The sequence below is a fragment of the Malus domestica genome, chromosome 10 (genome assembly GCF_042453785.1).
Source record: "Malus domestica chromosome 10, GDT2T_hap1".
Taxonomy (NCBI): domain Eukaryota; kingdom Viridiplantae; phylum Streptophyta; class Magnoliopsida; order Rosales; family Rosaceae; genus Malus; species Malus domestica.
Genome location: NC_091670.1, coordinates 23,200,422 through 23,258,080, shown reverse-complemented (window position 1 = coordinate 23,258,080; position 57,659 = coordinate 23,200,422). Strand labels below are relative to the sequence as shown.

General features: G+C 38.9%; 5 protein-coding genes across 6 annotated transcripts; 3 read left to right on the top strand and 2 right to left on the bottom strand.

Moving 5' to 3' along the window:
- Positions 1-1,848: 1,848 nt before the first annotated feature.
- LOC114827644 (uncharacterized) lies at positions 1,849-4,790 on the bottom strand. Its single transcript, XM_070805888.1, has 3 exons — positions 4,017-4,790; positions 2,867-2,986; positions 1,849-2,315 (listed from the first exon to the last, which is right to left on the bottom strand). Exons 1-3 carry the CDS (start codon positions 4,572-4,574, stop codon positions 2,304-2,306), a joined length of 690 nt encoding a protein of 229 aa, XP_070661989.1. The 5' UTR covers positions 4,575-4,790; the 3' UTR covers positions 1,849-2,303.
- Positions 4,791-14,908: 10,118 nt separating this feature from the next.
- Positions 14,909-18,442, top strand: LOC103429340 (rop guanine nucleotide exchange factor 1-like). 2 transcript variants are annotated; one of them, XM_070805787.1, is made up of 5 exons: positions 14,909-15,472; positions 15,696-15,812; positions 15,927-16,453; positions 17,134-17,481; positions 17,789-18,442. In XM_070805787.1, exons 1-5 carry the CDS (start codon positions 15,199-15,201, stop codon positions 18,209-18,211), a joined length of 1,689 nt encoding a protein of 562 aa, XP_070661888.1. In that variant the 5' UTR covers positions 14,909-15,198; the 3' UTR covers positions 18,212-18,442. The 2 variants fall into 2 exon arrangements, with proteins under 2 accessions (XP_070661888.1, XP_008365719.3); XM_008367497.4 differs by having other exon boundaries at positions 17,131-17,481.
- On the top strand, positions 18,442-26,774 carry LOC103411993 (transcriptional elongation regulator MINIYO-like). The gene is made up of 10 exons (XM_070805786.1): positions 18,442-19,744; positions 19,945-20,770; positions 21,252-21,346; positions 21,542-21,750; positions 21,936-22,041; positions 22,169-22,429; positions 22,997-23,185; positions 23,319-25,610; positions 25,801-26,010; positions 26,337-26,774. Exons 1-10 carry the CDS (start codon positions 19,517-19,519, stop codon positions 26,526-26,528), a joined length of 4,608 nt encoding a protein of 1,535 aa, XP_070661887.1. The 5' UTR covers positions 18,442-19,516; the 3' UTR covers positions 26,529-26,774.
- Positions 26,775-33,042: 6,268 nt separating this feature from the next.
- On the bottom strand, positions 33,043-40,353 carry LOC103429515 (TMV resistance protein N). The gene is made up of 8 exons (XM_070805784.1): positions 40,219-40,353; positions 39,198-39,712; positions 37,997-39,089; positions 37,513-37,797; positions 34,528-37,417; positions 34,211-34,360; positions 33,412-34,053; positions 33,043-33,169 (listed from the first exon to the last, which is right to left on the bottom strand). The coding sequence occupies exons 2-5, from the start codon at positions 39,707-39,709 to the stop codon at positions 34,625-34,627; spliced, it is 4,683 nt and encodes a 1,560-aa protein (XP_070661885.1). The 5' UTR covers positions 39,710-39,712; positions 40,219-40,353; the 3' UTR covers positions 33,043-33,169; positions 33,412-34,053; positions 34,211-34,360; positions 34,528-34,624.
- Positions 40,354-55,804: 15,451 nt separating this feature from the next.
- LOC139188616 (uncharacterized) lies at positions 55,805-56,982 on the top strand. Its single transcript, XM_070806239.1, has 2 exons — positions 55,805-56,149; positions 56,710-56,982. The coding sequence occupies exons 1-2, from the start codon at positions 55,805-55,807 to the stop codon at positions 56,980-56,982; spliced, it is 618 nt and encodes a 205-aa protein (XP_070662340.1).
- Positions 56,983-57,659: the final 677 nt, after the last annotated feature.

The following is a 57,659-nucleotide window of genomic DNA, read 5'->3' as shown; positions in this document are numbered from 1 at the left end:
TTACAAGTTAGACCGATCGGGTGCAAAGTCTCAAGAAACAAGGAAGAAAATATCGGTAATATAGGAAATATCGGTAGTCCGAAAACACGGAAATATCGATGGAAATATCGGGATAATATCGATATCGATAAAAATTACATGGAAACTACGGAAATTGTAAGAAAAACTTGGAAATTTTTATTGAAACTTTGCAGGATGTTTATTTAGTCAATTATCTATTAGTTTATCACAAAAAATTGGAAGGAAATGCATTGCATGATGGATTTAACATTATCAAGTTGATTATATAGCGAGCTGACAAACATTGTGAGTGTAGAAAATATATAGTAATTAATGAAAGAAGTTTAAACACACCAATTGGGGCTTATTGCGGCAAGTTTTTGAGATATGACCTCGCATCAAGTCGTCTTTTGTGTTAATTTGTAATCTTAACTGGTTTTGTTGTGTTGTGTCAATTAGTTAAATTAAGCGGTACATCCAATTGGGGCTTATAAACATTTTAATTCTCCTTAAAAATCTAAGGGCATTTAATCAGGATTTTAAGTGATTCTTTAAAGTTTAAGGGGTATTCGATCATGATTTTTAAGAAATTCATACGTTCCAAATGTATTCATTTAGAAATTGATTCCAAGAGATTTTTAAAAAGTTGGGAAACTTGAAAAAATTAGAAATATTTCACATAATATTTTAAACATTCTCAAATCGCTCCCTGAAAATTTGAGAGAATTCACTTAAAATTTTACATAAAAGTTTTAAAAATTATTAAACTTCATTAAAATTCATAAATTTTTAAATCTATTATAATCCTTTAAAATCTGAATGGAGTAAAAAATTCAAATCTAAACCTAATATGAAACAATCACTAAATTACATAGAATTTCTAAACCAAATCTAACAAAGATCAATTACAATTCTAATACGATGTTGTAATTACTTGGAGTTTTTTAGGGCAATATGTAACACCCACCCCCATTTATAAAAATATATTTGTGTAATTATCCCCTAAACATTTTAATATATCAAATTGGTCCTCTTTGACTACCCAATCAAGATCCAAAACATTGGATCCCTTTCTTTCTGAAGTGGCCACGTGGCAGCCCCCCCTCCACTCTTCTCTTTTCTCTCTCTGTTCCCCCGTGACTCCCTTCTTCTTTTCTTCTTCTTTCTGTTTTTTTTTCTTTTTCTTCTGTCTCCCTCTCGACTCTCTCTCATATCTCCCTCATCTCTCTTCTCTGCACCGCAGCACGCACGCACCCATCTCCCTGCGCGAGGAACATCACCATCACCATCTCGTCCGTCGTCCCCATCGACGCTCTCTACTTCCTCTTCCTCCGGCTCTCCCAACTCCGCCTACATCTTCCTCTCCGTCTCCTTCATCCAGATGCTCAAGGCCCTCATGCCCGTCACCGTCTACTCCATCGGCGTCGGCGTCGCCTTTCAAGCAATGTCGCGATATTATCGATATTATCAATATTATCTCGATTTTTTGACGAAAACCTATTGGATGTGTGGAAATATCGGACTCCGAAAAAAACGATAATATCAACGAAATATCGTCGATATTATCGATTTTTTATACCCTGCAAGAAACATAGGAAAACTTGTATCGAAGAATTAAGAAACAAAATCTCAACATAAAAATTGCAAGTAGCTTGCAAAGTAAATGGTTTGCAAGCCTAAATCAAACCAATCCAAGTATGATTTGAACCCTAAACCGAACCAGACCGTAGTAATGGGCGCACTTTTTCGCTTTCTTTTTTCTTCTCGCCTTCGTGAGAAGTTGAGGGTTTGAAGAGTTGGTTGAGCAACAAATAAATTGCAAATCAGAAACTAATCAGAAAGATAATGTAAAAAAAAAATATTAAAATATGATAGACACCCACCATTAGTACATGCGTACAATAATTTGGCTGTTTCGCTAAAAATATGATAGACACCCACCATTCTGCTATGTCCCAGAAAACTGGGTTGTTAATTTTGGATTTCTAACAAAAAATAAAAAGATAGAAATGCTAAAACAACAATTACCAATTTTACAGCAGACTATCTGAACAAAAGTTCAGAAAATACGTAGGGAGTTGATTAGGCTAATTGAACGAAGAGAGTTGATTAGGCTAATCAAACGAAGATTGCATATTCTTCAGATCGTGTTTCCAGAAGCAGACATTGCACATATAGTATGGCAGAAACCTTTTATGCGTTTCAAATTGCAAATGCACATCGGTGGACATGATGATGAAATCGACAAAACAAACCCAGGAGAAAAACTCAGATGCCCATTGCATGGTGAGGATGTTAGGCGATCACTCAGCAAGCTGCACATTTGAAGGTAGGAATTAGGCTAGCTTTATAGTTACAAAAAATATCTGAACTAGTTACATAACATTCTACACATCCGAACATGTAACACACAAATCCATCACCGACGCTTTACATCACAGATTTAAGCTTAGCCCATGCCCATTAACTACTTAAATGCCATCACCATGCGTCAACATATTTAACAAAGCACTGTGAAGAAACAACAATCCCAACTCCATTTCATCGGGACATTCCGAACTAAATAGGTACTATGTTGTCGTTGCAGCATATGCCTCCACGGGAGTCAAGCTCAAAGTGACAGGTATTTCATGGGCTATCCACTCTAAAATACGGGGTCTGAAATTAAATTTACTTTACCAGAAAAAAAACAGCATAAGTAAGCCCTAGCATCTAGTTTTGGGGAGTTAAGACATTATTATAAGGTTGGCATTGCCATTTTATGATTGTACTGACGGTTTTTTGTATAAAGTATATAACTTAGGTAGACTAGTGCAACTAATTATCACACAAGCAATGACTATATATATCTGAGACGAAACTCAACCTGATTTAGAGGATTATCCGGAGATTTCTTCCAAAGCTTCCATATCATATCCTTGTATTGGTTGTGTGTAAGACCTGGTTTCTCTTCCTTCAGCCTCGGGAGCTCAGCTTCTTCAAAAGCCTACAATTATTACACGAAATTGTCACAAGAAATCACTATGTCAAAATTTCATAAGACCGAAGCAGTAAACACCAAGAGATAAGATTGATTAGGCTGACTTATCAACGAAAGTTTTAAAAAGACATAGTTGGAAAAGTTCCATGGCTCTTAACAAAAGAAATCAGTGATCCTAAGAATATGACTTAGCTTCTACCAATCCCCACCTAAAATTATTATACTTCAAGAAACGCCAACAATTAACATTATACTTCATTAGCAGATGACAACACTGTCCTGTAGAAGTGGGGCAGGAACAACAATTTTACCAAAATCATATTTTAAGTTGCCGTTCCAGAAGAGGGATCACACATTAGATACATTCGTCAGTCTACACAAAACAACATGCATTTGATATCAAATTCTATGCACAGAGCACACTACATCATAAATTGGTGCAACGTGAATTCCTTTTATTGGACCCTGGCTGGAAATTGCAGAGATTGTGAGTATAAAGAATGATTCTGAAAGCCCAAGTTCATAGCTTTAAGCTACATTTGAGCACCATGATGAAACGGAAAGTGCTCAGGACTGGATAGGCAACCCATCCGTCCAAAAGAGGTGTTGTACTAACGATTCACACTGCTAAGATTTCAGAGCCAACACAAGCAATCAAGCACACTCATACACACCGACGCTTTGAGTCGCTGATCACGACCAACTGAGCAAAATGGACATCATCGCAACTGACACTTAGAAGGCTTTCATTTGCATTCATTCGTATGGCATGTTTTCAATGCCGAGTCGGATTCCTTACTCAGATAATACCCAGAGCTTCAAGCTAGTACAGTACCATTCCTAATTCCTAAAGCTCAGTTATTCGATACAAACTACAACAATTCTTTTCCGAATCCGAATGCATTAGATTTTAGGTTTCAAAGCTATCAAGGAAAGCATTACTATCCAAAAACAAATTGAAACCGATGTAATCCAGTACCCCTAACCAAACAAACCCTAAATTCTCCCAATAACAAAAAAAAAAAATACACCGCACCTTAAACGAAGCCTTGAGCCTCCTCTCCGGGTGCCGATCCACCGGCAAGCTCTCCGCCACGGACATCTTCGCAACCGCCTCCTCCACCGACCTAGCCTCAATAAAAGTATCATCCCGATTCTTATTCTCTACCACCACCATCCTCTCATACTCCTCCTCCTCGGCCGTACGGCTCTGCTTCTTCTTCACCTCATCCGATTTCTTCTCCAACGCCGCCTGCTCCTCCTCTTTCCGCCGTCTCAGCTCGGCCTCGGTCACCTTAGGAACCGGGATCGTGACTCGGCCGACCTTCTTATCGGGCTTCTTTGCCGCCTTTTCGAGCTCCTTCTCCTCCAGCTCCGCCAATCGGCGGGCCTCGGCTTTCCGCGCGGCGGCCTCCGCCCGTTTCTCGGCTTCTTCCTCGCGCTTCTTGGCCGCGCGGGACTTGCTGCCCTCCGCCTCGCGCCAGTACTGCTCGTCCTTCTCGCGAGACTCGCGCTCCTTGCGCTCGGCTTCGGTGGAGCTCTTCCGAGCCTTGGCGGCCTCCGCCTTGCTGTTCACACCCATCTTTTTCGGCATGTTTTTCGTGCACACACTTTAGGGTTTTGATCGTCTGCGACGACTGTGGTGATATTCTCCGACTCCGTTCAACAGCGATGTGATGTGAAGAGTTACTGGGACTCTGGGAACGTGTTCCGTTCACAGACAGCGACGGGACAAAAATAAAAGGCGGTTGCGGTTTATGGGTAGCAAGCTAAGTGGGCCTTAACTGGGCTAAATCAAAAGGCCCAAAATACTGAATCTAGTCTAGACTCGCGCTGCTTAATAAGCCAAAGGCTAGCCTAAATTCCATCCTCCCCGATGACAAATCAATTATTATTTCCCTAACCATGCTACAATTTTCCCCAAGTGCCTATTAAGCCTTAACATTTTTTTCATAAGAGAAAATGATAATGAGACTCTTTTAAAGTGGGATTTTTCATAGTTATCTATCAAATCACAATTTAACGTTAATTTTCGTGCTAATATTATAAAGGGTAAAAGACTGTTTCTACCCTCATGTTTCGTGGTTTTCAACATTTAGTACATCAAGTTTTTTTCATCTCAGAGTCATATCTAAGGTGTAAATTTTGGGACAGTCTCATACATCCGTTAGTCAAACTGTTAAATGTGCCGTTAATTGTGACGTGGCGCCCATATGAACAATGATTGGGCGCCACGTGTCAACCACGTTTTTTTTTTTTCTTTCTTTCTTCTTTCTTCTTCTTCCTCCAACCAACTTTTTTTTTCCTTCTTCCTTCCTCCTTCTTCCTTCCCCTTCTTTCCCTTCTTCTCCTTCTTCCTTCTTTTCTTCCTTCTCCCTTCTCCTTCTCCTTCTTCTTCCTCTAAATCTGGGGAAGTTTCTTTTTCTTTTCTTTTTTCCTTCTTCCTCCTCCCTCCTCCTTCCTCCTTCTTCCTTCCTCTTCTTCTTCTTCTTCCTCCGAATCTGCCCAAATTCGGTTTTTTTTTTTCTTCCTTCTTCTTCTCCTTCTTCCTTCCTCCTTCCTTCTTCTTCCTTCCTCCTTCCTTCTTCTTCCTTCTTCCTTCTTCCTTCCCCTTCTTCTCCTTCTTCCTTCTTCTTCCTTCTTCTTCCTCCGAATCTGGGGAAGATGAAGGTTTTTTTTTTTTTTTTTTGAGGAAGATGAAGAAGAAGGAAGAAGGAAGAAGGAGAAGAAGGGGAAGGAGAAGAAGGGGAAGGAAGAAGGAGGAAGGAAGAAGGAGAAGAAGAAGGAGGAAGAAGAAGAAAGAAGAAAAAAAAAGTTGCAGTCGGAGGAAGAATAAAAAGAAGAAAGAAGAAAAAAGAAAAAAGAAGAAAAAAAAAAGCCGAATCTGGGCAGATTCGGAGGAAGAAGAAAGGAGAAAGAAGGAGGAAAAAAAACTTCCCCAGATTTGGAGGAAGAAGGAGAAGGAGAAGAAGGGGAAGGAAGAAAAAGAAAGAAGAAGAAAAAAAACCGAATCTAGGCAGATTCAGAGGAAGAAGAAGGAAGAAGGAGGAAGGAGAAGGAGGAAGGAGAAGGAAGAAGGAAGAAGGAGGAAGAAGAAAAAAAAATAAAAAAAACTTCCCCAGATTCGGAGGAAGAAGAAAGAGAAGGAGAAGGGAGAAGGAAGAAGAAGGAAGAAGGAGAAGAAGGGGAAGGAAGAAGGAGGAAGGAAGAAGGAAAGGAGGAAGAAAAAAAAAAAAGTTGCAGTCGAAGGAAGAAGAAGAAGAAGAAGAAAGAAGAAAAAAGAAAAAAAAAACGTGGCTGACACATGGCACCCAATCATTGTCCACATGAGCACCACGTCACAATTAACGGCATATTTAACAGTTTGACTAACGGATGTATGAGACTGTTCCAAAATTTACACTTTAGGTATGACTCTGAGACGAAAAAAACTTGATGTACTAAATGTTGAAAACCATGAAACATGAGGGTAGTAAACAGTCTTTTATCCTATTATAAAACATTATGAAGAAAAAAATATAAGTTGACAAAGAGTCCATAGAAAGTCCCACTTTTAAGAGAGTCATCTTACCATTTCTCCTTGCCATAATATTGAATTGTCATAGTGAGCTCATTGGAACCTTTTTCTTTATATAAATGATAATACGGAGAGATTGAAATGCCCTTGTATTGATTATCGAACTTTTTGGAATTTTTGAGTTTTTGGTTTTTATGGGGTTGTGTTTGTGTATTTCATTTTTTATGCCTAATGTCATGTGCAAGTCACATAATCGCTTTCAATGGTGATCCTAACATGTTCGGATTTTGCTTGAAAGAATTGTAATCTATTTAAGGATGTAAAATGATAAAAGTTTATAATTAGGTTAAGTTTGGACTCAAGTGATTAAAAGTATTTATCTTTTTATCTGAAATCTTAAATTTGGTTCCCTTCTCTTAGTATCATAATGACCAAGAATTCTTTGGAAAACCATTAGCCTCCATAGAGCATCAAAAGGGAAAGTTGTCATGGGTGGAGAAAGAAGTAGAACAACCTCTGTTTCCCCTCCTCTCGACTCATTATCTTTTTGCAACGCAACATCGATCTTTGTTTTATTTACAGTTCCTCATTGGAGTTGCAATTGCTTACATTCAAAAAGTGTTCCCTCCAAGTTGATTGGTAGTTATGTGCACATATCTCTTATATGGCACGTCATGAGGTACTTGTCACACCCTACATATTTGCACAATATGGTTGCTTCTAAATTGGCCAACTCGACGGCATTATTATTTATTTTAAGTCTTTTTGGTTTGAGAAGGGCCTCAAATTTCATCTCTAGTACTATTTTAAAAGTTTTTACTTTTCCAAAAGTTCTAATAAAACCATTATCGTTTCATTGTTAAAAATTCAAACAAATAATCACAAATCATGAAAGTTTTTAACACATATCTACTCGCAGTTTAAATGTTGAACGAATATGAAAGGGTTAGGTCCATCATGCATATGAGTCAACAGCTGAAGATTATAAGTTGGGTTAATCTTAGTTTACTACTCTAAAATTTTTTGGTTTTCAACATTTGGTCCTTAAAGTTTCTTCATAGTACCTAAAATCATAATTTTAGGACACTTTCATATATCCATTAAGTTTGTTGTTAAATCATCCATTAACTGGTGACATGGCATCTATGTGGATAATAACTAGATGTCACGTGTTAATATGGGACCTATGTAAAGTCATTGTCCACTTGGATGCCACATCACTAGTTAACAGCTGATTTAATAGCAACCTTAACGAATGTATGAAAGTATCCCAAAATTATGACTTTAGGTACCACTCTGGGATAAAAAAAATGAACTTTTATGAAAGGGGCTTGAACTAAGTTTATTTTAATAAAAAAACCATGATATAACTTTATTTAATTGAAAAGACTTAAATTTTAATGAAAAACCCTTAAATTTTAATAAAAAGACAAAAGAACTTAAATTTTAATGAAAAAGACATAATTTTAAAATTAAAAAAAAAATAATGCGCGGAACCATGTATCCTCACACTGTTTATGAAATTTCTACACTGTTTATGAAACTTACTGCACTATTTATGAAAATTTATACACTATTTATGAAACTTAATACACTATTCATAAAACTTAACGGTATTACATTCTTCTTCCTCTTCTTGAATTTTCTTAGCAAATTCTCACCTTCCAAATACATTTTCTTCTTTTAATTTTCTTCAATACTCATCAAATTTTCTCTGAATGTTTTTTTTATCAGTTTATATGGGGGATGTGCCCACTCTCTCCCTCTCTTCCCTCATTATTGAAAAAATTCACTTAAATTAGTTAAATGGGATTTATCCCATATCCGACCCACTATCTCCCTCTCTTCCGTCATTATTTTCTGAACTTTCTCTGAAACTCTCTCTCTTTCGAACTCAATCTCTCTAGCACCGAGAGAAGAAAGCTCTCAGTCTCCCACTTACCTTCACAAATCAACCCCAAACTTAGCATATTTGACGTCTGTGGGATGCAAAGATCACAATAGTGGTCTTACATGTGGGATCGGTGCAGTGTGGACCTTGGCACCATTAATGCCCAAGAGCTTGAAGCTCTCAAACTCAAACCTAGGTGAGGTCTCTACTTACTTTTGAATTTCTATGTTTTAATTTCACTATGTTGCACTTTGTGATGCTAATTTTGCGTTGAAACTCGAGGGTTTCAACCTTTGCAACTTATGCGCATACAAACCCTAGCCCCGACGACAAATTCCAGCAAAATGTCGTCAAGTTTGAAGTTAGCTGGTGTTGGTAATGCATCCATTCTCTCTCTTGTTTCTGGGATGTTTAGATGAAGGATTTGTTGTATCAGTTTATATGGGAGATGCGCCCAGCACAAGTTGGGTTCTTTATGTTTTTTTTTTAATTATTTTTTTGTCCTTATCATTAAATAAAGTTAGTGGATGATTTTTTTATTAAAGTGTAAAGATTTGAAGCCATTTTCATTAGTTTTTCTTAAAAAAAAAAACTTTATGTATCAAATGTTGAAAACCAAAAAATTTCAGAGTAGTAAACTGAGATTAACCCCTATTAATTTGTACTAGTCATTAGGATTGTTAATTATCTTAATCTTCCCATCATTAACTCCAAATCCCTAAAAAAATTCAAGGCCAATTAATGTCCTGACCAAATAACAACTTAAAAAATACAATAAAAAATTATCCTCTAAGAAAATTCAAAGAGTGGGTCAATTAATATTCCCGAACACTCTACGGTGATCCTCACCTAAAATTTATGTGGGTCCCACTATGTTATCACCGATTATTGGTTGAGATTTGATCTGACAAGATGATGAGTGAATGACAATTGTCAAAACCGTACGCCACCAGGCATTTTAGCAGCGACAAGCCTGATTCGATACCTTAGAGCATTTTCAGTAACTCTCAATGAACAGTAATTAATTAAGTGCATTTCTATTTCTAAACTAAATATGCAAGACAATTTGTATTAAAATATTAGTATTTTTTATTTTACAAATTATAAAATTATAATTTTATTTTTAATTTCGAATAATAATAAAAGATTGGTTAAAAGTATTTAAAAAGATTGAAATGTAGTGTTAAGTAAAAGAACATTTTTAGATATTTATTGAAAGAAATTATAATTTTTTATATTTTCAATTAGTTTTTTTATTTATAATTTTTTTGTTATTTCTATATTTTTTTAATAATTTAAATTATCGCTAACGTTATTATGACGTCACATAGACGTAGCGCTAGCCTAGGCGATTATTGCCTTTCTCCATTGGGTGCACCTTAACTCCAATTACTTGGGTGGGTTGGAGTGTTATGGGGAAGGGAGAGAGTGGATTGGGTTGCATATTTGCAAGGCAATAAACAACGATGGAGTTGCTTTTAATGACGCCAAATAGATATATGTACAAGAAGTATAATAATATACTTAATTTGAAGATAAATTTTTCTAACCAATTGTATTATCACATATGATATGCTGGGTAGTGTTTCGATGTGTACCGAGTCATGTTCCTACCATACTGAAAAATGTTTGGGTTAATCTCAGTTTATTACTTTAAAGTTTATTGATTTTCAACATTTGGTACATGAAGTTTTTTTCGTCCCAGTCTGGTACTTAAAGTCATAATTTTGAGACATTTTCATACATCCATTAAGCTTCTCGTCATGACCTCCATTAACTGATGATGTGGCACCTAAGTGGATAATGACTAGGTTCCACGTGTCAATATGGGGCCCACATGAATATTAAAAATTATTTTTAAAAAATTTGGGCCCTACCTCACCCTTCCTTCCTTCCTTTTCTTCCCTACATCCACTCTCCCCGCACATCCACCCATTTACCCCCGACCCTCTCCCTTTATTCTCCCTCCATTCTCTCATCTGCACCCACCTTCCCTGCGCACCCACCTATCTACCCACTCCTCTTCCACCTATCTAGGTATGACGCAGGCCTCGCCGCCACACAGATGGGTCAGTGTTATCGAAGGTTAATCGCGGGTGGTAGTGGATCAACAGAGCCAGTAGCGGATCGCCGCTTCGAAGATAACGAATCACCGTCTCGATCGCTAAATGATCTTGATCTTGAAGGCCTTGGTGACAGCGACGAGTTTGGAGGTTTCAAATACGACGATGAACGATCTGATGGGAGGAATTGGGTGAAGAGGGTGGATGAGAAAGAAGGGAGGGGATTGAAGAGGGTGAGGGTGGGCAGTGGCGGATTCAGAATTTTAAACTCGGAGGGTCCCAATAATAAAGGTCAAAAAATTTATAGACAAAAATAACATTGAAAAGTTAAATATAATACATTTCATTCAAAAATCATATGCAAAACAACTTTACAAGCTATAAAATCCTAATTCAAGCATGCACAACGAGGTTTCATAGTCTGAAAATGTTCCATGATACCTTCATTACCAATACATGAAAAAATATATTTCTCAATGTAAACAACTAAGCTGTCATTCCCATTGATCTCCCATTTTGTTGCAAAGTTGACCTTTAATGATATTCATAGCTGAAAATGCCCACTCCACTGAAGCGATTGCAACTCATAAAACCAAAGTCAACTGAACAAGCAAATATACATAGGTAAATGTTTGATGCAACCTTTTCTCCACCATTTTCTTAGCAAGATCATTAGTTCCCCGCAATTGAGAAAAATCATTATTAGAACGCACAAAATGAATATAAATATCAAGTTGATCTTGAAGTGTCAATCTATCTCGATCCGCGAAATCTTTAGGATACATCTGAGCAAGGCGAACAAGCTTTTCTTTAACAAAAGGTATAAATGAATCATTCGGACTCAAACATACCAAGCAAATAAGCAATTCAGTATTACCTTCAGTGAAGCAATCAATGACCTAAAAAAAGAGTTCCACTTTGTAATGATGACGATTGGTCTTTCTTAGAGTCTTACGCAATGACTTCCCTTGAATGACATATGAATCATCCATATTAGGCACCTCAATTTCATGTTCAACACAAAAAGATGATACTTTATCAACCAAAAGATCAAAATTTTCATCATTGCTCATGCAATGTAGTTGTTCTTTACATGCCTTGACTAAAGCCATTGCATTCACAATCTCTTGATCTTTCTTTTGCAATGCTTGTGACAAATCATTTGTAACTCCTAATATAGATTTCATCAAAACGAGGAGGAACACAAACTAAAAAATTATAAATCTTTTAATAACCTTTTTGCTTCACCAACACTATCATTGTAGCAATCTTCAACAATCATGTCAAGCATATCCACCGTGTAATCAAACGAATCAAAGCACCATAATGTGAATTCCACAGTGTATCCCCAGCACGTTTGAGACTAGTTTCTTGATTTAACCCTTACCCCGTTTCAAGACAATCATTTTCAATATCTTTCATGAGATTTTCTTGTTGTTTCTCTCTAAGTGCATCGCGATGCTTACATGAGCATCTAACAACATTAATCAAACTATTATTCAATGTGAAAAAAGCGGCAACATCGGAGTTTTTCTTTGCTACGACAACAAGAGCTAATCATAGTTGATGACAAAATAATCAACATAGAATGCACAACTTTCTTCATCCAAATTTTTTTTAAGGCCATTGAAATCACCTCTCATTTACTCGCGCCATCATAACCTTGACCTCATAGGTTGGAGTAGCTCAAATCATGTAGTTTGAAGAACTCATCAATGGACTCCTTTAGTTTACTTGAAGTAGTTTCGGTAACATGTTGAACTCCCATGAACCTTTCAATTACTTGACCTTTGTTGTTCACATAACAAAACCACCGCCATTTGCTTTTTTGTTGAAATATCATGTGATTCATCTACCATTATAGAAAAGAATTTACTCTTTTTCACTTCCTTCATAATAGCCTTAATGGTTTTGAAGGCACATGAATTGACAATATCTTTTTTAATTGAATGAGCTATTAGCTTGAGATTTCCCAGAGCATTTTCCAACACAACTTCCTTTATTTTCTCATCATGATCTGCAAGGAATTGCAAGAGCTCTTAATAATTCTTCCTATTATTCGAAGTGTCATTTTTATCTTGGCCACGAAAAGGAAGGCCTTGTTGCGACAAGAACTTAGTACAATCTATTGATGCATTCAAGCAAAGACGATATTTCATACACTCTTCTTCTGGAGTTTGATCACAATTGCTTCAATATGTGTCTTTTGGTTCATTAGATAACTAGCCGCTTCTCTAGCTTTATTGTGGAAACTACCAATAGGACAACATGTTTGTCAAAACATTCTCTTGCATTCTTTCGTTTCGTAAAGCCTTCCACAGTGAAGGCATCGCTTCCTAATTGTAAAAAGTTGATTTTAAAGAGATAGCAATGAAGACAAAATGTCACATCTTTAGATATACTATACTCCAACCAATCATATTCTTCAAACCACAAAACAACAAATCGTCGCTTTTCTTTGCATGCAAAGTGTATGGGAACTCATGCTTTGTAGGCCTACAATGTCCCATTTGCAAATATGCTAGTCGGACCTCATCTTGAATATTAGAAGGATAGTTCTTCATTCAAATTCTTTTTTCCCAGGTCTCTCTCAAGATTATTAAAATCAATGTCACACTCATTTTGTCTTGAGCTCAAACTACCCAAACAAATAGATGGTGCTATTGGCTTTGGCTTGAAAAATCTTTCCATATTTCTTATTTCTAAACTACACATTTAACCAAAAACACAAAACATATACCAATTAACCAATAAACAAAATTTCCATCTAAATTCCAAAGATAAAATGAGTATACAAACATAAAACATATCAACAATCATATCAATAAAAATCTCCATCAATATCTAATATAATTTAATTGAGATTAGATTAGAATACCAAAAATCTTACTTGAATTTTGAACCAAATAGTGGTGGCGTGGAGAATTGAAGCAAGTGGAGGTATGATATTGGAGTAATGTAATTATAATGTGGGATTGGGTGAGATTAGAAATTTAGGGTTTTAAAATTGGGGAGTTGCATTGGAATTTGGGTGAATATAAGAAAGGGCATTGGCGGAAAAGCAAATGAGTCGGGAAAGAGGGGACTCTTGGGAAAGATGTGGGGCTAGGCTTTAAAACAATATGGAGTCATAGACAAACGACAACGTTTTGTTTCACTGTTTTATTTTTTATTTTTTAAAATTAAAACAATTGGCCAAAACATTGCCGTTTTGGACCAATTGTTAAAAATGGTCCCTATTTTCTTTCTTCTCCTCGCGCTGTCTTCTTCTTCGCTACAACAACACAGACCTTGTGTTCAAGTATGAGGGGACCCCCGAAAAATTTCTAGCAGTGATTTAGGGTAGCCGAGGGGTCTTGGGACCTCCAGGTCCCTCTGTAGATCCGCCACTAGGGGTGCGTAGGGTAGAGGTTGAGTGGGTGTAGAGGAAAGAAATCAGGGGAGAGGGTTAGGTCAAGGGAAGATAAAGGAGGGAGAATGAGGGAAGGGTCGGGAGGGGTGAGGTAGGATGCCTAGAATTTTAAATTTTTTTTTAATATTCACGTGGGCCCATATTGACATGTGGCATACAGTCATTGTTTACGTGGGCGCCACATCATCATTAAACGAAAGTTCTCACGGAAAATTTAACGGATGTATGAAAGTGTCCCAAAATTATGACTTTAGATACCAAAATAAGACCAAAAAAAACTTTATGTACTAAAAATTGAAAATCAAGAAACTTTAAAATAATAAACTGAGATTAACCCAAAATATTTCATCTCTTAAGTGAGCGTATCATTATAGTCTTTGTATAACATTGTATACTACCCATACGAACTCCTATATGATACCTTGTTGGCTACACCATGTCGGACGACTCAAACTTGTCGGCCGCTCAAGGAGATTCCCTCCGGCATGGTCATGCGGGACTCACTCGTATGACAAAAACAAATCAACGGTCTAGATCGTACCATTCAATTCAAAATGTGAGTCTGTTCAGAATTTAGAACCTTGTAATTATTAGTGAATACTAATAAATTACACGGAAATAAATTGTTAATAAAGTAATTACCCAGAACAACGAATTACTAATGACTGCAATTAACGAGTTGTACACTGAAAACGAGGTCGTCAAACGAGAATAATAATCGTCATCTTAGTGATGCGAGCACACGGAAAGCAAACCGCGGACGTCCACACCGTAACTCTCCCCCACACAAGAAAACAAAACACTCCAGTTACCTCTAACCGCCGTTTGGTATCATTCCCACGCGAAATTTCTGAATTCCCTCCCTGTTCCAACCAGGTCCCACCACATACCCTTAAACGTTAGCGAAAAGCGCCACGTCACGCGAGCACAGTAAATCCTCATTCCGCAAAGGGTGGGTCCCGCGGAAAAAGAACCGTGTCGGGTGCCCAAGCTCTGCAGACCAAACGGCGTCACTTTTGCTTTTTGGGACCTCTCCCTCATCATTATCTCCTTCATCATCAACCCCACTGTGGACAATCCCATTGCACTAGCATTTCTAGAGAGGGAGGGAGAGAGAGAGAGAGAGAGAGAGTGGAAGAGTGTGGTGTGAGAAAACCTGGAAGCACTTTTTTATCCATCACTTCTCAGTTTCTTTGCTCTGCAAACAATCTTCCGACCACGTGAGTGCTGCTGCTTCTGTTTTTCTTATCCCCTGCGGTAGGCTTCAGGGCAGCGAATGTGAGGCTGAGATCTGAGCTTCTACGGACGACGCTCGTTTTGGATCTTTGGACGACAATGGGGAGTGTGTCGTCGGAGGACGGCTCGGACCAGCAGAGCGAGCGATGCGGGAGCTACAGCTTAAGCGCCGACGTGAGCGAGTCGGAGAGTTGTAGCAGCTTCTCGTGCCGGAGGTTCGATGCGGAGGGGGCTTCGAGCTCCATGACGTCGTCGCCGCGACCGGGCGGCGGAAATTTCTTCTTTCAGGCGCCGGTGATGCTTCCGGTGATCGGAGGAAAGGATGTGGTGGCTTGGGATGAGAAGCCGGAGAAACGAAATGCTGATTTGTCTGGTATTATATTTTGTTTTGTTTAAATTTGTTTCTAATTTTAGGGGAAAATGCTGAAAAATGTAGTGAAAATGTTTTGTCCAGTAATTTTCACAACTTGATAAATCAGTGAAAATAATCATTAATTTGTTGCTCCAGCTGAGAAAATTTTGTAGAGATTTGATTCTGTTCTATCTAAGATAATTAACTTTTTTTTTTAAATTATTTTAATTATTTATGGATGTAGAAGTGGAGATGATGAAGGAGAGGTTTGCCAAGCTTCTGCTTGGAGAAGACATGTCAGGAGGAGGAAAAGGAGTCTGCACTGCCCTTGCTATCTCAAATGCCATCACCAATCTCTCTGGTAAGTCACATTCCTTGCGGAAGGTGCAAATTCTTACGCGATTTTGATCGGCATGTTTTCGATTTTACGTTGATGTTCTGTTTTGGAACTCAATTTTCTATATTGGAATGACAGCGACGGTGTTTGGCGAATTATGGAGGTTAGAGCCGCTGAAAGCACAGAGAAAGGCAATGTGGCGCCGGGAAATGGACTGGCTGTTATGTGTGAGTGATTCAATTGTTGAGCTTGTGCCTTCGATACAACAGTTTCCGGGTGGGGGGACATACGAAGTCATGGAAATGCGGCCGCGCTCTGACTTGTATGTGAATCTACCTGCCATTAAGAAGCTTGACGCAATGCTGCTTAGTATGCTAGATGGGTTTTGTGAGACAGAGTTCTGCTATGTTGACAGGGGGATTATTTTGGGGGATTCGAAAGAGGGTGAGGGGTTTATTGGTGGAAGGCCTTCAATTAGGCAAGAAGAGAAGTGGTGGCTGCCTTATCCTAAAGTTCCGCCAAATGGGTTGTCCTTTGAAACAAGGAAGAAATTGCAGCAGTGTAGGGACTGCTGCAACCAGATATTGAAGGCAGCCATGGCGATTAATAGTAGTGTGCTTGCTGAGATGGAAATCCCAAGAGCGTACATGGAGTCGTTGCCCAAGGTATGGGGTTCGACATCTCTTTCCAGGATTCAACATGTGTGCTTACTATATTAGTGACTGGCAATGCTGTTTTATTAGCTTTCTTCATATATTTATATGTTTCCTGTCAGTATTATTTGAGTTTTAGTTTCTTTTTCTATATGGGATTTAATCTCGGTGAGATGTCACATGTATATCGAGTGATCGAGCTTATATTTCAGTTCCATTCTAAATCATGAGATGAGCTATCTCTAAATCACACGGAAATCCTGTTGGAGATCTTTTGTTATCTTCCCTTAAAAGTTTGTCGTTCATTTTCTTTGTTCATATCGTTTGTGTTGTTCTGCAACTGTTTCCTGTTGTATTTGACTGATTTAGAAATGTGTTAATGGTACTCATGTCCTTTTTATAGCTTGGAAGTAGAGCTTTGCAACAATTATACAGCATTAGCAGTGAAAGGAAAAAAAAAAAATTTCCGTAATGGCAGATGAAAATAACGCTCTCGTTCTGTTCTTGTTTGCTCAGTTGTGGCTGATACTGGTGCTGAAACATCTCTCAAATGTGTTATATAGTGAGATTGTAAATAGATGCCAAATATCACCATTAGAAATAACTGTTCATCGTTCGCATTCTACATAAAGTTTTCATTTAGCTGATTTAAAATTTTTTAACGCCATTTTTTTTTTCATTCATGATAGAAGGGGAAAGATTGTCTGGGAGATATCATTTATCGTTACATAGCTGCAGACCAATTTTCACCAGAGCATCTTCTGGATTGCCTGGACTTGTCCTCAGAACATCAAACTCTAGAGATAGCCAATAGAATTGAGGCAGCTGTGCATGTTTGGGCGCAGAAAGACCAGAATAAGCACACTAATCATAAAGCTAAACGGGCATCCTGGGGTGGCAAGGTCAAGGGACTTGTTTCCGATACTGAAAAGAGCCATTTTCTGGCCCAACGAGCAGAGACACTCTTACACAGCCTAAGGCATCGTTTCCCTGGCCTCCCGCAAACTTCACTAGATATGAACAAAATACAATATAACAAGGTACATTTGACTGCATGTTTGCATGTTTTCTCTATCCATCTACGTTAAAACACATAACCATCTATGTTACATTACTTAATATATATCACCTGAACCAGTATGTCGTCCATCAATTTATAAACTCTGGTTTATCAGATATGTTGAATTCCTTCATTTTGAAATTTTTTACCGTCCAACTTTATTATTGCGCATTATTAGTTACTTTCTAGTTTCCGCACACTGCAATAACTTCCGAATTTCAATATATAAAAGAACAAATCTTCGAAGGATGAAGTTTCTGAAGGATTTTTCTTTGTTGATTTTACAGGACGTGGGGCAGTCAATTCTGGAAAGCTACTCAAGAGTTATGGAGAGTCTGGCCTTTAACGTAATGGCAAGGATAGATGATGTCCTCTTCGTTGACGATGCTACCAAGCGATGTGCTGCTGCGGAATCAGTGTCTATCTTCAGCAGGGGAGGTTTGAGTGGCCTTCCTGTCCAGAAGCGGATGTCACCGAGCCCCTTCTCCATTCAACACACTCCTTATGCGTCTCCACTTGCAACACCGGCGTTCTGTTCCTCCACCCCAGTTATTGGAAGTCCAGGAAGGACACCTCTGTGTGTAAAGCGCAACGTTATAATAGACGACAAGTCAGAGAGATTACTCACAGCTGATTTTGAGAGGGTGTGGTCGTACGCCGGAAGCCTAAGCTCAAGAAGAACAACCGGGGATGCTCCTGAACGGGATTGACTAAGTTAACTTTAGGTCAGTTTAAGGTTAAGTAGGTTCATATTACAAAAAGAAGTTGCAGAGATGGGTCTAAAGCCTAACGCCGGGGTGCTGTTGAGATCCAATGTTGTATATTCTTTATTAGCAATAGAAGTAGGTTGTTTCTCTATAGTTTTGAATCTGATCAGGTAGTAGATGAAGGAAAATGACAATTTTAGTTTAAAGTTGGTTATAAATTTTCGGCATTCTGCATGACGCTTGTAGCTTAAGTAGTTAAAAATCTATCCATGTACTGTGAAGTAAATGTTCAATTTCCCCCTCCCCTAATATCTTTTATATCGAAAATTAAAATCCTTGCATTCCCTTCTTTCCTGAAGGCCCTAGACCTAGGGGGCATCGTTTTGCCTGCAAACTTTGGCAGAAGTTTTGATTGAATCTCTGTTCCTGGAAGCCCTAGATCTAGGGGGCTCGTTTGAATCAAACGAACCAAATTCAACCATTGAATACTAGTTGGGGTTGATTCGGTTAATATTGGTCAAAACCGAATAACAATTGTTTAGTTTGATTCGGTGTTAGTAATGATATTAGTCAAAACAGAACCGAACCAATCTACACCGTTAAATACTAATTGATTCGGTTATATTTTTATGTCAAACCAAATCAAACTGATCTGCAGCCACCCATTCACCGAGGCTTAAAATGAGCTAAATTGAAAACAAAAAAAAGAGCTACTATGTCGAGTTCAATACTCGTTCATCGAAATTGATCCTGTTCGTTGTTACACTTTACCAAACTCTCATTTTGTTGTTCGATTATTGGCGGTGAACATTATTAAGGAATTTGAGGTCATTCGTTCATTTCTCATCAAACATTGTGAAAGTCATTCAGTTTTTTACGATCATTTATGTTCTTTTAATCATTTTAGGACGTATTAAATTTATTAAAAATTCTGTTTAACTAAATTTTCTATAATAAATCAAATTGCTAAATAGTAACCATTAACCACAACAAGTGGTCTAGTAATAATAAAAGTGTGGATTGCATTTCTTCAATAAATAAATAAAATGTGTGAGGTCGTGTATTCGATATTTCGAGATGGTGATGAGTCTGCTTGACTGTGCCTACAAATAAGATGAAGTTCCTTGTAATTACTTCAGACCCTAAAAAAAAAAAATTGAATAACCGTGACTCTTCCCTTTTATATGAAAAAAAATTGCTAAATTTAGCATTCTCCAAGACTTGCTGGTTACTATATTAAATTGAGCCCGCCCAAATTTCTGTTCTAGCCCTACTTTCAGAGAGTTGAGAGTGAATGCTCATATAGCCATGGCGGAGAAGCAAAGCACCAAAGCAAGCGGTCCAGGCCCGAGGAAGCCGAAGGTTATATTTGGCACCAAAGCACTTCAAACCGGGGACGGCGGCGATGTTCCTTCGAGCTTACTCGGCGGCATAGTCGAGAAAGGTATTTCCGATATGCCCCTGTCGGGCCCCACTCCACCGCCTCGCCCAACCGTTCTTCCTTTCCCCGTCGCTCGCCACCGCTCCGATGGCCCGGTAAGCCTGCAAGTTTGATACTTTGATCACCACTGTGAGAAGTTAAAAAAAAAAAAATTGTTATTTGGTCAGTTGTGTGAAAAGTTTTGATTTTTGTTTTTTTTTTTTGTTTTTTGTTTAATTGAAAGAAGGTTTAATAATTTAGGGAAAAACGGTAAACATGTATATGAATTTGTGACTGGTTTTGGTTGATTTGACAGCATCGGGGTCCGGTAAATAGTAAATTGGGTGGTGGGCAAGGGGATGAGGAGGATGATGAAGATGTAATGGACTTTGAACACATTAGGGATTTCGCTAAGCGGATCGAAAGGAAGAAGAAAAAAGATATGGACTTTAGTAAGTGGGCAGAGGAGGAGCTTGATGCAAATAGCTCAATAACTTTTAGGGAAACAATGGAAGCGAGTACCAGAAAAATTGAGTCAAGTAAAGTGCATTCCCCGCGAAAGAATGAACAAGAATCTGCTTTTGGTAGCTCGAAGATTGAACGAGGATCTGTGTTGGGTAACTTGAAGGTTGAACAAGAATCTGTTTTGGGTCACAATAACATGGAAATTGAAGCGGACATGAACGGAAAGTCCATGCCTGATAATATTCAAAATGAACAAGGGGGGTCTGTGTCGCTTGAGGCTCAGATTGATGAAGAGAACCGTGCACGGTTGCAAGGGATGTCTGCAGATGAGATTGAAGAAGCACAGGCGGAGATCATGGGCAGACTGGACCCTGCATTGCTCGAAGTACTCAAAAGGAGGGGTGAAGAGAAATTGAGAAAGCAAAGAGGCCCCAGCTCAGATAGCAATGAACCAAAAGCTTCTACTATCTCTCACAGTGGTCCGTCTCATGTGGCTACAAAAATTACTTCAAACAATACTCGAACTTCAGTAAAGGATAGATTGGAGCAGAATTCAGGCAAAGCCAGTGGCAGTTTGTGGAATGCTTGGAGTGATAGAGTCCAGGCTGCTAGGAACTTAAGGTTTTCCTTGGATGGGACTGTTATTATAGATGGCTTCCACCAGATATCTCGGAGTAGTAAGTTTTAATACTTGTTTATATGATTTTTGGCAGAAGCTAATTTTGTTTTTCGTTCTATATTTGAAGAGATTATGTATTCCTCGTCACTCCAGTTTTGCTTTTTACTTTTTCTGTTTTATATTCTCTAAAGCGTGGGACTTAGTTCTGTATTCTGTAGTTAAAGTTTCTCTTACCATGAAATTTGTAGCATCAGTAAAATTTTTCATGTATGGGGAACACATGAAAAATTTTACTGATGCGATGGCAAGTGCCTTCGCCCATGAGCGGTAGGTCTCGGGTTCGAGCCTTGGGAGCAGCCTCTCCATAAATGGGGGTAAGGCTAGCCGACATTCACCTCTCCCAGACCCTGCGTAAAGCGGGAGCCTTGTGCACTGGGTACGACTTTTATGGGGAACACAACTGCACTGGATGATATTACTTTCAGAATGATAAAAATACCTCAATAGAGTATCAGGTAAAATTTTCTCCAATTTTACAGGTAATTTATCTGAGCGTGACTACCTGCGTACTGAGGGGGACCCTGGTGCTGCTGGTTATACAATCAAAGAAGCAGTGTCGCTCACTAGGAGTGTGGTCAGTTTATATTCTTGATTGCTGTAATTGTACATCAACTGTTTTGATAATGTATCTTTTGAATTTCTCTAAACTTGATGATGTACGATGTCCATGGCCCTCTATTATATTTTGTATCAAATCTTGTTGCTCCTGGTAAAGTTTGCTTCCTGATTTCATAATCTTGTTTTACCATATGCTGTTTGGTGGTTTCAGATTCCTGGACAGCGGACACTTGCTTTGCATTTCCTTTCAACTGTGCTTGATAAGGCATTGCATAATATTCAAGCGCAAGATCAGTTTATCGGAAAAGATGCTAGTAAAGTTGATAAATCCGCTGACTGGGAAGTTGATAAATCTGCTGACTGGGAGGCCATTTGGGCTTATGCACTTGGCCCAGAACCTGAGCTTATTTTATCTCTCAGGTGAATAATATCTGGATCCTTATGTTCCAAAATTTTGGTGAAACCAACCATATATAAATTGTTCCCTTTCATCTTGTAAACTTACTCTTCTGTTGGATTGTTTTGTGTACTAGTTGATATTTCAAACAATTATTTGATTTTTTTTTACTGGATGCCGTTGCAATTTAACTTCTAATTTATTGCAGGATATGTCTTGATGATAACCACAATAATGTAGTCCTAGCTTGTGCCAAAGTTCTTCACCGCATATTAAGCTGTGATGTGAATGAGAACTTCTTTGACGTTTCGGAGGTAGAGTTTTTCTTTTCTGTTCTTTTTACTACTCTAGTTATACATTTCTTTATTCTTTTTTTACTTTTCTGAAGTTTATGATCTATTGGTATTTGATTAGTTCAAGCTTAATATATTCTGCCCTCAGAAAATGGCAACCCTGCATATGGACACATTTACTGCCCCTGTATTCAGAAGCAAACCAGAGATTGATGTTGGTTTCCTGCGTGGTGGATTTTGGAAGTACAACGCCAAACCTTCTAATATTGTTGCTCTCGATGAGGAAATTATTGATGATGAAACTGAAGGGAAACGCACCATTCAAGATGATGTTGTAGTTGCTGGACAAGATTTTGCGGCAGGTTTGGTGCGGATGGGAATTCTTCCAAGGCTTCGCTATGTTTTGGAGGTTAGTCCTTATTTAGTTTTTACATTCAGGACAACTATAAGAGCTGTGCAGGTATTTGATAACCACTCAAGGTTCCCAAGATTTATATAGAGAACCAAACACTAATTTAAATTCAGATGCTCACCTCCTTCCTCCCTAGTGGAACTTTGACGTTCATATTGCATGTCTTTAATCTTTTGTTAGTTAATGTAGAGAGGTTGTTAAATGTTACTAAATTGCACGGCCTCTTTAACATTAAACACGAGTGTAACACATCAGAAAACTCACAAGTGCCTAGCTTGAAGGATCCCTAAAGTCTTGACACAGGGTTATGGGTGCGTCATGTGTGCGTACATACTTTTTAATAAGTGCTTTGCTTTCTCATTCTTCTATCAAGGTAATGAGGGCTGAGCTATATTCTTAGTTCCCATTGTTGGATTGATGTGAATGTGGGTTTGTGGTGCATGAAAGAAAACACAGATTCAACAATTAGTAGTGTTACAATATAAAAAGGTGCTGCTAAAAATTTTTTTTGTTGAAGATGATCTGCAGTTTCCTCCTAAAGTGTATTGTTTTATGTTGTTTCAGTCTGACCCTACGGCAGCTTTGGAAGAATACACAATATCTATACTTATTGCAATTGCAAGGCATTCCCCAAAATGTGCGAATGCAATCATGAATTGTGAAAGGCTTCTTGAAACAATTGTCAGCAGATTTATCGAAAAAGACATTGTAGATATCCAGCTTTCAAAAATAAAGTCTGTTAGACTTCTAAAGGTAAGTAGTTTCTGTACAACTTTTATGTCCACTTGTCTAGTACGTTTTGTTCCTGGTGTTATAAGGGAATTATGCCTGCATTTAATTCCGGATAAAACTTATACTTTTTTCCTTATTTTTGTGTAAATAAAAGGTGATGGCTCAATCTGATCGTAAGAACTGTGTTGCTTTTATAAAGAATGGGACTTTCCAAACTATGACATGGCATTTGTATCAATCTATTTCCTTCCTTGACAACTGGGTAAAATCTGGAAAGGAAAACTGTAAACTTTCTTCGGCTTTGAAGGTTGAACAGCTGCGTTTTTGGAAGGTTTTTGTTCAGCATGGCTATTGTGTGTCATACTTCTCAGATATTTTCCGTAACTTGTGCTTTTGGCTGAACCCACCTACAATGGAAAAACTTATTGAGAATGATGTACTTGGTGAATTTACGTCCATCTCTACAGAAGGATACCTTGTTCTGGAGGCTTTGGCTAGAAGGCTCCCAAGTTTGTTCTCACAGAAGAGTCTGAGCAGTGAAATCTCTGAGCATTCTGGTGATGGAACTGAGTTCTGGTCTTGGAGCCAGGTTGGTCCAATGGTTGATATAGCTCTCAAGTGGATAGTTTTGAAGAGTGATCCCAGCATACGTAATTTCTTTGAGAGAGAAAATGGAAGTCGTGGTGGTCTTGCTTCCCAAGATTTATCAGTCACTTCCTTGTTATGGGTGTATTCAGCTGTAGTACAAATGCTTTCCAGAGTGCTTGAAAGAGTGGTCCCGGATGATTCTGTCCACTCACATGAAAGTGGTAGTCTTGTGCCATGGCTTCCAGAGTTTGTTCCTAAAGTTGGACTTGAAATAATTAAAAATGGGTTTATAGGCTGTTCAGATACTCTTGATGCGAAATATGGAAAAGATCCTAGCGGAGGTGACTCTTTCATTGAGAAACTGTCTCATTTGAGAAATCTGGATAAATGTGAAACATCATTAGCTTCTGTAAGTTGCTTACAGGGGTTAGTGGGGCTTGTTGTTAGCATTGATAAGTTGATAATGTTAGCCAGGACAGGCGTCCAAACACCTCCCCAAAATTACCCTTCATCAAGAGAAGAGAAAATACTCAAGGACGGTATACTTAAGGGGTCTTTGGTTGAATTGAGAAGTGTGCAAAATACTTTTATGAAGTTAGTTGCTTCTGAGTGGCCCCTTGTGCAGTCCATTGAGATGTTTGGCAGGGGAGGACCTGCTCCCGGGGTGGGAGTTGGCTGGGGTGCCTCTGGTGGAGGATTTTGGTCTGGTAGTGTTTTGTTGTCACAAGCAGATGCAAGATTTCTCGTTGACTTGCTTGAAACTTGGAAGCTTGTGTCCAATTTGGAAAGCCCCACAGAAGAAGAAATGACTTTTACTATGCTGGCAATTAATTCATCTTTAGGAGTATGTGTAACTGCTGGACCAACAGGCAGGACTTATGTGAGAAAGGTGTTAAATATTTTGCTTGATGTCTCAGTTCTCAAGTATCTTGATTTCTATATTCGACGTTTTCTTTCCTCAAATGGGGGTGTGAAACTGTTTGATTGGGATTATAAAGAAGAGGATTTTGTACTCTTCAGTAAAACATTAGCTTCTCATTTCGGCGACAGATGGTTATCCATAAAGAAAAAGCTCAAAGATAGCGTGAATTCCTCTGATAGTAAATCACTGAAAAAGGGCAAAGGTTCCCTCGATACTATATACGAGGAATCGGACACATCACCTTTGATCACTCAAGATTGCACTTCTTTAGTTGTAGAGTGGGCTCACCAGAGACTGCCACTACCCATTTCCTGGTTTCTCAGTCCAATCTCAACCCTTTGTGATAGCAAGCATGCTGGTCTTAAGAAATTCTCCAATTTACACGATCTCATGCAGGATCAAGGGAATTTTGTTGTAGTTGCCAAAGCTGGGCTTTTCTTCCTTTTGGGAATTGAAGCACTGTCCAGTTTCTTACCAGCTGACATTCATTCCCCAGTTAAAAGTGTATCGTTAGTTTGGAAATTGCATTCTCTATCTGTGATTTTACTTGTTGGAATGGGTGTGGTTGAGGAGGAGAAGAGTAGGGTTGTTTTTGAAGCTTTACAAGATCTCTATGGGAACCTTCTTCATCAGTCAAGGTCGTCTAACTTAATGCCAGAACATAGAAATGAAAACAACCTGGAGGTTCTGGCATTCCAATCAGAGGTTAACCAGAGTTACTCTGTATTTATTGAAACTCTTGTGGATCAGTTTTCTGCTATATCTTATGGTGATTTGATATATGGCCGGCAAGTTGCAGTTTATCTGCATCGTTGTGTGGAAGCTCCTGTGCGCCTTGCTGCCTGGAATACACTAACCAATTCTCGTGTTCTTGAACTTCTGCCACCTCTAGAGAAATGCTTTACAGATGCAGAGGGGTACCTTGAACCTGCAGAGGTACGGCAGCTAGTCACTGACTCGTTTGTGCTATTCAGTACTTATACGAGCTTTGAGTGATTTGTTATTCAGTTTTGAGTATTGCGTGCGTGCGTGTTGTGTGTGAGATAGAAATAATAATTGTGAATTAAAATTAGTGGCCTTTTTATGACAAAAGTGTGAAAATTTATCAAATCTTGTGCTTGTGCAGGATAATCCGGATATTTTGGAGGCATACGTTAAGTCATGGACTTCTGGTGCCCTCGATAGGGCTGCAAGTCGAGGATCAGTTGCATATACACTGGTTATCCATCACCTTTCGGCTTTCATTTTTAGCTCATACACTGGTGATAAGCTATTGCTTAGGAATAAGCTTTCCAGGTCTCTTTTGCGAGACTTCTCTCTGAAGCAGCAACATGAGGTATGCAGATTTTTCTTACAGTCGTTAAACTGTTCGCGTTTATCTTGTAGTAAGTCTGCCTTGAGAGTAGGTTGTGTCTAGCAAGTGGGTGAAACATAAATGTATATCATACAAGATATGCCTTCTTATACTATGAATGTATAACATGAATGTTCATTCAGACAACAACTCCATCTGCGTTGAAAATGATTATGGAATGTGCCGTATCATGATACTACTAATATGTATTTCCATAATAACTATTCATATCAAAGCTGCTGTCTCCGAGTCTCCACAAAGCAACATTTGAGGGAGAAAATCTAATGCCATGTGGAATGTAATTGCAGGCGATGATGCTGAACCTTATTCAATATAACAAGGCATCTATATCGCATGAGACCAAGCACGAGGATGGAGTGCCTGTGGGGAATGACTTTGAGAAGAGGCTCGAGTTACTGAAGGAAACTTGTGAATTAAATTCCTCACTTTTAGCTGATGTGGAGAAGCTAAAGTCATCCTTAAAGAACAATCTATCATGAGCAATTCTGCACTTCGTATGCTTTTTGTATGTGTGAGAGAGAGAGAGAGAGAGAGAGACGTCAAAAACATGTTTTTGCATATATTGATCGATTTTCTAACTTGTAAAGGACTGGACTTAAACTCCTTTAACTTGTGTACATGAAAAAATTAACAGGAATTCTTTTAACATGCTCAATCCAGCTTGTGTATGGAATAGCATGGGATTGACCAAATAAGAAGAGGCGCCCTGTAAGAGAATTGTTGAAGTTCTTGTATCTACAGTTTTCACCTTGAATTTGGGAACGAAAATCATGAACTTGGTGCGAGTTAGATCCACCAATTTAGCCCCGCCATCCCTTCCCCACCGCCACAAGCCGCTTCTCCCCGCCCCATTGTTGCGGTTGTTTTTTTTTTTTTTTTTTTTAAATTTTTTTTTAAAATTTTCTTATAGTATTTTTTTCTAAATTATATTAGTGCCTGTTTGGTAATTCTCAAAAACAACTTGGTTGAACTTCTCTTCAGAACACTTTTTTCAACAACCCAAAAACTTGTTTGGTATCTAACCTGGAAACTATTCATATCTTAAAGGATTTAGGCTATATATGACCCAAAATCTTGTCTGTACAAAATCATTAGGTGGTGTTGGCTGAGGGAGGATATCGAGGTCGGGTCGAGATCTGAGAAACAACCTAGAAATTACTCACCAAGCCCCAATATCTTGACGACTTGATTTGGAACTTCCAATTTCACATTTCATACGATGAAATCATGTTGTTTTCAGGTGGGTTTTGTTCACATATATGGTGATGGGTTGCTAATTTCAAATGTTGCCATTGAAATTGAGCAAAGTGAGCTTGAAATAAAGCTTCGGTATTGGTGGAGAGGTGAGGGTGGGGCTTGTGGGTGATTAGAGTGAGAGGATGGTGGGATGGTGGGAAGAAAATATCTTAGTCGCCGGAAAGATCCATGTGACGATCGACATAACCTCTCTCAGTCGTTCGAAAACGTCTCTCATCGCCCCTGGTGACTCTTAGTTGATGTTTGGTGTTGCTGGCCTCGATGCTAAGGCCATCTCCAATCGATCCGGCCAGAGGGCCATAAGGCTGAAAATAGCCCTAAATGACACTAAAACCGTCTCCAATCGGAGGCTAGGCCAAAAGACTTGTGGGCCTCACCAGGGCACAAAAGTATAACCTAGCCAACCGACTGTCCCAAACCAGCCAGCCCCGACTGGTCCAGGTTTTTGAATCCCAACAGCTAGTTGCTGACGTTAGCTAGCCGTTATATTTGAATTTTTTTTTTTACAAAATTTTTTAAAAAATATTTAAAAATTCTATTTTTTTTCCCTATAACTACCTAAGCCATTAAACAACATTAAAAAAATATTAAGTAACATGAAACAACATGAAACAACATTAAACAATATTAAACAACATTAAGTAACATTAAGTAACATTAAACAACATAAAACTTATACAACATAAAAAAACATTAAACAACATGAAAAAAAACATTTAACAATCTAAAGCTTAAACGTCTACTCCATGCTTCTTTTGGCCCAAAGATGTGCAACAAGATCCTGTTGTAGGTACTTGTTTGTGGCATGGAAACATATCATCCTATGGCGCCTCATGTGCTCATTTAAAGAGATATTACCAGTTTTTGGATTCAAAGGCAAATTAGGCCCATCATATATTTTTGCACGAGCCCTTCTTGACCTATTTGGATCTTCTTGGTTGTGGGAATTATAGGCTAATATCCACCCTATTTATGGACATTGGAAGCTGAAAATAAGAAGTGCCATGCAAATAAAAATCCTATACAAAATTCCCACAACCAATTACATCTCGACATGTGGCACTCAAAATTTTATCCGAAAAATTGAGATTACATATCAGCAAGAAATCTGGAGAGTTACTCACAGATCAACATGTGACACTTGAAATCTGAGACGTAAAATTATTGAGATTCCTTATTGACAAGAAATCTGCAAAGTTACTCACACATCGACACGTGGCACTTGAAATTCGAGACGTAAAATTATTGAGATTCCTTATCAACAAGAAATCTGCAAAGTTACTCACACATCGACACGTGACACTCAAAATTTGAGACGTAAAATTATTGAGATTCTTTATTGACAAGAAATCTGCAAAGTTACTCACACATCGACACGTGACACTCAAAATTTGAGACGTAAAATTATTGAGATTCTTTATTGACAAGAAATCTGCAAAGTTACTCACACATCGACACTTGACACTTGAAATCTGAGACATAAAATTATTGAGATTCCATCTCGAAAAATTATTGACGTAGTTTAATTTAGGTAACCATATAAATTCAATTAAAATAATAAATTATGTTTGACGCTATGACCCTTTGGCCCATTCAGTTGGAGATGGTAAGAAAAATGGCTTGACACTGTTCATTAAAATATTAATTTCTTGGAGGGCTATAGCGGCAAAGAGAGCCCCTTGACCCTCCTTCGGTTGGAGATGGCCTAAGGTCTTACAGATGTTGGGAAGAAAGAGCAAAAAAAAAAAAAACAATAAAAACAGACTTTTGTTGTTCTCAGATTTTAGGCTAGTTTTTGAGTTATTTTTTAATTCAAGTTTCACAAAACATCCTTACCAAACAAGTTTTTAAGTTGTGAATTGAGAAACAATTTTTGAGTTAAAACCCTTGAACTCAAATAGAATACCAAACAATATTTTTTTTTTGGAGGTTTAATAAAAGCTCTTATTGCTATTCACTTTTAATCATAAAGATATTTTTGGTGGGATATGCTTATTAATGGATCAAACTTTATTCTTTATTTATTTTTATGTCATTATATCATTTATCATGGGGGGTTATCGGGTCATTATCGGGTGACCTGTTAATAATGGGTTCTTAATGGGTATACATGCGGGTAACACGTGGGTGACCTGTTTCGACCCGTTAAGAAAAAATTTATTTTGATAATTTTAAAGTTTAATTACTAAAAGATTTATTATAAAATACAATAGCCATATTAATATATACAATATATTCTATATTAAATATATAGTTTTGTATTATTATTCTATATAAGTTTTAAAAAAAAGTTTTAGTCATTATTTATTTTTATTATGAGAGTTCCTTATTATCATTACTAGGATAAATTTTACTTAACATGTTGTTGTCCAAAATTAAAATAAACTAATATAGTATTTGTATAGGCAAGAACTAAGAAGACATACATACAAGTATGAAAAATGTGAAAGAATATATAAACACTCGTGATTCATCATTATTCCTCCACGAGTAGATAATGGTTACCTTACATTATCGTTTAGATTTTTAAAATCCTCCAAACCTTCATGAATAATGTTTTTTATTTGAGGGAAAAATTAATAAAATTAATAATAATTATTGTAGAAGTGTAAAAAATGTAAAAAAAAAAAATATACAATCACTCATAGTGACAAACTTTACAACTTTCATGAAGGGGTCAGCTTTGAAATCCAACACTATAATTCATAAACCTTAAATTTATATTTAGCTGTCGATTGCCATTTACGCTTTGTTCTTCTTACTGAATTTCATTTTTTTAAATTTTCTTTTTTGAAAACATAATCATATGGCGAATGTAAGAAGATGAACGGTTCAGATCTTTGATCACGCTTCGATATTTACGGTTAACTGAAATATGAGTCGATGTCATATAGTTTGTAGAAACTTTATAAACATCAAGCAGTATTTTCACTAACCGTAAAACTCTGCATATAATATCAACGGTCTAAACCGTTCATTTTCCTGCATCCTCTAATAGATCAAGTTTTCAAAAAACAAAATCTGAAAAAATAAAATTTGATGAGAACAATGAAGCATAAATGTAAACAACAATCAACGGTTAAATTTTGATCTATGATTTATATGATTATAGTGACGAATTTCGAAGTTAAGCTCTTCATGAAAGTTGTAAAGCTTGTCATTATGAACATTTAAATATTTTTTCTATATTTTTTTACACTTCTACATTAATTAAAAAACTATTAAAGACTTTAGGTAAGTGAAAATATAAGAAAAATACGTTTTTATGTTTTGGATGTGACAATATAGTATGTATATACTTATTTAGTATTATGTTTTTCATTTGATTATTTATTGGTTTTAAATATATTTTCCTTAACGGGTAACGCGTCGAGTCATATTACTTGTTAATATTATTAGGTTGATTTCGGGTCGGGTCATTTTACCCGTTTATTTTAACGGGTGTTACACGACACGACCCGTTAAGATATCGGGTATGACACGAAAACGACACGAACAAGGAAAACATGACACGAATGCCAGGTCTACTTTGCATATTTTTCACTCTATTGCATTATTGTTCTACTTTTTCATCTTTTGCTTATATGCTGACAACTCTTCTGTGCAGCTATGCTTTTATCATGTTGTCTATGTTGTGCAATTCCTATTCTGTCATATTTTTTCCAGTACTGATGATCTCCTTCTTCTAATTCTGCTTCTTTTTCACTGTCTTCTTTTATCTTGTAACAGGTTGCTGCAGTTTCTTATTTGAAATTTTGAGGCTTCCAATAAGGCTGATGATGGATATTTGTTTCGTTGTAGATATACATCTTTTCATCTTCTACTACTAATAACATATCATAATTAAAATATTCCTCCAAGGCAAACATTTGGGTTCCATGATGCCTCAAAATGTGTTATAGCGTAGGAGTTTATCTGTAGGGTGATATAGAGGACTATATGAAAGATTCTTCGTCTGTTATGGCTATGTGCCTTAGCTCTTCCTTATGCATATGTTTGCACCAATTTGGAGGACTACTGATAAAACTTATACAATTTTTTTCCAGACTTCTAAGTAATCTTATGCTATTTTCTTAAACTTAATTGGGATATTTCTAATTGGCAACTATGGTTAATAAAAATCTTATCGAGATAACCAAAATCTAATAGCAATAACAGGGAGAGAGGGACGAGCTTCTTCATTGTTGCCGCAAAAACTCATCTTCAACATGCTATTGGACTAGGTGAATCCTTCAGAAAACAAACGTCCATGGACCCCATAGCTGTGCACCTACAAGCATGTCTAGGACAAGCCTATGCATTCGTTCGTCCAATGCCACCCCTTGCTAATATCCAACTCAATTCCAAAGGCAACCGAGGGAAGAAATCTGCTACCGAGGTTAATTTCGACAAGCTTGTGTGTAGTACCCGCATCCCCAAAGGTACTTGCATTCACACAGACAAGCATGTCGAAGAAAAACAACTCACAAATTCCCACCCCCTCTCTTGAGTTTGGGGGGCACATTAAAATCTTTGTGCTTGAGCTAAACCGTATCATTCTCACTCCCAAGCATGTCGAAAAAAATCCACCCAAAGATTTCTCCCCCCGCACCCATGTTGGTGGCGACGGTGGTGTTGAAGCAACACTACACCCATGAGCGAGAATGCCCCAAGATCAACACACAACATGTGATGGGTGTGGCGAGCTTGTCATCTCTAAGGTGATGGGTGCTGGGCCTGCTAGCTGCTTGGTATGGTTGTCAAGCAGGGAGCACCCACCCCCCTATATAAGTTGGATGAGTTGTAAACTACTCAATTGTTAAGCTGTAACATCAAACTCCTTTTTGTTTGAAATGATTGATCCAATAAATGTTGGATTAGTGTAATTTAAAGAAAGTAAGACTTTTTCAAGGATGCCTAGTCTTTTTTCTTTAGTAGAAGTCGGGAAGTATAATTATTGGATCAACGCAGGTTATGCACCGGCGTTTGATGTTAGAGCTTAACCAATGAGTAGTTTACTACTCATCCAACATTATTGGATTAAATACTTCCACCAAGCACATCATACGGATTTCAACCAATCGCGCAAACGGTTTCACTGGATATACTTTTAAGAAAAGGAAACAAACATTATTGAAAACTGGGTAGTTGAATCTTTGACTAAAGTGATGGACTTTTTCATATATGTTCAACATATGTAATTCATCAAAGCTTCAATTCCAATCCCTTCCCGTAAATTGTGTGTAGATATATAGTGGTAGTTTAGAGCTAAGAAACACTCACAAAAAGATGGAAGAGAAACGAAGAGAGTTGACTTGGGAAGAGGAAGAGGAACATGCCAAGGTGGATGTGTGGAAACATTTGTTGAAATCGGGTGGTAAAATGTGGCTTTGGGCTCGGAAGCTGAAGCAATTGATAGCCATGGAAGCCCCTTGACACTCTTAGAGCTCTCTTCTGCTCTAAGTTGTGATCCATCTCACCTTTACCGCCTCATGAGGGCACTAATCCACCGCAAAATATTCAAAGACCTAAACACAACCCAAAAAGGTTCCAGTGGTTATGCACAAACACCTTTGTCTCGCCAGCTACTAAAATCCGGAGAAATTAGCATGGCCGCACTGATCTTGATGGGGAGTAATCCGGTAATGATGGCACCATTGCTAGGCCTAAGTGCCCGAATTCAAGGAAACACTAGCAATCCAGCGTTTGACGAAGTACAAGGACCTATGGAGCTTCGGCGCAACCAATCCTAGGTCACAGCTGGCAATAGATGATGCTTAATACACGAATAGTTAAAGAAGGCTCTGTTTTTAGTGAGAGACGCTTGATTGATTCGGGTAACTCTGATTAGGATCCTCTGGGGTTTCTTGCAGTAGCAGTGCATCTGCATTCGAAAACATGGGCTGTTAAATCCATTTGGATATATGAAACGGGAAAGGAAGTTCAAGGGCGGCTGTTTAAACGAATTACATAAGATGTTTTGGTTGGGAATATGTTTATACACCAAATCTGGAGAAATGAATGAAGCTGTCGAGGAATTCTTACGCGTTTTATTTTCCTCAAAATAAGGACCTCAGGTGAGCATCACTACAAAATTAATACCGGTTACAAGAGGTAGCCTGTTACCTAATATTGATTGAAGCATCAAACCCAGACAGATTGGCTGTAGAAGTCAAGGCTGCCGTCCTCTTGTGCACCTTGTCCATTATTTCCTTGAAAACATTCTTCAAATTCGATGAAACGTGTCAGCATAACTCCCCTGCTGCTTTCGTACATGTGATGGATCGATGTTGCAAAAAAATGGGTATAACAAGCTGCCACCCACATCTTTCATCTCCATTCTAGTATATGCACAAGTTCATCCCAAAAACCAAGTGCCGTGAGGAAGAAGCACAGTTTTTTTTTGAGAAAATGATCACCAAAAGCTTGGATTTCCCGACTGCTTCCACAAGGGAAGACGCAATTCAACCTCCTCATGACTTGTGTTGGTGAGAATATTATCTTGAAGTAAAAAGAAGCCTGAAGATGGTCAATAAATGTTTTTGCGGGTGCCCTCACTCTTAAAGTGAGAAAGACATCATCTTTTGCTCAAGGAGGGTTAACAGCAAAAGCAGCCATATGTAGTTATAAGGGAACTTATTTACCACACCCATGCTTACTTTTGACATTTGTGTTGAATAAATCCAAGGAGATTCAAGTAACATAAATAAACAGTGATGTGTCGAACGAGAAAAGATCTGCAGGAATCATTTCCTTACTTGTAATTACCTGCAATTCCACAAGTAAAAACATGAAAGTTAATGTGCTGTTGGGGTGTAGCTATATTCGCAATGAGAAATGGTGGACAACGTGAAAAAATCTGGATGGAATATTGTCGAAGTTAATGCTAGTTGAATCGTTTAGCAACACTAAGAAGAACCAATACCCTGAGGAAAGAAGCTCTCCTGCTTTATCTTCTGTTTTTCCTCCTTTGCATTCCATTGCTAAGAAACTGTCTCAGTTGATTGCTCTTTTTTATTTTTCTTCCTGTAGTGCCTCAGTGTAATGCAAAGATGCTAATAGAATAGCTTAGTACCTGTTCCAAATAAAAAAACATGTAAGTGTCTTTCACATAGAATGTAGCACGCTAGTCTGTTCTTAAGAATTTAAATTCAATTGCAATTGTCAACTATGTATATATGTGTAAAGGGCATTAAAGCTGAACTTCAAATAAATCGATCTTTCTTTCTTTTAAATTCTTACGTTGGAGAGCCGAAAGCTTGAAACAAAGAAGACCAAACAAGCAAGAACTTTGGCTGCCACAGCTTTTTCACTGCAATTTAACATGTTTGATCTTGCACTAACAGTTTTTTTTTCTTTTCATTGTCTGTGGAAGTACATCGTCTTCTTGTTCCTCATATGAGCTAAACATTTCACTTCCACTTGCATCAAACTCTTCACGCCGTCTCTTACAAATGTTTGTCGGGGGACTCATAAGCCTGTTGCAATTTTTCAGTTCAATTCTTCGGAGAGCAAAGAGACGCTCGATTGATTCAAGAAACTTTTCAACTGTTCCATGTAACCAAAGATACTTCAGATTTTCCATAGGCTCCAAGATTTCTGGAAAGTCTTCAAATTTAAAGCTACCAGTGAGATCAAGTTCCTCAAGATATTTCAACTTGCAAATGCTCGTTGGGAGACTCATAAGCATGTTGCAATTTTTCAGTTCAATTCTTAAGAGACCAACCAGATTCTCGATTGATTTGGGTAACCCTTTAACAGCTGTTCCATTTAACCGAAGATACTTCAGATTTCCCATAGGCTCCAAGATTTCTGGAAAGTCTTCAAATTTAGAGCTACCAGTGAGATCAAGTTTCACAAGAGATTTCAACTTACAAATGCTTGAAGGGAGAGTCAGAAGACTCTTGCAATTTTTCAGTTCAACTCCAATTCGGAATCCACAGCGATGCTTGATTTTTTTAGGTAACTCCCCACCAGCCCTTTCATTTAACCAAAAAATAGAGTCCAGATTTTCCATAGGCTCCAAGACTTCTGGAAAGTCTTTAAATTTAGAGCAACCAGTGAGATCAAGTTGCCCAAGATCTTTCAACTTATAAATGCTCGCCGGGAGACTCAGAAGCCTGTTGCAATTTTTCAGTTCAATTCTTTGGAGACCAAAGAGACGCTCGATTGATTCGGGTAACTTTTTAACAGCCGTTCCATTTAAGCAAAGATACTTCAGATTTCCCATAGGCTCCAAGATTTCAGGAAAGTATTCAAATTTAGAGCAACCAGTGAGATCAAGTTGCCAAAGATATTTTAACTTAAAAATGCTCGCTGGGAGACTCAGAAGCCTGTTGCAATTTTTCAGTTCAATTCTTTGGAGACCAAAGAGACGCTCGATAGATTCGTCTAACTCCTCAACAGCCGTTCCATATAAGCAAAGATACTTCAGATTTTCCATAGGCTCCAGGATTTCTGGAAAGTTTTTGAATTTAGAGATACCAGTGAGATCAAGTTGCCCAAGATATTTCAACTTACAAATGCTCCCTGGGAGACTCAGAAGCCCGTTGCAATTTTTTAGTTCAATTCTTCGGAGACCAAAGAGATGGTCGATTGATTCGGGTAACTCTTCAACAGCCGTTCCATTTAACCAAAGACTCTTCAGATAACCCATAGGCTTCAAGATTTCTGGGAAGTGTTTAAATTTAGAGCTACCAGTAAGATAGAGTTCCCCAAGACATTTCAACTTAAAAATGCTCCCTGGGAGACTCTGAAGCCTGTTGCAATTTTTCAGTTCAAGTCTTTGGAGGCCAAAGAGACGCTCGATTGATTCGGGTAATTCCTCAATATCCGTTCCGTTTAAGCAAAGAAAGTTCAGATTTCCCATAGGCTCCAAGAGTTCTGGAAAGTCTTTAAATTTAGAGACACCAGTGAGATCGAGTTCCGCAAGATATTTCAACTTAAAAATGCTCGCTGGGAGACTCTGAAGGCTGTTGCAATTTTTCAGATCAATCATTCGGAGACCGAAGAGACGCTCGATTGATTCAGGTAAATCTTTAACAGCCGTTCCATTTAACCAAAGATACTTCAGATTTCCCATAGGCTCCAAGATTTCAGGAAAGTCTTTAAATTGAGAGCTACTAGTGAGATCAAGTTCCCCAAGATATTTCAACTTAAAAATGCTTGATGGGAGACTCAGAAGCCTGTTGCAATATTGCAGTTCAATTCTTCGGAGACCAAAGAGACGCTCGATTGATTCAGGTAACTCTTTAACAGCCATTCCACTTAACCAAAGATACTTAAGATTTCTCATAGGCTCCAAAATTTCTGGAAAATCCTCAAATTTAGAGCTATCAGTGAGATTAAGGTCCCCAAGATATTTCAACTTAAAAATGCTGGCTGGGAGACTCAGAAACCTGTTGCAATTTTTCAGTTCAATTCTTCGGAGACCAAAGAGATGCTCGACTGATTCAGGTAACTCTTTAACAGCCGTTCCATTTAACCAAAGATGCTTCAGATAACCCATAGGTTTCAAGATTTCTGGAAAGTCTTTAAATTTAGAGCAACCCGTGAGATCAAGTTCCTCAAGTGATTTCAATTCACAAATGCTTGTTGGGATACTCAGAAGCCTATTGCAATTTTTCAGTTCAATTTTTCGGAGACCAAAGAGACGCTCGATTGATGAGGGTAATGTTTCTATTTTTGCCCCCGCCATCACTAATACCACTAGATTTCGGGGAAGCTCCCAAAACTTGGCAAGAGATAAGCATCCCTGTAGACCAAAACCAAGCGGTAGTTTCATCTTACAATTGTTGCTTGGAAGATTCTCAAGGTATTTACAACATTGAATATTCAAGTACGAGATCTTTTCGTTATTCCAAACTGATGAAGGCAAGTCCCGTATAGCAGTATTTGATAAATCCAAGTATTCAATGTTTTCTGGCAAGTCCGGAAGACATTTGAGACTCGAGCATTCTCCAAGGTCAAGATGAGTAAGTTTGTCAAGACATTGTAAAGACGAAGGTACTTTAACCAAACTTCTACAACCAAATAGATTTATATGCTCTATTTTTCTACTTTGAGAGAGATCTGGAACTTTGGTCAGTTTATCGGAGTGATGAAGATCCATCACTTTTAAGTTCCTAAGATTCTGTAACAAATTAAAGAGGTATTATAAGACTTAAGGACTTAGCCAGAAAAAAGTTTCCAAACGACAAAGTTTATACAAGAAACAAGTATATATACCTGGTCTTTATTCCAAAGTTGCTCAACTTTGCAGCGGCCCATTCGAATCTCAACAAGATTTTCTGGAGAAAATTTTACTGGTAAACATTTCAAAGGATATTCCTCCCAGCAAAGATATCTAAGAGGATTGGGAAGAGAAACTTTAAATTTGCAGTACTTCCCAAAGCTAGAATTCATGACAGTAAGTAATCTTAGATTGGACATCTTTTTGAAGTCTGCAAAATCCAAGTGTAGCTGTCCAACCTTAGACCCTTTAAAGATTATTGCTTGAACAGTTTCAGTTCCCTGTAGACATTCAAGAGCAAAGTATAAATGTGAATATATGCAAATGCAAACAAAATTTAATCAAAACTACATTTGTATGTTATGTATCTGACTAGTTCATTATAAATGAACTTTTCATATACAAGTGTCTATTTATAGAAAATTCAAGAACTTTTTTATATATTTATTTTCTGAAGAAACTGATGCATTTGGCTCTTACACTATTATTTTTCAATACGTGATAAATATCCTCAGCATCGAACAACCTACTGCGTCTTCCAGGCTCTTCAATACATTGTTCATGAACAATTGCCCTACCCATTTCTTGTACCAAATCATGCATCTCCAAGCAGTTCCATTTTGAAATTGATATCAGAGACTTATCAATGAGAACTTTAATTCCACCCTCAAAGAAACCACGAACATCTAACATTTTTTTTGCAGAATCTATTGTCGTCCCCTTATAGAAACATGCAATATCAAGAAATATCTCCCTTGCATTTCGTTCTAATCCCTCGTAACTTAGTCTCAACATGTTCTCAATTTCTTTATTGGGAAATTTTTTCAACTCATTCCATTGATGTTCCCAGTCTTTACTGTTGTCGCAGTGAAGGAATAAGGAACCCAAAATCTTGAGAGCTAATGGCATCCCTCCGGCATAATCTACCACCTTCCCTAACAACTCTGCACAACGTGATTCAGTAGAGTTATTTTTGAAAGCATGCAAATGAAAGAGCTCAAGAGATTCTTCCCAACTTAATCCCTTAACCTCATATATCTTGTCAACACTTCTCTTAAGTAGGCGCTTATCTCTAGTTGTTATAATGATTTGACTTCCGGGGCCAAACCGAACATGATCACCTAGTAGAAGTTCTAACTGCCTCGAAGCATTCACATCATCTAGAACAATGAGGGCCTTTGTACGGCTGAGCCTTTCTCGAACAGAAGTTGATCCTATAGTTGGAGTGCTGATATCAAGATCCTTTTCCTTTAATATCTCACGAATTAGTACATTTCGCAAGTAGTTCAGTCCATGTTTTTCTGACTCCTCCCTAACGTTTGCAAGGAAACAAGAAGCTTCAAATTTAGAAGAGAGTCGGTGATATACAGCATCTGCAAGAGTTGTCTTGCCAATACCACCCATGCCCCAAATACCAACAGTACAAACATCTGGGGAATCAATGCACAATAACAATTCTATTTGCTTAATTTTTTTTTCAATTCCAATCAGGCCCTTCAAATCACTTGATGATATTCGTTTCAATTTTGTCAAAATATCTTCAACAACTTTTTCAATGAAATTGGCCTCCGTCCTAGCAAATGTGAATATCAACAACAAACAATATTAATAAGTGTGCCTTAACGAACCTTTTTGATAAAAATGGTTGGTAGAAATTGGTACAAGTTGCAGAGTTAGTTACCCTGTTTTGTTTGAATAAACAAACCCGGACAGATTGGCGGCGTCCTTCAGAGCATCTCTCCACTTGCACACCTTCGTCACTCCCTCCACACTGTCCTTGAAACGTTCTTTGTGTTGAACAAATGCATCTTCATAACTCCCCTGCTGTTTTCGTATATGCGATGGGTCGATGTTGTAGAAAATTGGTATAACAACTTGTCCATTTTTTTTCTTGCAATCCAATATATGCACAATTTCATCCAAACACCATGTGGAAGAAGCATAGTTCTCTGAGAAAATGATTGCCGAAAGCTTTGATTTCTCAATTGCTTTTAGAAGGGCAGGTGCAATTTGATCTCCTTTCTCAAGGGTGTCGTCTATGTAGGTTTTGATCTTCTTCCCACATAAAGCAGCATAAAGATGGCTGGTAAAAGAATTGCGGGTGTCCTCACCTCTGAAACTAAGAAACACATCATACTTCAAAGCATAAGGGGAGATAGCAGCAGCATCCAAAGAAGCAGCAGCCATATTCATAGCCTGAAAACCCACAAATCAAAAGTACCGATTAAATCTCCTAGGCTAAACTTATGGCCTCATTTCATATAGATTGGATTGGAAAGACTAAGCAACTATTTTCAAGGTATGTTGAAGGTAGAAAACTTATCCATTCCAATCATCCCCACAATCATAGGATTAAAGAGGAGAAGTTTCCTTCTAAACCCCTCAAAATGGAACATCATTCTGGTAACCCAAATCATTCTCCTCTACCTTCGATATAACTTAAATTTAGAAGGTTAGTAATTCAAATTCAATCCTAGCCACAAAACGAAGCATATGTGTATGAGTTTTCATAGCCTTCAAATCCTTACATATTCATATAACATGCAAATTAACGATCGTCAAAAAAGAAATAGTACAACCTATGATATTGGTTTAACAGAGAATCGTCAAAAAAGAAGTTGCAGAGAGAGAGACTAATTGCCTGATCAGGAAATATAAATGTTAAGAGATAAATTATAAACTGAGAAGCAAGATTGCCTTACCTATTAGGAAGCAACAGATTGGTGCAGTTGCAGAATCCAGATGCTGGCTAGATCAGGTTTTAGCAATTCTATCCGCATGGTTGACTATATGAACGAACGAACAGTCCAGGTCTTTACCCAATCATTCTGCTAATAAATTTTCAAGCCTTTGCATTGCCCATAATTTCATTTTGTGATTAAAAAAAAACCAAATTTTCCTTTCACCATCTTATAGAATATGGAGGGTTCTGTTAATAGATAATTCAGAACTCCTTTGAATGTCCTTTTAAAATGACTGAAAACGGTTTTAGTGAAAATGTTTTTAGAACTAATCTTTAGTAAAGATGCAAGTAAATCTTGGATAAACACTTAAAGTGCTTTCTATAATAAGCATATAACTGGTGCTTCGGGAAGCTCATAAGTGGTGCTTGCAGAAAACACTTTACGTACTTTTGGAACCCAAAAATATTTTCTCTAAAAGTGATTTTAGTTATTTTAAAAACACATCCAAACGAGCCATTGGATACTAGTTAAAAGTATCTCCAAAGATGAGTAAAAAAAAATAACACATCAACAATAACAAGTAAAAAAGAAAGTATTAATGTTTTTTAATTGAAATGTCAATTCTTATTTAACATGATGTAGATTAACAATAAAGATGGTTGCTGTCAAATTTAACACCAACTTCATATTTATTTTAGTGATTAATAGATGTTCTTTATCATTTTCATTATTATTTTTTGTTCTAAAAACACTTATCAGGTAGAGAACAAAATTTAAATCCTTTGAAGATGCTTCTAAATAATGATACAAATAGAATGGACGAATAACATTTTTGTTTTAAAAACTAAAAAGGGGAAATCGTTTTAAAAAGTGCCCTTGGTATTAACGTGCCCTTGGTTTCTCAAATAAGTGTAGTGTAATATTGTATTTTCAAGTTTCCCGTCCCAGTAGGCATGTTTGCTTTGTGTAGTCTGCTTGTAGTCTTCGAATGGTTGCCAATCAAATTAGTTGAAACATGTTGTGGTTGATATTTAACTTTCTTTGGCAATAAGCATACTTTCGGAAACCCTAATTCTCTCAGTTTTAAGATATACCTACATGTAACCTTCAAATTAAACAACCAAGTTTCGTGTTTCAATGTCCTTAACGGGGCTGAACCGATGGATAAAAGCTTTCGTAAAAGTAGGGAAACGTAAGAAGAGGCAAAAGAGAGGTTTCTACAGTCTGGTAATGATTTTAATTTTCTGATGTGGGATTCACTTTCAACCATGAGCATGCAAGAGAGAGAAGGTCGACTGGCTGGCTAGGTCAAATCAATGTTTTGTTGGAAAATATTAGTATTTAGATTTATTTTAATGAATATAATTTTGGGCCTAACCCGTTAGTATTAGGATTTCGTTTCCTTGCCTATTAGGGTTAAGTTAGTTTTCTATATATATGATACTTTGTAACTCTGTAGAATAACAAGTTAGTCGGGATGTAATCTCTTGGGGTTTTGTAGCCATTTCGGCATTCTTGTTTATTTAATAATATTCTTATTATTTTGTAGTCTTGTTCATGGTGCATTCTGATACAACAGTAAAAGACGAGTCTTCAACTAATATTTTACTAAACTCCCAAAACATCTGCCTTAGCACCTGCATCTTTTGGTGTTAGATCTTAATTAACTGAGGTTTTTTAACTTTAATACTTCAAGAAGTTTGAAATTTAAAATAAGTCTGGTGTTAAATTACATATTTATTATAATCCTTTGATGTGTCCTTAATTCAAAATAATTAATGTACATTTTATTTAATGTCTCTCATTAAATATTTAAATTTAATATTGTTTTTTTACCAAAAAAAGAGTTTTTTAATTTATTAATTTTATTTAACATTCTTCAAACTTGAAAGACTCAATTAATGTACCTAAATGTTAGTACCAAAATGTGTGTACCCAAATGTATTATATTGAACTAATGTATTTAAATGTTAGTACCGAATTGTATGTACCAAAATATATGCACCAAAACTTATTATATTAAATTAATGTTGTGTGTACTGAAATGAATGCACCGAAATGTATTATAATGAATTAATGTACATAAATGTTTATATCGAAATGTATATACCAAAATGTGTGTACCTAAATTTATGCATCGAAATGTATTATAATGAATTTAATGTACCTAAATGAAGAAGACAAAGTACATCGAAATACATTGTATAACAAAAATTAGTTTATCTAAGTGTTTACAACACAATATATTTCAATAAATGGAATGAAAATGAAAATTATAATGAAATAAAATTAATACATTAAAAATTAGGAAGAAAAAGAGAAATAGTTAAAAAATCAAAATATAATTAATAAATGAGGTTATTAATGTATCAAGGGAATAAAATTATATTTTGATCTTACTCATATTTTAATCTAAAATTCATATTTGCCAAGGATTGAAGTGAAGTTTTCTATTAAGAATATTAGTTTACACTAATACAGTATTGGCTCAGACCTTCAACCTTAAACCAATCGTTGATCAAGCACCATTTGATAAAATACTTTATCGAAAAAAATTGAGATGTATAAGCAAGGCCAAACCTTCAATAAATTATATTGGAATTAATCTCTTCACACAAATTATTTACACTGCTAATTAAGATCCTAAGAGACCCTCTCTCTCTCATACACACAGAGATGGGGGATTAAGAGGGAGTTAACTTTGGAAGAAGTAGAAGAAGAACATGCCAAGGTGGAGATATTGAAATATGTGTTCGGATTTGTTGAAATCGCGGTAGTAAGATGCGCCATTAAACTTGGAATAGCTGAAACAATTGAAAACCATGGAAGCCCTTAACACTCTTATAGCTATCATCTGCTCTAGGAAGTGATCCTTCTCTCCTTTACTGCGTTATGAGGGCACTAGTCCACCTCAAAATATTAAAAGAAAAACCGACAGTCCAATCAGGCCCCAAAGGTTATGCATAACACCTTTGTCTCGCCGGCTACTTAAATCCAGAGAAAAAAGCATGGCGACACTGATCTTGCTGGATAATAGTTCGGCAATGTGGTCACCGTGGCTTAACATAAGTACCCAAATTTGAGGTGATATAAACAATACCGGGTTTGACGAAGTACATGGTGGGGACATATGTTTTGAGGTTGTTTGGATTTCCAAGCCTTTAGAGTTAAGTTCCTTGTTTTTAGGTTTGCTTCAAGTAGTGGTTAATAATCCCTATTCTTGAGGGACAAGTTGTTTAGTTGATTTTAATCTCTAGTCATGTACCACGTAAATATGACTGTTAGTATGTGGGCTGCATTGCTTTATTTTCAGTTTCCTTTGTAAGGGTATTCTTGCCATTCGTATTCTTCAATTCAATAACAGAAATTCTCCCAGCTATTGAGTACAATTTAGACTTTTATCATGAGTTTTATCAAGTGTTCATTCTCGGTTCTAACATATGGTATCAAAGCCCCATCACGGGGCCTGATCAAAAGTTTGAAGCTTAGAAACTAGTTTTATTGTGAAGCAGCAACATCGTGGCCACTGAAAGCAGCTTTATATAACCTGCAATCCCATGATTCAATGGACACTATGATCACTGGAGCATGCTCATGGAGAAATTCTTGTGCTCCAAAGAATATTGGAGGTTGGTGGAGATTGGGATCCTTGCAGCAGTAGAAGGTACAGATCTCACTAATGCACAGAAGAAGACAGTGGATGATCAAAGGCTGAAAGATTTGAAGGCAAAGAACTATATGTTCCAGGCCATTGATTGTTCAATTTTGGAGACAATTACGAAGAAAGACATTGTAAAAGATATATGAGGCTCTTTGAAGCAAAAGTACCAAGGGACAACATGAGTTAAGCGTGCACAGCTACAAACTCTTAGCAAAGAGTTTGAGGTACTCTACATGAGAGTTGGTGAATCAGTGAATGAGTATTTTGCATGAACCCTCATCATTGCCAACAAGATAAGGATCCACGGAGAGCAGATGGGAGATGTCGTGGTCATTGAAAAGATCCTGCAGACTATGACACCTAAATATGATTATGTGGTGTGTTCTATTGATGAGTCTAATGACTTGGATATCTTGTCCATTGATGAACTTCAAAGTAGTTTACTGGTACATGAACAAAGGATGGGAAGACATGTTGTGGAAGAATAAGCGCTGAAGGTGACTTATGATAATCATCCAGGAGGAAGAGGCGGATGTGGTGGTTACAGAGGAAAAGAAAGAGGAAGGGGTAGGTGTGTGTTCGACAAATCTACCCTAGAGTGTTACAACTGCCATGAGCTAGGACATTTTACAATGGGAATGTCCAAAGAAAGGTTAAGATTCAAAAGCCAATTACGCAGAGACTAAAGAAGAGATGTTGTTGATGGCTTATGTGGATGTCAATGAGGCTGGCATAGATGAATTGTGGTTTCTGGACTCGGGTTGCAGTAATCACATGCGTGGCAAGAAGGAGATCTTCTCGAAGTTTAATGACAACTTCAGGGAATCTGTGAAGTTGGGTAACAACTCGAGGTTAGATGTGCAAGAGAAAAGGAATATGCATATGGAGGTGAATGGAATCATGCAAGTAATCACTAACATGTTCTATATGCCAGACCTCAAAAATAATTTACTTAGTATTGGACAGCTAAAAGAAAAAGGTCTGACAATTATCATGCAACATGACAAGTGCAAAGTATTTCATCTTGAGCGGGGTCTGATTATGGAGATAGCAATGGCAGCCAAAAGAATGCTCATTATCTTGGCTCGTTCACAACTTTGGGAGCAAAGATGCCTTATCTCTATGACAGAAGACCAACTATAACTTTGGCATCGCAGATACGGACACTTAAGTTGGAGTCGTCTGAAAATTCTTCAACAAAAGAAAATGGTGAAATGATTACGAAAGCTTAAGGCTCATGTGAAGGTATGTGAAGATTGGTTGGTAGGGAAACAACAAAGAGACCCATTTCCAAAGGAAAGCACATGTAGGGCATCAACAATCATTTAGCTCGTGCATGCTGATATATGTGGGCCAATAAGTCCTATGTCAAACAGCAAGAAAAGGTACCTCATTACCTTTATTGATGATTATAGTAGAAAGACATGGGTGTATTTTTTTGGTAGAAAAATCAGAAGCCTTCGCTACCTTCAAGAGTTACAAGGCTAGGGTTGAAAAAGAAACTGGTGTATGTATAAGGAGCTTACGTACAAATCGTGGGGGTCAATTTACATCACAGGAGTTCACAACTTTCTACAATATACATGGCATTCAAAGGTAGCTAACATCTACATACACTCCCCAACAAAATGAGGTTATGGAAAGGAAGAATCGAACCATTATGAATATGATTCAAAGCATGCTTTTAGAGAAGAAAATTCCAAGGACTTTTTGGCCAAAAGCAGTCCATTGGACCATTCATGTACTCAACAGAAGTCCAACATTGGCAGTAAAGAGCATGACACCTGAAGAAGCTTAGAGTGGTTCCAAACCATCAGTGGAACACTTTAGGGTTTTTGGATGCTTGTCACATGTTCATATCCCTGATAGTTAGAGGGTTAAGCTCGATAGCAAGAGTTCAAAATGCATCTTACTTAGAGTCAGTGAAGAATTCAAGGCCTATAGGCTATTTGATCCACTATCTAAAAAAATAGTTGTAAGTCGGGATGTGGTATTTGAAGAAAACAAAGCTTGGGAATGGGGTGAGAAACACAAGGAGGCGATCATTGTGGATGCAAATTTCTTCCTCCTCGATCTTGGACGATTTTGCACCTACAAAACAATTAACACCTTAGGTTAAGGCCAAGAGCCTCACGCGCCCACGATGAATGGGGGGGGGCTTTGGCCGAAGAACCTCCGATGCCAAAGTTAGAATTTAGAGAGAAAGAGTGTTTAGAGAATTTTGGGATTTTTGCCAAAGTGTTGGAATTGATTTTTTGGTGAGAATAGGTGCCTATTTATAGAGTTAGGAGGTGGCTAGGGTTTTTAGGTTTAATTAGCCAATTTATTATGATTAATTGGCTAATTTAAACATAAAGGAATGTTTTGATGGTTATGGGTTTAATTGGCTAGCTAATTAGTGTAATTAAAAAGGGAAAATGGTGGAAAAGGTAGAGAATATGATAAGCTCTTTTTGGATGGGAATGGCCGGCCCTTGGTGTGATTTTGGGGTGATTTGGTGATGTAATTAGCCTTTAATATATTGATTATATTAATTGGTTGAGGATGTTATGGAATGTTTGAAATAAATGGCTAATTGAATAAGGAAAAAATGAGGTAAAAACATATATGAAATAGGTTTTGAATTGTTACCAATTTTGGGTACTTCTGACTTGGTTGATGGATGATTCTCCACTGCTCGCGTGTAGGAGACCCGGTATGCCTCGAGGGTATTTTTGTCCTTTTTGTCCAAAAAACCCACGTGTCGCCTTGTGAATATTTTTGGCTCCACAAATGCCCCCACACCTGTTGGGCTGCTCGCAGAAAAGGGCGGCAGGTGTAGAGATTTTCTTGCTTTAGGAAACTTAGGACTGCTTCCTATTTTGATGTAGATTCTCTCTTTAATAGGAAATTAGATCCTTCTAGGAAAGGGAAATAAATTTCTCTCAAAGCCTATTTAAGTCCACCTTAAGTGGGTTATTAAATCAACTTTGGAGAGCGATTTATTCTACCCTACAAGAGAGAGATAGCTTAGAGGATATTTGTTCCCCCTCCTCTAGCAATCTTATACATCTTGCCCGTGCAAATGATCGTCTTTCGTTGCTTTCTTCGTCTTCCTAGTGCCGCACCAATGTAAGAAAAATTTAATTTTTCTTGCCTTATTCTTGGATAGTGCTATTGCGGGGTAGCCGTCGGGGTGGTGCGGCACGTCGGCTGGCAGGGGTCAGAAGCTGGCTCGGCATGAGCTGAGGAGATGTCGTGGCAGGGACCACTGCTTGGGCAGCTTGGCTTGGCTTGAGCCAAGGGCAGCTTGTGCAGCTGGGGTCGAGGATTGTGGCGCTAGGGCACAGTGTTAGGCGAGCCGCATGGCTCATGTCCTTTGGGCTCTTGGACCTGACTCGGGCCAGGCTGGCGATTGAGAGAAATAAGGAGATTGCGGGTCTCATGGGCTGCTGGAATGTTGGGCATGCAGGCCTTCTGCCTGCTGGAATGCTGGGTTGAGCTCCCTTGCTGAGTACCATGAATGTCGTTGGCTGCTTAGTCTTCTTTGCTGAAAGAAATGTGGGCTGCTCCAGAAAGATGAGGTAAAGAGGATCAAGGCGGATGCATTGGCTCGTCTGATCGCTGTCGTGGAGCTTACTATGAATGAAGATGGAAAGAAGAGATCTTCCCCGCCTGCTCATGAGATGCCTAGTTAAGAAAAAACTGAAGACTTCTTCTGCTACTCATGAGGGTCCGCTTGCTACCGAGAGGTATGTGATTGACATAACTTCTTCTAATGGGAAGAAAAATAAGGCTGCTAGATCTGAGCATGTGGCGTCTTCCATGTTGAGAATGGCTAGTACAATTGTGGATAAGATTGCTCAGCGTAAAGGTTTTATCATGCCCCCAGTGCCGAAGTCTGTACCAGGACGTTCTTTGGGAGCCAAGTCCGGTTCACCTTTGTAGAGACTTGCTATTATGAAGAGTGGTAAGGTGGACTCTGCTGCTAAAGTGGCGCCAAAGCCTGCTCCATTTGCTGCTGAGATTGATTCGCCTCATATTCAAGATCTTAAGCTTGCAATTTCTGAGCTTCGTTTCGCTGCTTATGCTAAGAAGGGAGTGGATGAGCTGCAGCGCGTCTATGTTAGTCTGCTTAAGAAGAATGAGCAACTGAAGGGTGAGAATGATGGGTTTGAGGTTTTAAGACCTTCTCTATTTCTCCGAAAGACTTGCTTGCTTTTACTTTTAAGGCTTCCATTGGTGAAGTAGTTGGAGAAGTTAGTGCCCAGACTGGGGCAGCCGGGGGTGAAGCGCCGGATGATGCCGTTGCTAAGAGTGTTACGGCTGTTGAAAGTGTGGCGACCGAGTAGTCGTGGGATGTCCAAGCTGCTGTAGTGTAGTATTTTAGGTAGCCTTTAGGATTTTCTTTGTTTTTCCTTGTAACTCTTGTTTTGCTTGAACTCATTCAGCCTTTGCTAGTTGTTTATAAACATGTTTTCCTTCGTTTTTCTTCATCTTCACTTCTTTTGTTCATGCCCTAACCTTTAGACTTGATAGACCAGTGGCAGGCATGCTACTTTTTTATAAGCAGACAAGCTCGCGTAGCCTATGCAACTGTAGGTGTTGGTGTAGAACTTTGCAAAGTTGTTAGCCATAGGGTTGGCAGCCGGATGCCTTACTTACAGAAGAAGACAAGTCCGCGTAACCACTAGGCTGTTAACCTTGACTTTCTTCAATTCCGTAGGTTGCGTAGCAAGTATCACAACACTTTAGGACTTGGTGTAGGTTGTTCCGCGCTTAGCAGAGGTGAAGCTTATCGACTACGTAGCATGTCGGCAGTGGATAAAACTTCGTATATGCGCGCTAGCTTGTTTAACCTTTCACAAGAATGTGCGGTTGTATAAGTCTAGCGTGGCTTTACTGCTCGAAGGGCAAGCCGTAGGCAGTCTTCCGGAATCCGTAAGCTACCTTAGTGCACTCGGTAGCAGCTTTAGGATTCCAGGGCAGCCGTCCATCGGATGTACTGCGTAATGTGCCCTCTCCGTCTCTAGGGCCCGGTTCCCCACGGATTAGGCCAAGAGACCCAAAATCCTTCAGTTAGCTAAGCCTTGAAAAAGACCATTGCGGCTACTTCTAGGAATCCCGGCGCAAGCCATCGTGCATCTAGTTATACTAGGGCAGCCAGGCTCATCCACGTCTGGATATTCGGAGTGTAAAGTTTATCCTCCCGTCTTGGAGAGCTGACCCATATGGGTGTCGGGGAATTGGTTTACCCTCTCGCACTGGAGAGCAATTAGTTTACCCTCTCGCACTGGAGAGCATGGTTGGTCCCTCGGGGGGCGCAATTCCTGCGATGGGTCCCTAAGAAGGGCACAGTCTTCTTTTGAAGTGCTGGAGTGATCACTTGTTGTAAGCATGCAGCCGAGCCAAGTTGTGATTACTTCTGAATTCCTCATTGAAAAACGAGTGAAACGAACGAGAACTTAGCTGTAAGGTAGGAACTGCATAACAACTGGATAGTCATCGACTTGTGAGGTGGTGCCCGTCGAGCTTCTTAAGTCTTCGGGCTTTGATGTAGTCGGAGGTCACACTTGGTACTTCTTCAGATTGTAGGCGCTCTACTACTTTTCGATCTTTTTATCGTTTCATGGTAGCGGGGGTATAATTACTTTTGCCGCCTATTCTGCTGAGCTTGTACAGACCTTCCTAGATGAGATCCATCTTTTTAGATGTTTCGGCTTGCCTATTGCCTTAAGGATATCTCGGCATGGACATATGCTGCTTGATGCCATATTTTTGGAAGAACTTCGCCAAATCTTTGCCCACGAATTACAGGCCGTTGTTGGTGACGATGGATTAAGGGATGCCAAATCGGTACATGATGTTCCTCCATATGAAGCGATATATGTCCGTCTGAATCGTGGTCGTCATGGGCTCTGCTTCCACCTATTTGGTGAAGTAGTCGGTTGCCACGAACCACGGCTGCTCGCGAGCCTTTGTAGTTGGATGCGCCGTTGACATGCGAATGCCAGAAATCTTCATTGAGGGAATATGTGCGGCTAAAGTGTGATCGACTGCCTTCGGGGCATCGTTGGGCCGAGTTGTTACGTTCGTCAGAAAACTTTGCATCTGCCAGGGTCTACGCCTTTATCGTCGCCGGTTTGGATTCGGCGAAATAGTGCGTCATGATGATGACTGCAGGTAATTGTAGAATATAGGTAGTCGGGCCCCCAGCTCTTCTCGCATGATGGTAGAGCTTATTGCTACTTTAGATACCGTCAAACATGCGAATAAGTCCTCCGCTGCTTCTAGGGAGGTGATGTCGGGTACTTCTTCAAGTCCTTGAATGTGCATTGGCGAGCCTCATCCCAAAGTGCATGCTTCTCTGCTAAAGCAAAAGAGTCTGCCAGAGTTAGATCTTCTTTCATGATCAATTTTCCGAATAGAGGGTGGTCTGCGGGAAGTCCTTTTTGGAAGGCTGCTCTAGCTATCGAGTCGTTGCATCCGACTATTTTTGCCTTCTCTACTTTGAACCTCCTCACATAGTCGCGAAGCGACTCCTTTGGGTTCTTCTTGACGTCGAACAAATGGTCAGACTTCTTTTTGATCGAGCGATAGGATGAATATTCTTTGGTGAAAACCAAAGAAAGTTTGTAGAAATTCTGGATGGATTGTGGCGGCAGGGTGTAGAACCAATCTTGCGCCTCGCCTTGTAGAGTGGTGGCGAATATCTTGCACATGAGATCATCGTTGTTTCGATAAAGGATCATTGCACTTTGGTAACGTTTTAAGTGTCTCTCCGGGTCTTCATCCCCTTTGAAAGATGTGAAATGTGGCATGCTGAACTCGCGTGGAGGCTCTGCCTGCTCAATCTCCTCCGTGAAGGGTGACCTGCTTATGTTGGTTATGTTCCGTCGTAGTGCCTCGTTGGTGACCTCGTTGCGTTGGAAATCATGCAATCGCTTGGTCAAGAGTCTCTCTACTTCTTCCTGAATTTGCCTTTGTTGGGGTAGCGGAGCTCTCGGCTGCCCCCAGTCATGACTTGCTGGTCTAGGCTGCTTTTCCATGTGTTTGGCTCGTCTATGCCGCGGATGCAGTGCATGTGATGTGTTCCTAGTAGGCGAGCGAGTTCTTCGCATGCTGCTGGTTGAACTTGAGTTGGATTGAGTGACTGCTTCTCTCCGTCCGTCGTGCTGCCTACTCTGATGTGAGGTGGAGGATGCTCATTGTGGGCTTAGCTGCGAATAGACACTTTGCCCGGAAGGTTGTTCATGTTGACTATCGGAGTATAACCCCAACCGTGAATGTATGCTCCTCCGTGGGCCTAGTCGAGAGTGCATGCTCCTTCGCGCTCTAAGACGGGAATGTACACTGCCCAAACGTTCGGCTTGTGGCTGCTTGCCGGGACGTTGCTGGAAATGTCCGTCTGCCCTTGTCCTACTTCGGGATACCTCGTCCGGGGCACGTTAGATCCCAATGTGTTGCAAAAGTTGATTCACCAAGGTTGTCTGTTGTGCAAGGGCGCTCGTCAACTCTATGACTTGTCGAGACAAGTGTTGTTCGCCATTTGGATTGGAAGAGCTTGGAAGGAATGCGCCTCTTTGGGCAGTGAAAGGGTGGTAGACTTCGGGCGCGAGATTTGAGTTGGGAAATGTCAAACCCGCGAAAAAATGTGGTGAGAATGCCCCCGGTTCGATGGTAGGTCCGGATGGTTGAGATAGTCTTGGGCCGACTTGGGCTGCTTGGAAAGCCACTGGAGCAGGATAGGCAGTGAGAGTGGGCTGCTCGTCGGGAGCAGGCTGGGTCATGAAAGCAGGCTGCTTGGCAGGAGCAGGCTGGGCCATGGGAATGGGCTGCTCGACGGAAGCAGGTTGGGCCATGGGAGTCGGCTGCTTGACGGAAACAGGCTGGACCACGAGAGTGGGCTGCTCATCGGGAGCAGGTTGGGTCACGAGAACAGGCTGCTTGGCAGGAGCAGGCTGGGCCACGGGAGTGGGCTGCTTGATGGAAACAGGCTGGACCACGGGAGTGGGCTGCTCGTCGGGAGCACGCTGGGTCACGAGAGCAAGCTGCTTGGCAGGAGCAGGCTGGGCCACGGGAGTGGGCTGCTTGATGGAAACAGGCTGGACCACCGGAGTGGGCTGCTCGTCGGGAGCAGGCTGGGTCACGAGAGCAAGCTGCTTGGCAGGAGCAGGCTGGGCTGCGAGAACAAGTTGCTTGGCGGGAGCAGGCTGGGTCGCGAGAGCAAGTTGCTTGGCGGGAGCAGGCTGGGCCACGGGATTGGGCTGCTCGACGGAAGCAGGCTGGACCACGAGAGTGGGCTGCTCGTCGGGAGCAGGCTGGACCACGGGAGTGGGCTGCTCGTCGGGAGTAGGCTGGGTCACGAGAGCAGGCTGGGTCACGAGAGCAGGCTGGGCCACGAGAGTGGGCTGCTCAACGAAAGCAGGCTGCTCAATGCGCGGTGCATGTGAATGCGAGGCTTGGGCTTGGGTCCACGTAAACTTGGATGACACGGCTTGGATTGTGGTCTTGGCACCGTGAGCCTTGGATGGCACGGCTCGGGCCGTGGTGAAGGCTCCATGGACCTCGCCACGAGTGGCTACCGAAGTAGCCACCGCGGTGGTTCCCATGGTGGCCGTGGTGAAGGCACCATGGACCTCGCCGTGGGTGGCTACCGAGGTAGCCACCGCGGTGGTTCCCATGGTGGAAACTCGTGGTGGTGATGCCGCTCCCCTTATTGTCGCATTTTGCCTCACGAATCTCTGGGCCGTGGTGAAGGCTCCATGGACCTCGCCACGAGTGGCTACCGAAGTAGCCACCGCGGTGGTTCCCATGGTGGCCGTGGTGAAGGCACCATGGACCTCGCCGCGGGTGGCTACCGAGGTAGCCACCACGGTGGTTCCCATGGTGGAAGCTCGTGATGATGATGCCGCTCCCCTTATTGTCGCATTTAGCCTCACGGATCTCCGCAATCCCATTTCTTGAACATTAGAATTTTCACTTGTGGAATTTTCTAAATTTCTAGCCATTATATTTTGCTTATACGTTTTATCAAAGAACCTTTGCAAGTAAAAAATTCTAATAAGAAGAACGTATGAAAAATATTCAAATGGACTAGAAAATAAAGAAAAAACCTTTTTGTGCGAGAGTCTTCTACGAGTATGGATTTCAGCTCTCAATGAAAGCACCAATTTGTGGATGCAAATTTCTTCCTCCTCGATCTTGGACGATTTTGCACCTACAAAACAATTAACACCTTAGGTTAAGGCCAAGAGCCTCACGCGCCCACGATGAATGGGGGGGCTTTGGCCGAAGAACCTCCGATGCCAAAGTTAGAATTTAGAGAGAAAGAGTGTTTAGAGAATTTTGGGATTTTTGCCAAAGTGTTGGAATTGATTTTTTTGGTGAGAATAGGTGCCTATTTATAGAGTTAGGAGGTGGCTAGGGTTTTTAGGTTTAATTAGCCAATTTATTATGATTAATTGGCTAATTTAAACATAAAGGAATGTTTTGATGGTTATGGGTTTAATTGGCTAGCTAATTAGTGTAATTAAAAAGGGAAAATGGTGGAAAAGGTAGAGAATATGATAGGCTCTTTTTGGATGGGAATGGCCGGCCCTTGGTGTGATTTTGGGGTGATTTGGTGATGTAATTAGCCTTTAATATATTGATTATATTAATTGGTTGAGGATGTTATGGAATGTTTGAAATAAATGGCTAATTGAATAAGGAAAAAATGAGGTAAAAACATATATGAAATAGGTTTTGAATTGTTACCCATTTTGGGTACTTCTGACTTGGTTGATGGATGATTCTCCACTGCTCGCGTGTAGGAGACCCGGTATGCCTCGAGGGTATTTTTGTCCTTTTTGTCCAAAAAACCCACGTGTCGCCTTGTGAATATTTTTGGCTCCACAATCATGGTTGATCTTGAATAGACCAAAGATGTATTGGAAGTATGCCCACAAAGCCACTCATTTGATGTAATAGCTTTTGGAATACTTATTGTATTAAACTATTATATGTTTAATGAAGGGCAAAGCTTATTGTTAATCACTATTTATTGTATCATGTGTTTAAGCAATAAGGGAATCCAAGGAAAGTATTTAATCTGAGAGAAGTAATCTAAGTAAGTTAGATTAACAAGACCTTTCTCTTATGTTCATTCCTAAAACATTCCTAGCCATAGGATTGCCAATTGGGCATTGACAATCCACTAAGGTTAGTATGTGTTATGTCAACTCAAGCGTGAGTATGACTAGTCTCAAGTCATTTAGTGTTGGACACTAAGACAAACACGTAGGTGCTTGAAAGGGTGATCAAGTACACTGAACAACGATAAAAAAAGAGTTCGAACATACATGTCATGTAAGAACTTGTTAGTTGCAATATGAAAAGTAGTCCTTTGACCTGAGGCATCATATATGTCTAATGATTAGGTCCTTGATCTTTGATCATGTCAAATGCATTCCATCGAGAGTGTCCACGGCATTGTTGGGGTCAAGATATCTAGTCATGTAGGCATATAAATGCACAACAAGAGATCTCTAACCTTCCATGGTGGAATGAGAATACTCTAAGATATGATTCGGGAGTCTTTGGCAAAAGCATATGAATATGACTTAGGAAGTTTGTTTCAAATCATATTCAATTGAATCATATAAAGAAGTATCACATTGGATAGTAGACATAAAACAAATTATCACTCAAACAATGTGATTAAGAGTATTGTATTAGAGAAGGATCGTATTGCATTGTAATTGTAACTGGATAGGTTCTCCAACCACTTCTACTTAGCTTGGGTACCCATGACATACTGCTAGGTATCACTCATGGTTTGTGGAAGCCCTGAAGATTAGCAAACACTAATCTTCAACAAAGGGAGAATTGAAATGTTGTTTCAATTCACAATCGATCGTTAAGAGTAACAATTGCCCACTGCGTCGCTAATTGAAACCTAGTGGATCGTACACCGAGTAAGGATGAAAGTGATTAAATATAAATGAGATGGATAAGCGATTAAATGGTTTAATTGAGAATTGTGAAGATTAATTAATTAGTTAATTAATTTTACGAAAGGTTCGTATTGGGCTTTTAAGTTGGTGTTGGGTTTCGGGGCCCAAAAGTGTTTTGGTCCACAAGGCCCATTATGTTTAAGTTGTATGACAACTAAAACAAAATGGGCAATTAGCCTAATAACAAAGACAAGGCCGGCCATAAGGGTGAGTGGATGCAAACTTGAATTAATTACAAGTTTGCCACTCACATGTGATGTAGTATAAAGTCAACTTTATAGCTTTTTCTCATTAGGGTTTTCTTGAAGAAAAGAAGAGAAACACCTTCTCTCTTTTTTTTTCTAAAAGGAGGCCGGCCACTTAGGGAAGAATTAGCTAGCAATCTTTTCTTCTCTAAGTCATCCATTTCATCTTCACACCTCATCCTTAGTGTGGAGACTTAGAGACACCAAATCTTTGGTGTTCTTGGACATCATTTCCTCACATCCTCAAGGAGCAAAGGAGCATCAAAAGGAAGAAAAACCCAATGAAGATCCAAGGAGCTAGGAGGTGACTTGAAGGCCCTCCACTTAGGTGAATCCCTTGTGTAAACAAGGATGAGCTTCAAGGGTAATGAATCTCTAAATCCTTCCCTCTTTTTAATATTGTTAAAGAGTCTTGTGGTTCACCATTCACTAGGCTTTGAAAGTCATGGGTTTTATAATTTTTTTTAATGCATGCCTACTTTAATGTGTTATTAGTTTGCATATGTGTTCATATGTTCTCATATGTTCTTAGTTAGGAAAAAAATTTTCCTTCAAGATGAGAAAGAGGATACATGAGATGATGCAGATGTGAACCTCATCGAAGAAGAAGCATTAGATAGTGAAGAATCAGATGAAAACAATCACCTATCAAAAGGAGATTCCTCTCATGACTCACCAAATGAAGCCACTTCCAATGACGGACGAGTTAGAAGACATTCGGCATGGATGAGAGATATGTGAGTGGAGAAGGCCTTTTTGAAGATGAAAACATGGCTCATTTAGCTTGGCTTGTTGACAGTGATCCTATCACTTATGAAGAAGCTGAAAAGAATGCAAAGTGGAGGAAAACTATGAATTTGGAAATTGAATCCATAGAAAGAAACAACACATGGGAGTTGATCAAGCTAGCATCAGGAGGGAAAATGATTAGAGTTAAATGGGTTTATAAAACAAAGCTTAATGAGAATGGTGAAGTGGAAAAATACAAGGCTTGCTTAGTTGCAAAAGGGTACAGTTATGGAGTGGATTATGCTGAAGTGTTTGCACCTGTAGCTCGCTTAGACACAGTGAGAGTTATACTTTCACTTTGAACCTAGAAAAGTTGGTCAGTTTATCAGCTAGATGTCAAGTCAGCGTTCTTACATGGAGAATTAAGTGAGGAAGTGTTTGTTACACAACCTTCATGTTATTAAAAAAAAAAAGGGAAGAACATAAAGTATACAAGCTTAAGAAGGCCTTATATGGACTTAAACAATCTACTCGAGCTTGGTATAGTCATATAGAGTCTTACTTTATTAAGGAGTGGTTCAAAAAGTGCCCACATGAACACATTTTGGTCGTTAAAACAATGGATGGAGGTAAGCTGTTAATTGTACGTCTCTATGTTGATGATCTTATTTTTTTTTCTGGAAATGATGAGTCTATGTTAAAAGAGTTTAAGTGTTCTATGATGATTGAATTTGATATGACTGATCTTGGAAGAGTGAGTTATTTTCTTGGGATGGAAGTGGTGTAAAGGTTAAAAGGTATTTATGTTGGCCAACAAAAATATGCTTAGGAAGTATTGGAAAGTTTCAACATGGATCAGTGCATTCTAGTGCATAATCCTAATGTTCTTTGTTTTAAGCTGACGAAGGATGAGGATGGGGTCATGGTTGACATCACTATGTACAAACAAATTGTGGGGAGTCTTATGTACCTGATTACCATACGACCTGACATTATGTTCGTTGTGAGTTTAATTAGTAGGTATATGGAACGTCCCACTGAACTCCATCTGCAGGCAGCAAAGAGGGTGTTAAGGTATTTGAAGGGCACAATTGATTTTGGGTTGTTCTACAAGAAAGGAGGAAATGAAGATCTCATTGGTTACATGGTTAGTGATTACGCTGGTGATTAAGATAACATGAAGAGTACTTCAGGGTATGTTTTTATGCTGAGTTCAAGAGCAATCTCATGGTCTTCGAAGAAACAACATGTGGTCACATTATCCACCACTGAAGCTAAATTCATTGCTACAGATTCAAGTGCATGTTAAGCAGTATGGCTAAGAAGGATTTTACAGCAGCTCAATCATAAACAATGCAGATCCACGTTTGTTTTTTGTGATAATAGTTCAGCAATGCTCTCAAAGAACCCAGTAATGCATGGTTGTAGTAAACATATAGATGTTCGTTTCCACTTTCTTTGTGATCTCATTAAGGATGAAGTCGTGGAATTGGCTCAGTGTTCTACTCAGAAGCAAGTTGCAAACATTATGACAAAGCCTTTGAAGTTAAACATGTTCTAAAATTTGCAGGAGTTAATGGGTGTTTGTTTACTTTCAAGTATAAACTGATTGTTGTTCGTATTCAGTTTAAAGGAGGATGTTGAAGTTGTTAGGATATCCTAGCCGTTAGAGTTAGGTTCCTCGTTTTTAGGTTTGCTACAAGTAGTGGTTAATAATCCCTATACTTGAGGGACAAGTTGTTTGGTTGATTTTAATCTCTAGTCGTGTACCGCATAAATAAAACTGTTAGTAAGTGGGTTGCATTGCTTTATTTTCAGTTTCCTTTGTAAGGCTATTTATTGCCATTC

What these genes read in the sequence shown, in the direction of transcription:
- LOC114827644 (XM_070805888.1), bottom strand. Translation starts at nt 4,574, where the DNA reads ATGCCGAAAAAGATGGGTGTGAACAGCAAGGCGGAGGCCGCCAAGGCT. An exon ending in GGCTCAAGGCTTCGTTTAAG is followed by an intron (nt 2,987 to 4,016) that starts GTGCGGTGTATT and finishes TAATAATTGTAG; the next exon opens with GCTTTTGAAGAAGCTGAGCT.
- LOC103429340 (XM_008367497.4), top strand. Translation starts at nt 15,199, where the DNA reads ATGGGGAGTGTGTCGTCGGAGGACGGCTCGGACCAGCAGAGCGAGCGA. An exon ending in ACGAAATGCTGATTTGTCTG is followed by an intron (nt 15,473 to 15,695) that starts GTATTATATTTT and finishes TTATGGATGTAG; the next exon opens with AAGTGGAGATGATGAAGGAG. An exon ending in TGCCATCACCAATCTCTCTG is followed by an intron (nt 15,813 to 15,926) that starts GTAAGTCACATT and finishes TTGGAATGACAG; the next exon opens with CGACGGTGTTTGGCGAATTA.
- LOC103411993 (XM_070805786.1), top strand. Translation starts at nt 19,517, where the DNA reads ATGGCGGAGAAGCAAAGCACCAAAGCAAGCGGTCCAGGCCCGAGGAAG. An exon ending in GGCTTCGCTATGTTTTGGAG is followed by an intron (nt 22,430 to 22,996) that starts GTTAGTCCTTAT and finishes ATGTTGTTTCAG; the next exon opens with TCTGACCCTACGGCAGCTTT. An exon ending in CTCTGAAGCAGCAACATGAG is followed by an intron (nt 26,011 to 26,336) that starts GTATGCAGATTT and finishes ATGTAATTGCAG; the next exon opens with GCGATGATGCTGAACCTTAT.
- LOC139188616 (XM_070806239.1), top strand. Translation starts at nt 55,805, where the DNA reads ATGGATGAGAGATATGTGAGTGGAGAAGGCCTTTTTGAAGATGAAAAC. An exon ending in CTGTAGCTCGCTTAGACACA is followed by an intron (nt 56,150 to 56,709) that starts GTGAGAGTTATA and finishes CTTTGTTTTAAG; the next exon opens with CTGACGAAGGATGAGGATGG.
- LOC103429515 (XM_070805784.1), bottom strand. Translation starts at nt 39,709, where the DNA reads ATGAATATGGCTGCTGCTTCTTTGGATGCTGCTGCTATCTCCCCTTAT. An exon ending in ACGTATTGAAAAATAATAGT is followed by an intron (nt 37,798 to 37,996) that starts GTAAGAGCCAAA and finishes GAATGTCTACAG; the next exon opens with GGAACTGAAACTGTTCAAGC. An exon ending in AACTTTGGAATAAAGACCAG is followed by an intron (nt 37,418 to 37,512) that starts GTATATATACTT and finishes AATTTGTTACAG; the next exon opens with AATCTTAGGAACTTAAAAGT.